This window comes from Haliotis cracherodii, unplaced genomic scaffold (assembly GCF_022045235.1).
Source record: "Haliotis cracherodii isolate W230 unplaced genomic scaffold, xgHalCrac1.p SCAF_3, whole genome shotgun sequence".
NCBI classification, from domain to species: domain Eukaryota; kingdom Metazoa; phylum Mollusca; class Gastropoda; order Lepetellida; family Haliotidae; genus Haliotis; species Haliotis cracherodii.
Window position 1 is genome coordinate 7,037,075 of NW_027266286.1, and position 55,252 is coordinate 7,092,326.

At 38.1% G+C, this 55,252-nt stretch overlaps 2 protein-coding genes and 1 pseudogene across 3 annotated transcripts in view; 2 read left to right on the top strand and 1 right to left on the bottom strand.

The window, feature by feature from the left end:
* LOC139474394 (polycomb protein SCMH1-like) overlaps positions 1-1,261 on the top strand; it is a 14,964-nt gene extending 13,703 nt beyond the window's left edge. For both annotated transcript variants that reach the window (XM_071257385.1, XM_071257386.1), the window contains exon 12: positions 1,022-1,261. In XM_071257385.1, the coding sequence (XP_071113486.1) occupies positions 1,022-1,150 (129 nt within the window). In that variant the 3' untranslated portion in view covers positions 1,151-1,261. The remainder of the gene's footprint in view (positions 1-1,021) is intronic.
* Positions 1,262-20,467: 19,206 nt separating this feature from the next.
* LOC139474428 (monocarboxylate transporter 10-like) lies at positions 20,468-47,423 on the bottom strand. The gene is made up of 6 exons (XM_071257442.1): positions 47,306-47,423; positions 40,749-41,356; positions 39,723-40,089; positions 28,987-29,093; positions 27,588-27,669; positions 20,468-26,279 (listed from the first exon to the last, which is right to left on the bottom strand). Exons 1-6 carry the CDS (start codon positions 47,412-47,414, stop codon positions 26,101-26,103), a joined length of 1,452 nt encoding a protein of 483 aa, XP_071113543.1. The 5' UTR covers positions 47,415-47,423; the 3' UTR covers positions 20,468-26,100.
* LOC139473975 (uncharacterized) lies at positions 35,753-36,971 on the top strand (annotated as a pseudogene).
* Positions 47,424-55,252: the final 7,829 nt, after the last annotated feature.

Here is a 55,252-nt window from a genome sequence, read left to right on the forward strand (position 1 = left end):
GCCGCTTTCAGCAATATTACAGCTAAATGACGGCTGTCTGTAAATAATCAAGTCTGGACCAGACAATCCAGTGATTGAAATCATGAGCATCAATCCACGCAATTGGGATCGATGATATGCATCAACCAAGTAGGCAAGCCAGACTACCTGATCCCGTTAGTCGGCTCTTACGACAAGCATAGTCCCCTTTTACGGCAAGCATGGGTTGCTGAAGATCCCAGATCTTCACTGTCGAACTGCAAAGGATTGTAGCATGAAAGTCGGGTCCATACTCATCACTGGTACTGCATGGCTGGAGTAGGTATGGGTGTTGTAACAGACAATCAAGACATTTGTAATATTATCCTGCTGTCCTCTCCGGTGATGAAGTCAGCTGCATAGAAAGGGTAAAACAATATTTGCTTGTGAACTCACGAGGGTAAACAGGCACCTGTTATTGTGGGTTTTAATCCCAGATTTGCCCTGATTGATTTTAGGTTTGTCAGCACCATAGCAGTAATCATGAGGCTCACCCACGTGTTTAACACCTTAAGATGTGCATCGACCGCCTCCGCGGTCTAGTGGTAGAGCGTCCTCCCCAAGAGCGGAAGGTCCGGGGTTCGATCCCCGGCCGCGTCATATCAAAAGACGTTAAAAGATGGTACTTGTTGTTACCCTGTCTGGCGCTCGGCATAAAGGGGCCAAAACAAGGACTGGTCGGCTGGGAGTCAGTATACTGTGTCTGAGTGGGGTATTTATGTTAAACTGCGGCATGGTATCTCAGTGAGCTAGCACTATGAATCCGCATCAGTCCGGACTAGTACAAGCAGCCACACAAACACACACACATACATGCACGTCGCTATGAGTGCAATAATCTTGGATGCGACGATAAACCCCATTTCACCTCACCTAAGATGTGCATCACACTTGGCTTTCCTCCCACATCAATCTGATGTAATGTAAGTGAAATGCTGTTCAAAGCAGTGTTAAACCAAGCTTACTTACTCTCTACTATTGATGCTGTTGTTTTCTGTTGCAGGAAATCGACGGGAAGGCGTTTCTCCTTCTCAACAGTGATATGATGATGAAGTACATGGGATTGAAACTCGGCCCTGTTCTCAAACTGTGTAACATAGTGGAGAAGTTAAAAACACGGAAATATATCTGACATTCACCAGGGTTTGACTCATTGTGTTGGGAGGATCTCCACACGGGGTAGGGGATGACATGAAGGCTGACATTCACCAGCCTGAGACTCATTGTGTTGGGGAGGATCTCCACACGGGGTAGGGGGGTAGGGGGGTAGGGGACCCAGGCCTGGACTTCATGAAGGCTGCCATTCACCAGGGTGAGACTCATTGTGTTGGGAGGATCTTCACATGGGGTAGGGGGGTGGGGGACCCAGGCCTGGACTTCATGAAGGCTGCCATTCACCAGGGTGAGACTCATTGTGTTGGGGAGGATCTCCACACGGGGTAGGGGGGTAGGGGACCCAGGCCTGGACTTCATGAAGGCTGCCATTCACCAGGGTGAGACTCATTTGTTGGGAGGATCTTCACATGGGGTAGGGGGGTGGGGGACCCAGGCCTGGACTTCATGAAAGCTGCCATTCACCAGGGTGAGACTCATTGTGTTGGGGAAGATCTTCACATGGGGTAGGGGGGGTGGGGGAGCCAGGCCTGGACTTCATGAAGGCTGCCATTCACCAGGGTGAGACTCATTGTGTTGGGGAGGATCTCCACACGGGGTAGGGGGGTGGGGGACCCAGGCCTGGATGACATGAGAGGTGACAGATTGCATGGAAGTGGTGCTCACACCCCAGGCAGCAGCAACGCCAGCAACAGTCAGCCACTACACTGCTGCCACTACAATGTACAGACCATCATGTTGAAATCTAAGAAGATCTCGTGTTTTGAGGTTTTACTAAGGAAATGTGTTGTTTCAGGGAAAGTTAGACGAAAGTGGTTATTTTTAACAAAGTATAAGGGTTGAAAATATATTCTGTTTCCAAATACAAAGTTCACAATACAAGTGTTGGTGTTTAAGAGTTCTGTCCATACTGTTCAGGTCGCCACAAATAGCTGGAAAATTGCTGATGCGGCGTAAAACAACATTCATTCATTAATTCATTCATACATACTTTAAGGCTAAAGCTTAATCATCAAAACATACAAACGTTGATCATCGCTGTCAATTGATTTTTTTATATATGAATATATTGTTACTCATTGCTGATGCAATCAACAGTTTATGACATGGATGAATAATGGATCACCATTGCAAAGGCAATTTCATTTAACATGTTCGTTAATAACAATTTAACATTTCAAATGATAGCGAAGGCACTTTAATCTGTCAATATCTGGAAAATGCACAACATATTTATGTAGATTAATTGCTGCTATAACTACATTATTCCTGATAAAGCAACATTTATTCTTACTCAGTGAAGTTAATAAGCAGTGTCTGGGGACAGAGTGATGACTAGATCTTAAAACACAATGAGTTAGCAAAGGATCCCATTATGTTGAAGTTGTATGCAGCATGTCAAGTGGGTTCCTATAAGTCAGATGCTGACATTGATGAACACAGGGAAGTGCAAGTCAGAAGATTTTCATTTCATTATAACACTGCAAGACTATTTATTTGTACTGTGGTATTGTTGACCCACCTGATGTGTTTGTACTCTCCTAACAGTGTCTGTAAGCTTTAATTCATTTTTTATATTAATATTTTTTATTTGTGTTTATGTTTTGATCCAGTTTGTATGGCTTCTTGTATTGCACATTCATCAATGAAAGTAACAGTATGTTGATTCCTTTGTGTTAGAAGACATAAGTCGAAAATGGAATATTCAAGGATGAGAATCTTCTCAATCTGCAAATTTCCTCGAATTTTAGTGAACACAAGTTTGTTAAATTCGGATGAACCCCCTATAAACACGACTTATTATGGACCAGGCTCCATTGAAAAGACATTTCAGCTGAAAAGGAAAATAACCATTCTCATCCCTGAATATTAGAAACTGACCTGTGGAGGGGTCAGCAGACCATTAGACAGAAAGGTATGGTGTCGGGGTATGAAGCCAGATAATTCCGATCAGATAATTTGAACATTGTTGATGGGGTGTTCAGCAATGACCACTCACTTGTCTGCAGGATGCAGGCAGGTTTTAATGGTTAACTTAATAATGTGAACGTGTGGTCTAGGTTGGGCAGACACGCCTGTATGAGTGAAGGCAGTAGCATCTGTTCAGTCAGTTACAATTACCATCTCTCTGTTTCTGTATGTTGAAGTTTGCGAGTGCCAGGTTCCACGTAGTGATCTTTGCGCTAAGATGGTGGTCACTCCCATACTTTAACGTAGGCTTGTGACGATCGTAGCAAGAGGATCGTTTTGTGGAACAATACCCTCATTGCTATTGCTCACCTAAATTGACAGCAGTGTTGCTGATCCCGAGTTTGAATCCCAGTTTTGCCCTGATTACTAACTTTGGTCTATGAATACCAAGCCTGTGGTTTCGGTTTTCACCAAAGTTGTAGATAATGTGTCCGAACTACGGCACTTCGGGCTTTCCTCCCACAGTATCATGACATGACGCAGGTGAAATATTGAACCACATGTCAAAGTTGTCATCCCGGATTAACCATTGCAAATATTGATATGGCCTTGTTTTGACAATCTTATTTTTAGTACTAACTCCTTTAGATGGAAGTATAATGTCAAATACGGCCTCAATAAATTAATTAATATATTTTCATCCCAATTTCCACAAAATTAATTTTAGATGGGAGGCATTTAAATTTTACTTTGTATGTTTTATCTTAATAACAAACACTTGAAGGCATCTGTGTGTGTTGACTGTCAACGGGTGTGATTCACACAAAGCAGGGCTGTTTTGTTGGACAAGAAAAGTCTCATCAACAAGAAAGAATGTATAGCATTTTTCTTTGCCTGTAGGTATTTCGGGACAATAAGAGGGTTGTTTTTGACCGGAAGGGATGAAATTCTAATATTTAATTTATTATGGCCTGACCTGTATTCTGTGCAAATGTGACTGTTGTACATGTAAATGCAATACTGTCGTGCTACGTCTAGAATCACTGCCCTGATGTCATGGTGCACTGTTATCTAGTATTAAACTGTTGCTAAGAAGTCATGTGAATCTCATTTGATAACTTATAACATTGTCCTGTCCTAGAGGAGAAATGTAGCCAGGTGGTAGCTGATGTTAATATTATAAAAAATGCTTAATTTGATTTTATTCTTTATGTGATCTAATAAAATCCAGACCAGATTCCAGATTGAGAAAAGTTTTAACATTTTGCAATCTGTTTTTCAGTTCTTGCAAGGTAACATATACTGAAATAAATTAATAAGGGAACAGATAGAGAGTGAGTGAGTTAAAATTTAACATCGTATCAGCAATATCACAGCCATATGTATTGCTCAAACATGTTAAGGAGGGGGTAGTCTATTGGTTAAAGCGTTCACTCGTCACGCTGAAGGCCTAGGTTCGATTCCCCACATGGGTATAATGTGTGAAATATTGCTAAAAACAGCATCATATCCAAATCACTCACTCACTCACTCACTATTATTAGCCACCTAACAAGGGTTGACTATTTTGACATGACTCTGAACCTATATTTACTATAAGTCTACAAGTTCCCTTCTTGGGGTCCGTTAGTGTATGACCACATTAAACTCTGAGGTATATATTTCAGAGATACAGAATCAATTATATATCCCTTATCAAGACCTTAAGCAATGTAGATACATTGAAAGATCTGAATATGAATATTGGGTTTGTTTTGTGAGGAATATGGTAGCAATTCCATACGTCTTCATTTCTGTGTGCAGAAATGAACTTTATGTCTGCCAGTATAAAGAGCATTGTTGGTCACTGGTAACCGTTTACATTGGATCAGGAATTGTAACGCCTTCTATGGTGAGACTTACACATTATTGATATTCATTCTTTTACCTCATATTTATTGCTGCACTGATTTGGATGTGTCTGAATGCAAGGATTAATTTATTACCTATTTTGACACTTGTTTACACATGTAAATTTTGCGCGAGTTGTAAAGTTTGCTATGCAAGTTTCCATTTTACAGCTTACTGCTTTGTATGCTTATATTTTTCTATCAGGTTCCCTGTATTGAGCTTTTCCTGCCGACTGTTTTGTTTTCCTTGTACTTGTAATATGCTGTTTGATGGGTTATTCTAGGCACACTGGTTGTAGGATCACACTCCTAACAGGAAACTTAATAATGAAAATAACTATTAATATAAGAAAATTTAATTCTTGAGCGCTTGAAAGAAGACATTGCAAATAATGGACAGTGGTCGTATTTAAGGGACGATGTGAGAAAGTAAATTATTTTCATCATTTTTTCGGGGGCACAGGTGGCCCAGTCGTCTAAGGCACCGCGATTCGCTGTGCAGAGTTGCATCCCTTTGGCATGCCAGAAACCTATGGTTGTGGGTTTGAATCCCGGTTCGCCTTGATTATGTTTCTAGGTTTGTCAGCACCATACCCGTGCTCGTGGGTTTCACCGAAGTGGTAAATGAGACCTTCATCACTTCAGGCTTGCTCCCAACATTAAGCTGACACGCTGCGATATGACTGGAATACTGTTAAAAGTGGCGCTAAACTCAACTCACTCACTCATCATTTTTATCTTGACTTTGACTCAGTAATTTAAGAGAGTTATGATTGTACACATTTTTTTAACTTATCCTGTCTCACACCATGCATTTCTCCTTCTTTTGATCTTGGTGTGGAAACATCTTAGAACAAAGTTTCCAGCTTGTGTGTGAGTGATGATAAGTTTATTAATATAAAATTTATTGGAACTTTTTCAATTTTATATAAAAAATTAAATATATGATCATAAAAGTTGATTTTTGTAATGAGCTACGTATTAATTCTCAGATTATCAGCACTAATGTAGTGTTGTCGAGTATGTATGGTTTATCATAACTGCTAAATTGTCCATGACGTACATATATGCTTCATTATTCTGATAACCATGTTTTAAAAATCACCATCTGTCATTTCATCTGCAAACATGCGTTGCGGTCCAAGCTTCGTGCCACTGTTAACCACATTGCCCTTGTTATACATCATATGTGACACTTGGTGTTTTTATGGTGTCTGTTCCATGTCGGTATATTTCACATTGTCTCACTGTAATACATTAAACTGTAACTATAATTTCAAGATCAAATATAGTTACATTGTCATTAATGTGAATGTAACATAACTGTGTATTATTTCTCGTTTTAGAGTATTGTTAAACCAGTCCATACTGCATCCATCCCATGGCCCAGTTTTGACCCAATTAGGCCATTTTAGTTTTAGGCATCTCTTCGTATGTTGTCTGTCATCTTAATACAGTATGTTCATTATATGCCTGTCATGTATATTTGTATATAAGGATATGAGACTTGTGTATAATGTGGATCAGATCTATGTATTTTACGGTTGTGAAAGAATATCATGAAAAACTCATCTATGCATATCATATCTTTGCTGCCTAGCAACCGTGCTTGTTAGTGGATTCCTGTTGTTCTGTTGTCTGATACTCTGCGGCCTTGTAATCGGCTGTCTACTGCATGTTATGTACTATGTCATGTAATATGTGTCACTGCAATAAGTTGTGAGGAAAGTAGTACTGCATTGATACAAAATGGCGGCGTTTGGGGTAATTTGGGGTTAACAGAATTGTGTGAGAGAAATTTGGAGGGTAGAAAATAATGGCTCCTGCTGAGGGGTGGGGGGAGAGTCACTTCATGCTGATTGATTGCTTTGTGTTGAATTGAAGCAAGATTTATCAGCAACATTATCAGTATGAGCAGTACTCACACAGAGCAGTTAAAGCAGTGAAGTAAGAGTTATTTTTTCTCTTATTCAGCGTGTGCATGTATGTTAGTATTAGATAATGTTGGATAACTTGCACAGGTCGGCACGAGGTAGCTTGATGGTTAGTGTGTCAGCTCAGTAAGAATCCACCCTGGTTCTAATCTCCAGAGTGGTCGGAGTGTCTTGGTGCTAGTGGTCAGTGCCATTTTGTCAGTTGTCCTATAACCCTTGTTTGTGCAGCCTCTTCTTGTTGCACCAAGTCTGTCAACTATGTTGCCTACTAATGAACTGCCCCAGGCAATATCTACTGGAGGAATGGGTGTCCTAGTTGTCTACATCTTCCCGAGGCAAGGACGTTGACCGACTATAAAAATCCATTTTACAACCTGGCGGAACTAGGCTGGAATTTCCAGGCTTGATCGTATCACCACCAGTGGCTATCACGAGTTATGTCCCTTCTTATTGACCAATCAGATTCCATCTCTCAGAACACTTGCATTTGCTTGAAATGGTGGCACCCAGTCAAGACGATCTGATCGATAATCAAGATCTTTATTGTAATGAAACGGGTCATACCCCGTGATGTGCATCAAATCACTTGAGCACCTTCATTAAAAAATGAAAAGATTTGGAAAATTTCAGTTGACGTCCAGTTGGCTGTACTCATGCTTTGCAAATCCTGCAGGCGACTGAAATCTGCACGTTGAAATCCATCTTGTTTACAAACCGGATGTCTAGTTTGCCATCTTGTTTACAAACTGGATTTCTAGTTTGTTACACAGTTTGGTTGGACTCGTTAGTCCAGCGAAATGTAACTCCAGATTTCCAACCTTGTTCGGCAAGGGTGGAAACTGGACTTTTTTAGTTTGTTAACGCCCTTGCCTCGGGAAGATGAGTTGTCTAAGGCACCACAATTTGTTGTGCAGAGTTGCGTCACTTGTGCATGCGAGAAACCTGTGATCGTGGGTACCAATCCCAGTTCATCCTGATTGTGTCAAGGTCTGTCAGGCTCGTGGGTTTCACCAAAGTGGTAAACATCTTTGACCTGCATCGCTTCGGGCTTTCCTCCCACATTAAGCTGACACGCCGTGGTAGAACTGGAAGACTGTTCAAGCGGTACTGAACACATTCACTCTGGCTGGGGGTGCACTACATCAGCCTTCACAGTCCAGATGCTACTGTTACACTACCAGCACAGCGGTGTGATGGCTGTAGCCCCAGCATCACTTCATGGAGCCGGGGTTTCATGGTTAGAATAGGTTCCAAGCAAACTATGCTTATTTTAAGGGGTAACCACATGTATTGGGTGGTTAGAACGGTTAAGTGGTCGATTTCATGTGGTCATACCCCAACAACACGTAGTAATACCAATCCCTTGTTTGACTGCTCCAGTCAAAAGTTATTTTTCCGCCACATCATATAGTTGGAGTGAGTGTGAGTGAGTTAGTTTGGTTTTACGCCGCTTTTAGCAATATTCCAGCAACATCACGGCGGGGGGCACCAGAAATGGGCTTCACACATTGTACCCATGTCGGGATTCGAACCCGGGTCTTCAGCGTGACGAGCGAACGCTTTAACCACTAGGCTACCCGACCGTCCCTCATATAGTTGGAATATTGCTAAGTGTGTTGTTGATCAACAAACACACACTTGATTGAACATGTGCTGATTTTTCAACAAAATGATATGTTACTGCCTTGACAAAACTTGATATAAAAACACAAGGTTCCATTGTAATGTCAATCATTCTCAGCAAGTTTCTTTCTCATATAACCTAGTGGCCAATGGTAGAGGTGGCTAAGTGCCATTCATCCTTGTCAAATTTCTTTCTCATATCACCAAGTGGCCAATTGTAGTTGTGGTTAAATGTCATTCATCCTTGTCAAGTTTCTCTCTCATAATACCAAGCGTCCAGTGGTAGTGGTGGCAGATGTCATTCATTCTTGAGAAATCATTTCAACTTGAGGCCCATTCAGCTTCATGGTCATTTATATTATGGACTGTAAGTAATGTATTCATGATATTTTGATATTCATCATTAATCACAGATCCATTATGGAGTTGGTGCAATATAGAACAGATAAGGCATGCTGTGTACAATCAGAAAGAAAGCAAGGCTCTGTGTCACTCCCAATCTCATTAAAATCAGATCTTAGTTCTCGCTATCGCTAAACAAAGATCTGAGGACATCCCATTACGGGTCACATCAGAACGACCTTTCATCCAACCGATTAGGGCGTCGCTTACCAGATCATGAAAGTGACAGACGGAATGTGTATTCTGATCATGCAACCTCGAAATATTTAACAGAGGGTATTCCGAACGACAGTTACGGGTTTTATGATTACAATCTAGGCCATCTATAAGCCATTACAGAGTGTTCTTTTTATCAGTTATAAATTTTTAACCGGGAATATGTCAAAATATGTTTCGAAGCGTAGTCGCCAGTTTGAAACTAGTGTCGTAAAGCTCGAGAAAGCTGCCTTCTGATTGGCTAATGTCGATTTCTTGTCAGTCATTTCATTGATAGGTCAAAGTTCGCGAGAGGTCGTTCTGACGTGAGCCGTAATGGGATGTCCTCAGATCTTTGTTTAGCGGTAGTGAAAACTAAGATCTGATTTTATTGAGATTGTGTCACTCCTTAGTCCTCGAGACACTGTAAATAACATTTCACTCCATATGTGACTAACATTAGGCCTTGTCAGCTTGCCTGTGGGATGAAATCTGAAATCTAAAGCAAAACTGTTGTACCTTTTGTGCTGTAAGCTGTTACTTAGCATACAGTGTTGTATGAGCAAGTGACTATTGTCATGTGTATTCCTCTTACATAACACATTGTCACAGCCATATGTGATATAGTAAAGTAGACCCTATTTATGGATATCCATAAATCGTGTCTACTTTGTCATCCATCACCTTCTACGTAATGCGTATCAAACAATTCATATGTGACATAACTGATATATCCACACCGGGTAGTTAAGTCACTTTAATTTGTAGTGGTGAGTTGTTTCCCTTATTCTTGCTAGGATAAATCAATCATAGGTTCGAATCCCATGTTTTTTCAGAATATTATCTTGTCTGTCACGAAGTGACATGCATGGATGGCTGAATGGTTGTCACAATACAGTGTGGAGGGGTTGCCTCCCTTAGTTGTTATGCGATCAGTTTATGATCCTTGGACTATCACAATGAATGTCTTGGTGGTTGTCACCACAATTCACAGTTGAGAGGTTGTCTACCTTAGTCATACTAGGATCATGTGTCTTAATCCCAGGTATTCGCTGATTATGATCCTTAGTCTGTACCACAATACCTTACCTGGATTTCATCAAAGTGGTAAACAGAACAATACTACATAAGTTTTAACTGACCATCTGTGACGTAACTGAAATGCTGTCCAAAGTAGTGCTAAGCCCAACTCAATAACAACTACCTCAGATATTCCTAGAAGTCAAATAAGTGATCTACTATCACAAGACTGACAGCAGGTGGTCTGGGTTAGTCTCAAGAGCCTCTGCTTGTCACTACTGAAGAGTCAGTCTTGTGGTCCCAGTAGATGGTCTAGGGTAGACTTGAGAGCCTCTGTTTGTCACAACTGGTGAATTAGTCTTGTCCCAGTAGATGGTCCAGAGTAGACTTGAGAGCCTCTTTGTCACAACTGGTGAATTAGTCTTGTCCCAGTAGATGGTTCAGAGTAGACTTGAGAGCCTCTGTTTGTCACAACTGGTGAATTAGTCTTGTCCCAGTAGATGGTCCAGAGGAGACTTGAGAGCCTCTGTTTTTCACAACTGGTGAGTCAGTCTTGTCCCAGTGAAGGGTCTAAAGTAGACTTGAGAGCCTCTGTTTGTCACTACTAGTGAATCAGTCTTGTCCCAGTAGATGATCAAGAGTAGACTTGAGGTATTGACAATGCTGTTAGATTCTTTTATCCTGGCCTGGGTGATGTTCCTCAAAGCCATCATAGCTCTATGACTGTTGTAAGTCAGTGTTACATATAGTTACGATAGTTGTAGCACTCTTATGGCTTTGTGAAACAGACCCCTGGCAGTTTGACATTGCCATGGTGGTTGTGGATGTGTGGTAATGCTATCAACCAAAGGTAAGGAAAGTTTAGCTGGTGGCCCTTCAACCTGTGGCCAGCAAAAGAAACTGAGGGCCAGCAATTATTTTACCTCTGCAGCCTTATGAGTCAATTAATGTGTATTTAACACCTGAATTCTTATCTATCTACCTATGGAGAGTATAGATTGTCAGGTCACTCAGAACAGATTAGAAGTGATGGGGCTTATAAGGCATCATGTATGACGTTTTAAACAAGTTACCGTATTCGACGTAATAAGCGCCCAGGGCGCTCTCAAAATTAGAAATATGGGGCTCTTATTAGAATGTCATTTTTGTGGAAAAAAACAGTTGAAAGATAAATTTCGTGGTTTATGCTGACAGCCTGAAATGTTAATGTTCGACAGATATATTTTTCCAGAATTAAATGCCCATAATTAAGGGTGCATATAACATGCGAGTACATATTATACGCCAAAAAATAAGTCTTGTGTACATTTATCTATCAGAAGGGGTGCTAATTTGGATTGTTCACTAGCCAATATCTTAGCAAATGTCGCTTATTAGAGCGGGGCGCTTATTGTGTTGAATACAGTAGTTCATATGGGGTGTGGTCCACTTGTTATCAGTTGTTGAGTGGGCCAGTTATTAGATTAGATTAGATTATTATCTCTTTTTGCCCCACAGTGATATTCCCTACAGCCTACGGTCTGAGTGACAGTATGTAGTTTCACACAGAGGTAGAGATGCAGCTCATGCTGAAGGGTAATGGGAATCCCTTAGTTAGACAGTGTCTCAATTACAGTATTTAGTTTTAAGTTCCAGGACCATAAGTACATAGCTCTTGTTAGACAATCAGGAGAATCACTCATGTCACCCATAGTTCAAGCATGATTACCATTTACCCTTAGTATGATTTACCCTCAGCATTTTCGACTCCTGCAGACAGTTCAATGTTAGACATGAAGTCGAGGAACATCATGGAGATTCCTAGATGCAAGAAATGGACTGTTTGTGTTGGTTGGCATTATTCAGGTTTAGCCAGGTATCTGAATGTGTATGCACAGTTTGTATCAGAGGATTATGAAAATCCTCATTTCGACCCCGAGTTCAAGAAAGATCAGCATTTTTCCAGTCCCAGTGTAAATCACTCTCTACATGTTTGGTTTTAATATTTCACTCTTAGATGTCAGCTGGTCTGTGCTGCACTATTTTCTAAGATAAGAACTTCTAAGAAATTTCATTATTTTTATCCAATTGTCCGAAGGAAACAAGAATGGTTAGTGTGTATTTTGTTGCGCAGAGTGCGGTTGTTAACACTTTACTGTTGAGGCACATGGGGAAATCTTTCAGTGTCTTACAGATTTGCATACGTGTTTAATAATTATCACCTTTTTAAAATGTTTTAACCATGTTTTAATGAAGCATTTTTTGAAACAATATTACTATGTTAGTCAGCCATTTCTTTTGCAATCGATTAAAATATGCATTTACATATTTTCCGCAACATTTAGCAACATTGATGATGTTAAGAATACAGTGATGTCATAGTGTAGGGAATGTTTTGAGCCCCTGTAAGTGACCAGTCCCTTATTAAAATTATGAATGAATTGAGAAATCAATGATAGATTTTGAGGGATGTTAGGACTGAGCAGTTTCAAATATTTCATTGGTGCTTACAAGCCCGGACTAGGTGAAGGATAGTTCATTGAGGAATTTCTCCACCATTGCCATTCCTAAGTGTTAATTGAGTGTACAAGGCCACTCCAAGGCTGCTTCCAAATAAACCAAAGAGATTTTGACAAGCACAGTTTCTGTAAATATGTACAGATTTTACTTCATGTCCAGCGTCCTAATACGAGGGCACTATGCAGTTATAAGTGGAGTCAGTTGTGTTACTTTATTTTTTTAAAAGACACTGACCTCCAACCTTCAAGAACGTTGACAATAAACCCTGTAAAACAAGTAATTTAACTGGCTTGGCTATACATGATAGTGTATCAGTGATCCAAGGCATTATCTAAACAGTATAATCAACTTGCTAAGACATTGGACCAGCATGATTCTACCCAATATACAAGTCTCGCATTGTTGATTATCAAGTAGAGATGTAATTCATAGTCCGTGTTCCTGCTTCAAGTGTTTATTATGTGTTATTGTCAACCTCAGATAGACTCAATGTTTGGAGTCCGCGGCACTAGTTTTGAGTGCACATGTTGCTATGAATGATATGATGTATAAACATGTACATATATATTCACTGTAGGTGCTAGTACTGTTATCAATGGCAAGTTCTTGGCTTGAGTTTTGTCCATTCGAACTTACTGTATCTTGAAACCATCAACTGAATTTTCTTCCTTGCCTGCCTTGGATGAAAGAAGATCATTTGTAGTGTAGAACAGAGGCATTTTTGTGTAGATAAGTTTCAATTCGGTGGCCTCAATTCAGAAATCTCTAAACCTTTTAATTTGGGTTCTGACGTATCAAGAAATACATTACTTGTCCGATTGTTTTTGGGCGAGGTTATATATATTCACAATTCCATTGCTGTGGTACCATATGAGTCAGTGGTACACACGATAACAATTTATTGCATAGACATTCATTGGGTATTTTCAGTATGCTCTCACCATCATTTCTGATGCTGTTTGGGCATTTTGCACTTGGTTTACACATCTTTATTTTCAAAACTTGTTTGTTGAAATAAAAATCATGATATCATTTGAATTATATGTTTCATAAAATACTTCATTTCATGTGAAATGCAAAGTAATTTAAATGCTTCTCTTTTAATGAAAAGTTACTTGATTTCTTCCCTTCACATATTGACCTAATTTGAAGGTTTTCTTTATTTCTGAATTTAGCTATAGTATTTGGTTGAAAGGAAAATATTCTGTCAACATAGGTGAAAGTTTTTCAGTGAATTTGTACATCCAAGAACATCGCCTCACCATGAAGACATTAATGTTCTAGAGCTCTGTGGCACCAGTCCAGCATGAGAGTCCTCCGAACAGTGACGTACGTGTCTAGTACTGCCAGGGAGTGTAATGTCAAGGTCAATCCTAGTCATGAGAAATATCCTTTAAATGCTTTTCTGCAAGTTGCATTTTCTTGTTGCTGAGAAATTAGTGCCTGCCACTGATTTGTTCACATTGAATTAATTTGGAAAGTAACCAGCTTGTCGTTAAAGAAATCCTCATCTCATATCTTCAATATACATCCATGTGAATATGACAAAACCGTGCCCCTGTTTGTCATGCACTTGACAATAAATGCAATGCAAATTTTCGTTATGGTTGGTTGTTTTTTTAATATTGGTGTGAATTCCTGCCATGTCGGCCTACGCTGTTTACATTAGTATTGTGGGACATTCCTCACATCTAGAAGACCCCGTGGGTCCTGTGCACGTGGTCCTGTGCACAGTCACAAATCCACCCAGGTTAAGCAATGGTGGCCAAAAATTTTGGTTTGTTTGTTTTGTTTAACGCCGCACTCAGCAATATTCCAACTGGTCACAAAGAGCAGGATGGATGTTTGACTGATTGAATGTCTCGGACATGTCATCATCCCTTGGCAAGGGAATTCTCTGACTATAAAAAATAAATTTAGTTCCCACCATTGCCAAACTGGGCTGGGCTGTGTTTTGGCTGGACTTAAGAGTCTATGCAAAGTTCAATCATCATCTCATAACAAAATCCCACATCTGATTTGCAAACTGCCTTTTGTTATGGAGACATAAACACAAAAATAATTGCTTGGTTAGGCAATCAAATGCAATGTTATCACTTGCAATTTGTTCGTATGACAACAGTGTATTATCAGTGAGCAACACATGTGGTCCTGGTAATTAATGTATGTACTTCCTTGACAGTCCCTGAGGTTAGGTTGCCTGGCTTGTGGCCAACTCAATTTGTTACACACACCTATCCCGGACTCAGGTTACCTTCTCTCCATATGCATGATGATGGAAGATAACAGTTTGAACCGAAGAACATCCATTAGATACCTGAATAAGGCTTGACTAATGTATTTACTTGTTTTACTGATTATTATCCCCAAAATACCTAAAGGCAGGAGGGAAAAAAATAAAAATTAACAGAAAAATCAATTTATTGCATTGTCTGTATGGAAATAATGCCATCATTTCACTTCAGGTGACGTCTTCGCTGGAGTGGTTTTGGTTTGGTTTGTTGTCTTACGCCGCAATACTCCAGCTATATGACGGCGGTCTGTTTGTTTGTTGTTTTACGGCGCACTCCGCAATATGCCAGCTATATGACGGCGGTCTGTTTGTTTGTTGTTTTACGCTGCACTCTGCAATATTCCAGCTATATGACGGCGGTCTGTTTGTTTGTTGTTTAATGCTGCACTCAGCAATATTCCAGCTATATGACGGCAGTCTGTAAATAATCCGAGTTTGGACCAGACAATCCAGTGATTGATATCATGAACATCAATCCATGTAATTGGGATCGCTGACATGCATCAACCAAGTTAAAGCCCATTCACCTTCCCTGACCGGAATAGAAATGTCAGCTTTATGTGACTCAACATCTACAGTTTAATGATAAACTCTGGTAGTCAGTGGTGCAGCATCCGAAGTCCAAGGCAGGGGCAAATGATTCACCCCTGACTGACTACAGCCTGATAATTATTGCATTTGTCCTGTCTGTTCAAGCGAGCAAATAGAGCTCCATCTTTTGTCAATCATACAATGTTCTAGAGCGGCCTTATCAGCAGTCTCATTTGTGCCCATATCTTACCTATTTCCGCCTGCATCTTGAAATTTGAAATGACTGTGGTATGTAGAATATTTTTATATCTCCAGGTAACCTACCTCTAAAATCAATAGTGTGTTCATCTCCTTATTCACAGGACCCATGAAGATTCGGAGCAGAATAGGTCTCCAGCAACCCATGCTTGCCGCTAAAGGCAACTATGCTTGTTGTAAGAGGCGATTAACGGGATCAGGTGGTCAGACTCACTGACTTGGTTGAAGCATGTCATCGTATCCCAGTTACTTGGATCGATGCTCATGATGTCAATCACTGGATTGTCTGGTCCAGACTCTATTATTAACAGGCCGCAAATCATATACTAGTAGCTAGAATATTGCTGAGTGCAGCGTTAAACAACAAACCAACCAACCAATCTTATTCATGCACAGCACACTGATGCAATGTCTCAGTTTCACACACGAATAACACATCAAGAGTGAGACTGGCGAGGCTTCTGATCTCAGCATGTCTTTTTAACATTTGGGTGATCACCCACCCTTAACATTCTTCAGTGTTCTAGATTCAGCCTTTGATATTGCTTGTTGTCAGGCTACGGGTGGCTCAAACTCTGGATGACACAAATGGATAAGAATTTAGGCCAAAAATCTCAAAGTAAATAGACCATGTAAAGTCTCTTATATTGAAAACTCAAGGGATGAAGAGTAAACACTTTTTAACCCACTAGATGTATAATTTAGGAGATAAGGAAAATGTAAAGAAATTTATTGTGAAAATGATTCGATGTAGGGTTTATTAGGACAATTTGACTTCTCTTCATCACTTGTATGTTTCGGAAAACAATACCAAATGTAGATGGAAGGCTTAAGTCATACAAATAGACTTTGGACTTTCAGGAAGTTTTTCTAAAATTTGAACGAGCAAGTCTTTCACATGGTGTTTTTGTCTTTTTGGAAGCTGTATGTCCAGTTCAAAATTTCATCTGTGGGTTGTGATTTGCTGATAATTAGTTAGATGTCCTCTAGAGGCTTGAACAATCAGCCTTGTCGGCACATTTTAGCCACATGTCTGTAATTGATCATCGATTCCCAACATGGGTACAATGTGTGAAGCCCATTTCTGGTGTCCCCTGCCGTGATATTGCTGGAATATTGCTAAAAGCGGCATAAAACCATACTCACTCACTCACTCACTGTAATTGATCATAGGATGAAAAACAATGTGTCAGTCATAAGAAAAATCTGATAATTTTCAAAAAAGTACTTTTTGGTGATCTGTATCAAAGGACAAAACTTGAGCCAAAATGTTAGGTTCTATGTGTCCTTGAAACTGAAATTAGCTGAAGATTAAGTTTCATCCTAGTTCCACATAATTTTTATTCAGTGTTATTTATATTCCAAACTACTCTCCATATAATACTCAGGCGAATAATGTGGGTCTGCATTAAATGTTATGGTAATATATACATTCCCACATAATAGCTCCATACATAATAAAAGCATTACCATTTAATCATACAGTCCAGTAATTGTATATGCTACATAACTATACCATAATAAACAACACCTTTAATTTGTGTGTTTTTTATTCTTCAAACAAGATACAATCAACAATACCTGATAACAGAGTGTTTTAGAGTGTAGCTAATCACTCGACACAGGTTTAGTGCAGTGCACGTGCTGCAATTAAGAACTGACTTTCACTTTGTGTGAGTTCATTGGAGTATGAACCTTCATAGAGTGAGGGCCAAACTGTATGAACTGTTCATACAATGTTTGACCCTCACACTATGAAGGTTCATACTCCAATGAACTCACACAAAGTGAAAGTCAATTCTTATAAAATTTTTATCACAATTTCTTACCTCAAATGATGTAGGCCAAGATATAAACACAATTTTATTTAGTATGTGTGACTTCATGTTTACACTGACAGCCATACAACAACCAGCTATATCGCGGAGTTAAATAGTTCCTCAAAAAGAGAGGTGACATGGGCGTATGGATGCACAACTTGCTCTTCAGAAACATCTTACGCAGCACATGTGTTCAAAATTATATCCTCATTAGATGAGAAATATCTGTAAAGAACTACCTCATTAAATCAGTCACAATGACAGCGCGTCGTAATACATTTACATCAAGTACAAGACATCAAAATGGCCAACACGATAAACGTGACGGGAGAGATTTCCAAAGTTGTTAATGAACCTGTGGCGGTTACATGTGTTAGTCATCATTGATCAACTGGTCGATCATTGAAAGATGAATAAAGATGCGTCAAACAGACACTAAGGTAAATTCATAGATTGCTGGAGAGGTCAATGTCAGCCTAGGCACGGATTGAGTCGATACTACAATACGACGATGTTTAGATGTGCATTTCTTCGTTTGTTCAGTAGGATAGGCCGCAGCGAGTATATTCGTGAACAATCATGCAGTCATGCTCTCTGACATTTCTCAATGTATACTGAAACACTTATCATACACTTATGAACGTCAATTTCGAGGTCATGTGACCGTCCTCTCGTCCAATGGAAAAGACGTATATCGTGTAAACTTCAAATTTAAAATTTTATAATATATGCATTTATATGATTTTTTATACTCAAAGGCCAAAATAATTGTTATCATACGAATGTGCCGATATCTTAAGATTAACACTAAAGATGACATGGACAATATGGCATCACAGTTTTATCAATCTTGCATAGTATGTGTAGCACAGTTGCCTAAATGTGACGCAATTTGCTGTGATATGCCGTGATTATAGCTGAAACACTGTTCAGCACTGCATTAAAGCCAACTCACTCACTCACCCATCCTCTGTGTATACAAGCAATTGTCAATACAACCATGGATAGTTTGAAGAGGTCTTAAGCTATAAGAAACAAAAATGTGCATCTCAAAGTTTCATTCCCTCTTCCGATTCACATTTATCAGGGCAAAGAAAATAATGAAAACATATATTGCTAAGTATAATTTGAAATTTTGAATTTTTTAAAAACTGTTTTATTTGATCTTATCTTGATCTTATCTTATTTTAATAGAAAGCCTATTGAGTCTAATTCAGCATCATTAAGCACCAGTACACTTTCAATCTTCAGGGAAACAAGCATTTTGAATTAGAACATGATCCCAATTAATTCTGCTTCTGGGTATATATATGTATTTATACAAAATAGTATCACTGACAAAAAATATAAACTGTACATACATCTCCACACCCGCAACATCATTATAAATTATACAACATATCATATATCCATTTAATTAATACATGATATTACATTATCTACACATAAATCATGCATGTTATTATGTGTTGTTTACATTCAACTATTGTTACTTACATTCTAATAACAAATAAAAATAACATTTCATATCCTCTGTATTACATCAATTAATATGCTGCTTATTACCTGAGATGTGTATTAAAAAAACAGTGTTAGAAAATAGCAATAACCAGACAAATATTCCAGTGTTTGATCAATCAACAATATTAGTCAAAAATGATAAAAAACAGTGCAACAATTCACTTAAGAACCTAAAATATTGTATCATGGAATAATGTATTGATACTAAAAGCTACATGTAAATATCAGACAACATATGTCAAAAGTTACAAGAGAGAACTGTACAATAGCAAATATCTGCCGTTATGTAAACATTTTTAACCAGCTGACACCAAGATGCTACCTGTGTTTCGTTGGGCCTGTAATCGTGATGGTGGAATATTGCATCGTATTATGAACATACATGAATGACTATGTATAATTATAGGCCTCTTATATATATATATATAGCAAACACAGGTAAAGGAAGTTGGACAAATCAGTATATATATACAGACCCTTTGTTCAAGATAAAAGTATTATGATAGAGATACAGATTGATTTATTATGGAGGAAAATAGTACTTATTTTGTACATGCTTAGAATATCAATATTTACCATGAAAAACAATGTGCATGCTGTGAGCGTCAAAAGCAAATTATGTGTTTCTAAGAGAGGAAAAATATTTTGACACACTATCTGTGAAACGAGAATGGTGTTTGCATTCGTGCAAAATTAAAAGCAGACCCATCCCCACCTTTTCCTGAATGCCCCAATACTCTAGCGACCTAAGTTACAAACTTATAAAGACTTCAAGTTTGGGAGTACAATATGCCAAATGACATTAACTTTGAAATAGCAAGTCCTATTCCTCAAACAGCTATGGTTTAAACATCACTTCCGGTTTGGAGAAAATAAATGCTATGTGCAGTGTGACTTAAGAAATCTCATCCTAGAACACTTCTTGAGTTATGACCTTCAATATCAGTGACAAGTATTTCGAAAACTTTCCAAAACGACATCCAGCATATACAATGTATATTAAATATGATGTCCCTTGGTGAAATTGTAGAACAAAGAGCCTATGCTAATCAGTGACCTACTTCTGCTTATACTCATTAGATCTAGTCATACATAACTATTCAAACAATGCAACCACAACATGCATAAGGCTTAAAAAAATCTGCAAAAAAAAGGCATTTTAATTAGAATAGTACACATTTATTCCATGAGCTCCAAGGTGACCTTGATGTTATACGAGGGGCGTTCAATATGTTTTGCATTTGTCCTTCAAGGTTTTAATACCACTTTTATAGAAATCTCTCTAACCACTCCTCTGTGGCAGCTTTTATGTCCTCGTCATTCTGGAAGCGTCTTCCACGTAGGGCAGATTTCATTTGCCGGAACAGGAAATAGTCACTGGGGGCTAAGTCTGGGCTGTACAGTTAAATCACCCACCCTACAGCCAAGACTTAGCCCCAGTGACTATCTCCTGTTCCGGCAAATGAATTTTTTAAAAGTATGTAGACCTGTCACTTACAGCCCTTTCAGATCATGGCCCCGCCCTAAGGACCTGGAGAATGTCATGACTCACCGATCAATGTGTCAAAAAGAATTCCCAGGACTATAAAGGATTTATACATGATAAAGATATTTCTAGGATGTCCAAGCAAGGATGTTTCAAAACAATGTGTGGTGGCAGTGGTTAACTTTAGACAAAAACTCATAGTATCCCCATTTACATTAATTACCAGCTATCAAATGGCTGACATCTATCCAGTCTTCTTCCTTACACTGACAGAATCAGATACATCAGCTGAGATGAGTGAAAAAAGCTTATTTCTTTAACTTCAAGACAAAATCAAGTCAGTAATCTCAGATGTTTTTTCACCATATGCTTGTAATGTTATTTACATCATAGAAAAGAGCTTGGGTCAAAGGCTCGCTTATGTTCAAAATATTAGCAAAATGCTTTCTGAAAAGCTCTAAGATCAGCCTTACCTATGTAGTAGATGAAATGACCAAAGTCCAATTCTTATTCATAAGCACACATCTGATGACTTTCATAATGATTCGTAAAGGCAATTCCCTTGTTTTTTAAATTATGCATGATCCCTAGGCCAAAAGGAGCTATTTACCTACCTCATCCTTTATACATAAAGAGACATTTAAAAATTAAAACACAAACCTAATTATATACCGGTATATAAAAAAATCACATCATATCAACCATAGAAACAACACTGCTAGTATTCTCACACAATGTTGTTCCAGAAAATGCAAATTATTTGCAAAGAAAAACTTTTTGTGAGGAAACAAATTTCATTTATTCCTGATATTTTGCATAGAATAGTAATGAGTACATAAACATTTCCATGCATCAGTCCTATACAAATATAGAAAATATGTACATTCAGCATGCATGAATTTGGCATTTGACTTTCTGACATAACTTTAATATTGAATAATCTTGTATTGAGTGTCAAACATGATCAACATTTCTGGTGAGGTCTATTTCTGTACAGATATAAAAACAACAGCATAGGGTTGGTGGTCAAATTAAAAATCAACAAATCTTTTTTTAAAAACCTGTTTGTTTATTTACGGCTCACATTAAAAGAAGCATCAGACAATCAGTCTGGATGTTGTTCAGGACTGAAATTATTTAATGGATGGTTCTTCAAATTTCAATTTCATTCCACACTTGAGAGAATTCAAATAGTTAGTTTACATAATAACACCATAACAACTGAGTTTGATTCATCCAATACATAAACCAGTTTCACTTTTAAAACTGATTGACAGTCAAAACAAGGAACATGCATCAATGACTATAGATAGTTAAGTGTGTGTTTTAAAGCACAGAGAAGACTTTTGTTGTGATAATATTGCATATATATTGCTTTCCAATAAAAGCAAAAGAAAAATGCTAAGCAATTATTTATACACATACACATACACATACACGGTACTACTTAGCAGTGCATAGCTTAATCAATATACAGGCAGTCAGGTTCATGCAAGCACTCTCTGTGCTATTTTTGGAGCTGATAACGTGAGAGGGGCTATTGATCACTTAATGGCTATGTGGTTCCACCTATTGAAAGACTGTTGCAGCTTTATTGACTCACAATATCACCAAGAGACAAGCGCTTGTGCACAGTTGTCTAATGTTATTTAATTTTGAATAAAAGTAAAAAATTATAAAAGAACAAGGAGTGACATCAAAATGACTTTCTTCAAATCTTTTAATTCTCAAGCTGGGCTAAAGAATAGAAAACAATTGGCTGTTACTGCTCAAATTTGGTGCCAACAAACCACATATCTTTCTAATTATAAAAGGTGCCCTGTGATTTAGAAATTACATTTTTTTGTTTTAATAAAAAATAAATGCTTTTATGTGTAATGCCTACTGATCCTTAGGAACAAAGAACTAATAAACGTTTTAGCTGGAATTTCAGGTTTTGACAACAAATAACTTAACATGGTTAGAGATCATTCTCAGCTAATCAAATACAGTAAACTATGTTTATAACAAACATGTTTATAACGAACTGACGATATAACAAACTTATTTTTTAGTCCCAGCCATTTGTTGCATATATGCTGTATACGCTTATAACAAACTACAGTTATTACAAACGAAAATTAGTGGTCCCTTTGAATTCTTTATAACCATAGTTTACTGTATATTTAACAATATTTAACAATTTAACAATAAGCCCTCATTAACGACTACATTACCGGTAGGAATAACTGTAACATGTCCTATGTGTCAAAACAAACAGGAAGCATTATTCATACAAGTTAATGTACAATCTGCCATCACATTGGCACAAACTTCAACAAGAAACATATGGATTTAGAACATGATTGTTCAGGAAGCTGCAATTTTGGAAAACATCAACAAAAACATAGATACAATTCCTGATTTATTTAGAACACATATTCCTACCATCTGATTTGATGTACTAGAGTACTAAAAAAAGAAATTAAAGAACACCCTCATGCCGAAGACCCGGGTTCAATTCCCGACCTGGGTACATTGTGTGAAGCCCATTTCTGGTGTCCCCCGCCGAGTTATTGCTGGAATATTGCTAAAAGCGGCGTAGAACCATACTCACTCATTCACTCACTAAAGAACTAAAGAACATCCTGCAATATTTGTTGTTTAACGCCGCACTCAGCAATATTACAGCTATATGACAGCGGTCTATAAATAATCGAGTCTGGACCTGACAATCCAGCGATTAATATCATGAGCATCATCCACGCAATTTGGATAGATGACATACATCAATTAAGTCAGCGAGCCTGACCACCCGATCCCGTTAGTTGCCTTTTAGGACAAGCATAGTCACCTTTTACGGCAAGCATGGGTTGCTGAAGACCTATTCTGCCCTGGGGCTTCACGGGTCTACCTCATGTACCAACCCAGATGTACATTATTGATAGAGATAAAACACTGGACCAAATTGCACATGGCGATAATGAAATAATGTCAGTGACAAAAGCATGATTTTTGAATAACAAACAAGATGAACACTGTAACTTAACAGCAATGTTTCTAAGATGTAACCTTTTCATTATGATTTCAAAGAGTTCAACATTAAAAAGTTTTAAAAATTGTTGAAATCCAATGTCATCAAAACTGGCAATTTTTTTTAATTTTTAGTACATTCACCCAGGTGCAAATGAATGACGTTAGTTTGGAAGTTGTAAATGGTAGCAGTAAGTATGACATCCAGCATTCCTGATGATCAAACCAAGTAAATCGCCATTCTATTTGATATTAAAATAAATGCCCTTGACACATTCTCCACATAATCTGGGTTAGAACTAAACTCAAAAGCTTTACTAGCTCAGATAAAGATAAACTGCCCTTGTAATGCTAAAACAATGACTTTGTTTTTTGTTTTACGCCACACAAGGCAATATTCCAGCTATATGACGACAGTCTGACACATTCTCCACATAATCTGGGTTAGAACTAAACTCAAAAGCTTTTCTAGCCCAGATAAAGATAAAATGCCCTTGTAATGCTAAAATAATGACTTTGTTTGTTGTTTTACGCCACACTCGGCAATATTCCAGCTATATGACGACAGTCTGACACATTCTCCACATAATCAGGGTTAGAACTAAATTCAAAAGCTTTTCTAGCCCAGATAAAGATAAAATGCCCTTGTAATGCTCAAACAATGACTTTGTTTGTTGTTTTATGCCACACTCGGCAATATTCCAGCTATATGACGGCGGTCTGTAAATAATCGAGTCTGGACCAGACAATCCAGTGATTGATATCATGAGCATCGAGCCACGCAATTGGGTTTAGTGACATGCATCAACCAAGCCAGCAAGCCTGACCACCAAATCCCGTTAGTCGCCTTTTATGACAAGCATAGTCGCCTTTTTCGGCAAGCATGGGTCGCTAAAACAATGAGGAAATTGGGGAAGTTGTATTAGCCTGCCGGAATTTGTACTAGCCCTCAGCTTGCGGGCATTAAGGTCAAAACCCTGCATAAGCTCTGTTTCAGAAGTGATGTCACCATCTCTTTTTCCGTATCACAAACAGATCACTTTCTCCTTTCTCATATCATTTCTCTCACTCCTCTGTATAATTTAATTAGACTGCTACTTTTAATGATGGACTGAATAGTAAGCCATGGTAGCAAAAGCATCCTGGGTAATTGTCAGAATTGAGACATAAGACACTGGATAACAGAGGATGGATATACAGGTTATGTACTGTGATGAAATAAATAATCAAAATCACAAATGCCAGCACCATCTGACTTAAGATGAACAACCTGATGTCTGCATGAACTGTAGCATGTGGTAAATGATTAAATATGTTACATATATGTTACATATGTTTATACAACCTAAACAAGCAAGTGTACATTCACTCTCATCATCACACATTCAACTGGAAGTTATTCATTTCACACAACAGTTAAAAATGACTTTCTTCAAACTCAATGCTATTCATTCAAGCCCTAAATATATGTTCTGATACAATCCAAGCCCTCTTGCAATAATCTATTCTATCTCCTGCTACAGTATTCAATCTCATTAAAATCACATCTTTTACTCCAATGCGATAACCTTCTGCATGAAGATCTGAGGACACCGCCATAGGTCACGTCAAATGAACGATGCATGGTTCTGGAGCCAGTCAGATGTCTGAATTTTCTAAAACGATTCAGCTTTATTTCTTTGCCACCTCAATTTGGTCATTTTTGATATTCATTGTGCAGCTTTATTCTTTTACAGGGTGGTCGGGTAGTCTAGTGGTAAAAGCCTTTGCTTTGCTCGTCACGCTGAAGACCCGGGTTCTATTCCCGACATGGGTACAATGTGTGAAGCCCATTTCTGGTGTCCCCCGCCGCGAGGTTGCTGGAATATTGCTAAAAGCGGCGGTAAACCATACTCACTCACTCACTTTATTCTTTTACAATCTGAACTCCCCAATTATATTCCTTTTTAAGAGACAGAAATCGGACACGCTTAACTCTGAATGCTTTGCTCACTCACACCGAGAATTTAGAAGTTTCAAGGCTGATTGGCTGTGTAAGTTCGCCTGACATGACACGACGTCCTATGGAGGTCTTCACTCAGAGAGGTATCATATCGGGAGTGAGTGAAGATTGCTTGCCGCATCAGCAATTTTGAAGCTATTTACGGCGAGTATCATATCGGAGTAAGAAAAATCTGATCTAAATGAGAACGTATTGAATCAGAATTATGTCCACCTTAATGCTGTCAGTTTAAAGTGGGCCAAGGTTGTAAAAGAAATTTATCTTGTACAACAGAAACAAACAACAAACAAATGTGTACACATAGTTTTCATTACAGATTTAAACTGGCACTACATTTCATTTCACACAGAGTTGTGTTGACTTTTAAAGTGACTACTTAGATGCAGTTTGCTATCAATATAATACATGCAAGGAAATAAATTATGCCTTGAGATAAAGATAAAGAACTTTAATAGTTCATTTAACAGAAATACATCACATTTGTATTGATCACAGTCTCAAATTTGGATTCCTTATATCACTTGCATAGTAATCATGACCTTCGTCGGTGATGCATATTTACAACAAACAATTTTATGCCCGAATCCCATCATCATGTGCATCATCAGGGGTAGATAACTCTGCTTTCACTTCCTCTTTGTATAACGCCTGCTTCTCCGAGTTGGCAGCAAATTCTTCCAGTAGATCATGGCCCTCAACAACAATCATTTCTGTGGCTGATGGACCCTTTCCATTTACTGTGACTTCATCATCTGAAAGAACAGCAGGATCATCACTGATGTACACAAGGTGGTTTGGTTTGGTATGTTTGTTGTTTGTTACAGCTATATGACGGCGGTCTATAAATAATCGAGTCTATAAATAGTTGAGAAAATCCAGTGATTGATATAATGAGCATCGATCCACCCAATCCCTGTTACGACAAGTGTAGTCGCCTTTTACGGCATGCATGGGTAGCTGAAGACCTATTCTACCCCGGAACACGGATGTATACAAGTATTTCATTAAAGCTGAGTATTACTAGGATGCTCAATTTCTTGCCATAAATGTGAATTCTGCAGGAGTTGAAATTGCTACTACCTGCTTCTCTGATTCAGTGTGTTAAATCTTTGAGGTGTCCTCACATATTGTCCCTATGCAGGCTAGAAAACGTCTAATGTTAATTTCTACCAATAATTCCCTGCATAATATCCAAACTTTAGAATAGAAAATATCAATTTTTGCTGGTAGAGGTAAAGTCAGTCCGTCGTTGTAGGTACATTTTTACACGCAAATGCATTCACTTATTCAAAGGGTTTGATATGCAGTCACTTCACAAGTGTGACTTCATAGCTAGACAAATGCATATAATTTGAAAAACAAATTGCATTTGGTTGTTTTAATCTTTGTTGAAGAGGTGTCCCCAAATGTTCCAGTTATATGTTTTCTATACTCAAGACACTGAGCATGTTTTAACTAGGGGATGGAAACTGCACCCTTTGGATCTATAGATGGACTTTAGCGACCAGTGAAGTTATTTAGTCAGTGTGTATGATCAACTTCTAATAATAACTGCAATATTTCATTCACGAAAAAAAGCCTACAGTTTTCTTAACTTGTGAATAAACACCTGTTAACATGACTAAACAGTCATTTCTAAACACATGTTTAACAGTCAGTATCGTAAATGGACTGCTTTTAGCGGAGACATGTTATGATTACAGAAATTGTTTTGTTGCTGTCACTTACAGACCAAAACTTTATAACTGACATTCAATGATTACAAAATTACACACTGCTTGACAAATTTAAACTTACAGTGAGAAATGCATAAGTGATCAGACATCATCCAGCATCATCATCATCATCAATACCTACATGTACTGATCATGTGCCACTTATTCAAAACCTACTCCCAACAGCTAGTTTGTATAACTTTCATACAATAAAGGATTCAGCATCTAAACGCAGTGGAAACAAAATGGAACATGCAGTCCTTGATAATCCCCTCCTTGGAAACTGTGTTCAATTTACATCAAATATGGTATTTCAATTCAAAAGAATTTTTTTTTTTTATTTACCATAGTTGTTATCTGGTCCATCAAATATGTTTTGTTGAGACACTGCAGCAAATTCTTGTGTTTCAGTAACACCAGGGTATGTCTGAAACGATAAAAACGCATATCAGTTTGAATGAGAGCACTGTGACATTCAGGATCTGCCCTAGTCTCCCAAAGCTGAAGGGCATCACAGGCAGGCTGTCACCACTGTCCATCAAATGATAAACAGAATAGTATTGTGTGGTACAGATAGTGTGTGAGTTGTATATTCTAATGATAATATACTCACAATGTCTTGTTTAATAATTACGATATTGTGTAAATTATTCATGATGGTATTCATGACTTGATGAGTAAACATTTTGCAAAAAAACCCACTGCAGGTAAACATTTAGCATTTAAACCTCCACTGAAAGCAAACACTTAGAAAGTAAACCCCCACTGAAGGTAAACATTTAGCAAGTAAACCCCCACTGAAGGTAAACATTTAGCATTTGAACCTCCACTGAAAGCAAACATTTAGAAAGTAAACCCCCACTGAAGGTAAACATTTAGCAAGTAAATCCCCACTGAAGGTAAACATTTAGCATTTGAATCTCCACTGAAGGTAAACGCTTAGAAAGTAAACCCCCACTGAAGGTAAACATTTAGCAATTAAACCCCCACTGAAGGTAAACATTTAGCAAGTAAACCCCAACTGAAGGTAAACATTTAGCATTTGAACCTCCACTGAAGGTAAACATTTAGCAAGTAAACCCCAACTGAAGGTAAGCATTTAGCAAGTAAACCCCCGCTGAAGGTCAATATTTAGCATTTGAACCTCCACTGAAGGTAAACATTTAGCAAGTAAACCCCAACTGAAGGTAAACATTTAGCAAGTAAACCCCCGCTGAAGGTAAACATTTAGCAATAAAACCCCACTGAAGGTAAACATTTAGCATTTGAACCTCCACTGAAAGCAAACACTTAGAAAGTAAACCCCCACTGAAGGTAAACATTTAGCAAGTAAACCCCAACTGAAGGTAATCATTTAGCAAGTAAACCCCCACTGAAGGTAAACATTTAGCATTTGAACTTCCACTGAAGGTAAACATTTAGCATTTGAACCTCCACTGAAAGCAAACACTTAGAAAGTAAACCTCCACTGAAAGCAAACGCTTAGAAAGTAAACCCCCACTGAAGGTATTTAGCAATTAAACCCCTAACTGAAGGTAAACATAGATCAAGGTTGTTTTGTATTAAAATGACCAAGTAATGGCCATGTCAATAGGTCTGTCATCATTTGTGGCAACAAACACGTGAAACTTGGGATGCCGGATGACACACTGATGCCGAACAAACAATCCATGGCTATTGCTCACTTGTCAGTTCAGCCCAAAATTGCAAAATGTGAAGGTTAAACAAAAGATGAAGGACTTACCTGCTTGGTGCGTGGAATGAGGAACATGATGATCGCCCCAATAATGGGAGGGGCACCTGCACAATGGAATGCTATGTTGTAGGAACCAAGGTGATCATACAGGAGACCTGTGGAAACACAAGCACATTTTTGTAACGCGCCAAATTCCCTTCACAATCATCAAACAGGCATGATATAATGAACACAAATCATGTGAGGCTGTAGTATTTTCATACAAATATGCCCCAAACTATTCCTGATCTCTAACTTTTTTTGTTCAGTAAATATTGTGGAGGCAATATTCAGGGCGGCCCAGTGGTCAAAGGTGTCACAATCAGCTGATCAAAGGTTCAAACCCTAGAGTCACCCTGATCATAATGCTTGACTTGTTGGCACCATACCAACATCCTTTAGTTTTATTTTCCTATTTTATTTTAATATAAAGTTGACTTGCTGTGACATATACAGTTCAAGGCGACATGAAACCCAACTCATTCCCTGCAACATACTGAAGGTTAACTTTAGTTAGGCATATTACACACATTAAATATTTCCTTCCAGTAGGTGAGGGATGTTTAATTGTTCACATTCAAATATCAAAGGGTATATTTAGACACACCTTAAAGGCCTAAATTATGAAATGTAAAACAGAATCATTATCAGTGGTAGAAACTAAAGGTTTTAGCCCACTAGTCCTTATAATGATAACATAAATAGCAAGCCCCTTAAAAATGGCAAATTTCTACTGGTCCCTATGATACTTTAACTATACTGGGCATTTTGGCAAGGACTACAGGACTAGTGCCTAACACTGATTATATGTTTGTTTCTTTGTTGGTAGGTTAACATCCCTCTCAGCAATATTGCAGCTATACAACAGAATATTGTAATCTACTCTTGACCAGACAATCCTGTGATTAACATCATGAGCATTGATCTGCATAATTGGGATACAATGATATGCATCCACCAAATCAGCAAGATTGGTCACCCGATCCCGTTTAGTCACCTCTTACGACGACAAGCATGGGTTGCCAAAGGCCAATTTTAACCTGGATCTTCATGGCACTGAAGATATACAGCATTCGTTTGAAAATATGCTTATCTGGTACATATTATTTTACATTATGATTTTATTAAAAGACTTGTAAAGAAACACATAGGATGTCTGTCTTATTGATTATGGGTCAAATAACATTTAGAATAGTGCGTAATCTGCCCTGACCATCACTCCAGTCAGTGCAGAAACTCTCTGTATGTGAGAAATGTGGTTGTTCGGGCATTTATCAACATTTGCTGCAGACTTGGGGCCGAATATAGGCCCCTAAGCAGGTCTAGTCTCACTACAGTTATAGAAGTCCCTTTCATATTTGTGTATGAAGGCAGAAAGGCAAGGTTAGTGGGCCAGCATACTATAGAAGCACAAGCAAGACTACACACCTGACTGACACATGGGTATTTCACTCACAATACAAGTACAAAAATTTGTAGCAAAATCACAAGGTTCTATGCGTCCTGCGTTAGGTTTTATACAAGCCGGAGTATTTATTACTTTTATTACCCATTGTCAAGTTTTAAAATATGCAGCTGAAAAGACAAGAAACACATTACTCTATCAACAGGGACGAGGTCGCATTTCATACTATTTATACATGTGTGAAACGGCATCGAATTCGTGGAAGTTTACCTGATCATACACAGTTTACCCTCAACACCAAGATTCTGTGAATGCGAAATAGTTCATTTGAGCGACATTAATATTAATTAATAATGAATTTTGGTGATAAATGTACATTTTGATTCATGAATAATACAACAATGAATTAAAAATTTCTTTGCACTATTGTAAATACAAAATTCAAACGTGTGTAGTTCAAACTGTTCGCCAGTTTCTCTCTGGCCAGGTTCTCTCGGTCAACATGGCCATCAGTCGCCTCAAAGTCACTAACTTTCAAGAATACGAACAGAAAACCAAAGTTTTTGCTGGTCTGCACATTCTCAACAACAACAAACTGTGTAAACTGCAACTAGATTCTACAACGAGGAAGGTATATTTGACAGACTCTTTCAAGTGAGCAAATGTCTCACATTATAAAACAACAGTCAATATTTTAAACTCGAACATTGGAATGTGGCGTGGCCTTGACCTTACACTGATAGATCTAGGCCAGTCTCATGTTTATGCAGCATTTTCTCGAAAGTTAAACGTAAAGAGCATGAGTTCATTCTGAGTCCTAAGATATGTGGACAATGCATGTCTGGACCAGACCATCCAGTGATTGATATCATGAGCATCGATCCACACAATGGGGATCAATCACATGCATCAACCAAGTCAGCGAGGCTGACCACCCGATCGCCTCTTACGACAAGCATAGACACCTTTTATGGCAAGCATTGGTTGCTGAAGAGTGTGTGGCTCCTTGTACTTGTCCTGTTTTATAATGCTAGCCCATACAGATACCATGCTGCAGTTTTACATGTATACTCAACTCACACCTGTTATACTGACTGAGCTGACCAATCCTTGCTTTATTATTGTCGTTACTGATGAGTGTCAGGCAGGGTAACTACAAGTACCATCTTTTAACATCTTTTGGAATGGCAAGCCTGGGGGTAACGACCCACCGACCTTATCCGCACTCCAGGCTGAAGCTCTATCTATTAGACCTCACAGGCGGTGGGTTATGTGATAGTCCCTTTCATGAGACTAGTCCCTGTATGGATTCCTGCCATGTATCCTCAGTTTTCAGCAAATAATGTTTTAAGGTTCATTAAATTGAATTCCGAATTTTAATGGATTTGAGCAGAGATTGTGATGTTTATTGTTACCAGAGTACATTCCTTTTACGTTCCCTTCTATTGCATCATGCCATATGGTGACAGCTGATAACTAATTACAATTTGCATTTTATATAACAAATGTTCTCATATAGTCTAGCATGTCAATGGTGCACGTATGGTAGAAAGAGTTGGCCTATTTATAATTCCCATACTAAAAGGGATGGAAAAGTGATGATCAAGAGGGCTGCACAGAGGGGTCAGTATAGTTGATATTGAGGACGGGTATGGAGAGCAAACCTACTGTGTAACAAAGCATTCAGAGCTCCAGATAAGCTTTTGGTGTTGTGGGTATTTTACCCATGCATTTTAAAATCATTGGGTATCAGTAATTCTATCTGGGTATTTCTGTTACCCACTAGTTTTTAAGATTTTACACATGTGGGTATTTAAGTTAAATATATAAAAACACTATTCATCTAGTCCCTGCAAACTGGTGTTGTGTGGATTCGAGAGCTTTATAGGACTCAAAAATACCACGATACTTCCACAAGAAAGTGTGATGGCAAATGATCATGATGTAACTGTCATCGTGGAATTTCGCTAGGTTGACGGAATGCCCATTTATAATTTGAAAATAAGTTGCTGATTTGCTAATCGAATACGCAGGGTTACTTCACAATATTTTGATGATACACACAAGTTTTATTTTTGTAGCGTATCTGTAATGTCCGTTGCGTATTTGATATGCTTGGATTTTATTTTACGCAGCTTATCTGGAGCTCTGTCAGCATTCTGAAATGAAGCATATTGGAGGTGAAAGGGCAGGGGTTCACTTGTTTTGAAAATCCACTTGCCCAAGGAAAAATGAATAAGATAATGAACCACCTGCCCAGGCTATATTTCTAGCTGCCAAATTTTGTTCATTTAAGTGAAAAACATTGAAAAATGATGTGAACCTATGGAGCTGGTGGCTCATTCTGTCATGGTTGCTCAAGTTATGGACCATGCTTCAGTACTGTCAGAATGTTTTTGCAATTTCGTGGCTGGGTAAACTATGATAAAGGATATATGCACAATATTCATACTTGAAAACAATCTCAAACAAGGGATACATTGAATGAAATGTCAACTTTGCCATTTAGGATATACAGAGTGTGAGAAATTGGCACGAGTCCTATCGTCCTTGCCAAACCGCCCAATAGTTAAGGCATCATTATATAGGACTGCATGTAGTAGAAATGCTCCCTTTTTGAGTATTTTGCTATATGTTATCATCATAAGGTGGACTGTTAGTTTCTAATACTGTAAATGTTTTCATTCTCTGACAACCAAGGTTTCAAGGCATTATTCAGATCATGGTTATACTGTAAATAAGGGTGCTTTGCTGCGAACGATTAGCGGAAAGTAATGAAAACAATATTCAATGCAATATTGAATAAAATCACTGAAAAAGATAAAAACATCAAGCCTGATACTGATAGATGCATTGAACACCCTATATAACCAGATACTGTTATAACATAACTAAAATGTGTATTTTAGTACAGATTTGTTGACCTACAAATGATCCCCTTGCTCATGCATGCACAACAAGCAGTGACAGCAAAGTTTGCTTGCCCAAATTGAATTCACTTGTCCAGGGAGCTCGGCAATGGGGTTTTGGAACCCCTTAAGGATATTTTACTTAATAGAGTACACAATACAATGTCTCAAGTGTATGAGGAAGATTGGGTGAGTTTTGTATCAAGGAGGGAGCTTTTTGATAAGCCTACTCACACACTGTGAAAATTCAATGACATACATAATTATACTCACTGTCGCTTGATGTCAAATGCTTGAAATGTGTGATGCAACACAAATGATGTGATTGGATTATGTTCAAGAGCAAGGTCATGCATTCAAATTTGGACACATGTGGCCTTGGGCTGTGACAGGTAGCTCAGTACCTGGGTCGGGTGGGTACTGAGTAGGATCCAGGTACCCACAGGACTACCCGGACCCGTGGTTAGTCACATGATATATTGTCTAATCACTAAAATTATCTGGAACTCTATGGTTACACTACAAGTCATTAATGTTCGCTTTTCGTTCTGACTATGCACCCATTCCTTCTGATTTTTCATATAGTTGAAAAAGATATAACTTAAGTCAACTTCAGTGTATGCATGACCAGATTGTTTAATACATGTATCTAAATACATTATACCAGGGCTATGCTAAAAATGTTCCCAATCGGACATTTTGAGACATCTCCTGAGACCTCCAGTGGGTACCCGGGTAGAGTAGGGTAGGGTAATAGGGGGTCAGGTACCCGGGTAGTAAATTGTGGCCGGGCTAGATACAATCACAATTGTTCAATTTCACTTAGTCAGCATTATTTAGCATGTTCAGCACTTACAAGTGATTTAAGGTACCCATTGTTACTTAGTGTACATACTGATAGTGTCAACATGTACCTGTACACTATACTATCTAACGATTTAAATAAACTAAATAACATCATTCTTGTAATATTGTTGTGAATGAAATAAAATATTATTGTGATTTGGAACAAAAGTGGCTGTTGTTTATTATTGTTCGAAAAACAAAATTAGGTTAAAAAGGATCCTGATTTTCACATAAATACAGGGTGGTCGGATAGCCTAGTGGTTAAAGCGTCCTCTCATCACGCCGAGGATCCGTGTTCGATTCCCGACATGGGTACAATGTGCGAAGCTAATTTCTGTGATATTGCTGGAATATTGCTAAAAGCAGCATTAATAACATACTCAGTCAGTCACATAAATACTTGCTGAATTTATTATTAATCTGAGAAACATAAACGTCACCTCACATGAGAAAAGTATGTTGCTGACAAAGCTAGAAACAATATATTATGAAGAAGTATCTTGTAATCGAACCTTGAGCTTCATTCTAAGGTTCCTGGCACAGCGAATTACCTTAGATCACTGCTTCACCTATGCTCCCTTGTTCATCCAGATTTAATCCTAAATACAATGTGTGAAATTAGCCAGTATCAATACGATAAGATTCCTGCTCTTAAACCTACATTTTTCAGTTGTAAGGCTTCGCTGGCTAAATAACAATGCTTTGACCAAGGTATAGCCAGACTTTACCTTTTTTTGACCAACTTTATCGCTTGTTTACTTATTTATGATGATCATGATGATGTTGGAGATTTAATGAGCACTTCCTGTGTTGCCGATTTTGCACTCGGGGCATTATACCTAGAAACATGTCACACTTTCTGATATGAGCCCTTTATATGAAGATTTCAAATATTATGGAGGTACGCCCATACAGCACGATGTTAAAATGCCCAACTGTATTTGAAAATGTAGGCCTCTTTTTCTGGTAAGCAGTCTCAAAGTGATGTCTTCGTTAAACCTAATTAGTTTCACTCATTGATTCAATCATGGACAAAAGCATTTTAATGGACATAACGAATAAGATATTGATAGCTGACATGTCTTCTGATATGCACCAGGAAAATGCAGTCTTGATTGCTGATATAAATACTTACAGTAAAAATTCAACTTTGATTATGAATTGGATCTCAGTTTGATGATCTATACATGTTATTTTGAACTTATTTGTTGGTTTACATGCATTAAATAGTAAAGTTAAAGTGGAAGCTTCAAGCAATAAAACACTTCTTAACCTCTCATATTTTATATATTTCTCATATTTTTTTAAAACTTTATATTCATCTTAAGATATTTTATATATTGTTCAACAGTATTGAAAGGTTCCAACTTTTTCCTTCAAACACATGTCAATTGCACTGAAACATGATTTAACATATATAATAAAATGCAAGTATCTGAAGTATACTGATTTCATTAACTAAATGTTGTTATAGGCTATTGTTATATCACAATGTATGCTATATCAAAACTAGATTATTTGTCAAATATGATACATGGCATCTCGATGTGAAAATGTATAGGTTCAGATTCTAAAGTGAACCCAGGTATGTATAATGTTATGTATAGGATACAAAATGCCTCCAAGGAATTTCTATTTCTACCTTTATATATATACACATATACCCAAGGTACCTTTCTGTATACACATGTATACCCCAGGAACCTTTCTATATACACATGTATACCCTAGGTACCTTTTGGTATGTATACACATGTATACCCCAGGTACCTTTCTGTATACACACATATACCCCAGGAACCTTTCTATATACACACGTATACCCTAGGTACCTTTCGGTATGTATACACATGTATACCCCAGGTACCTTTCTATATAACACATGGTGTACCCCAGGTAGCTTTCTGTATACACATGGTGTACCTCAGGTACCTTTCTGTATACACATGGTGTACCCCAGGTACCTTTCTATATACACATGGCGTACCTCAGGTACCTTTCTGTATACACATGTATACCCCAGGTACCTTTCTGTATACACACGTATACCCCAGGGTCCTTTCTGTATACACATGTATACCCCAGGTACCTTTCTATATACACATGGTGTACCCCAGGTTCCTTTCTGTATACACATGTATACCCCAGGAACCTTTCTGAATACACATGTATAGCCCAGGAACCTTTCTGTATACACATGGTGTACCCCAGGTACCTTTCTGTATACACATGTATACCCCAGGAACCTTTCTATATACACATGTATACCCCAGGTACCTTTCTGTATACACATGTATACCCCAGGAACCTTTCTGTATACACATGTATACCCCAGGAACCTTTCTGAATTCACATGTATAGCCCAGGAACCTTTCTGTATACACATGGTGTACCCCAGGTACCTTTCTATATACACATGTATACCCCAGGTACCTTTCTGTATACACATGTATACCCCAGGTTCCTTTTTGTATACACATGTATACCCCAGGTACCTTTCTGTATACACAAGTGTACCCCAGGTTCCTTTCTGTATACACATGTATACTCCAGGTACCTTTCTGTATACACATGTATACCCCAGGTACCTTTCTGTATACACACGTATACCCCAGGTACCTTTCTGTATACACATGTATACCCCAGGTACCTTTCTTCACACACATGTATACCTCAGGTACCTTTCTGTATACACATGTATACACCAGGTACCTTTCTGTATACACAAATGTACCCTAGCTTGGCAATATGTACGGCTTTGGACAAGTCTAGTTTCACAATGCACGAGACTGTGGATAGTCTGGCTGTCCAGTAAACTGTCGCATGTGCTGTAAGCTTGGCCCCATGCGCAACATGTACTTTCTGAAGTGACTCAGCTAGAAGGCTAATTTGCATCCCTGAGTGTGCAACACTGTACTGCAGTGTAACCTATATTCTAACTGAACATAAGACATAATCTCAGGATGTTTAACCCTCAGTCATAGATTTAATGAAGACACATGGCCTATTTAATATGTTTAATCCTCTTTATCTGCTATCACACATAATTGATATCTAAAATATTTCTTAAATGATCTTAGCAAAACCATGTAATATACACTACAGCACCCTAGATATTTATCTCAAGTGATTGTAATCAGAAATATAAGTCACCTGATCAAGGGTTGCAAAGGGTGTCAAAATATGATATCTCAGTCTGCCTGACGCTTTTACAACACTTGTACTAGTGACCTCTAACGTCCTGCATTGTTCACAGCAGTGACTTATATATGATTATATTGAAAGACATTTTATTGTCCTACATGTGAATAATGGTCACAAGCTGAACTCACGATCTATTTTAGATGTTCACATCCTGTGATATATATCAATAATAGTTACACTTTGAGACGGATTTCATTAGGCCCACTCTGACCATTTAGCTTGTGTCAAAGCGAAAATTAATTGTACCACTCAATATCTTGATTTGTTAGGGTTCTTGGAAAAGGGGGTGGGTAGGGGATGTTTTTTTTACATAAATACAAAAATAATTTGGAATAATTTTGCGGTTCTTTATTCTTTATTTAAAAACATATCAAACAAATGATTTAGTTAACTAATTAAACGTTGAAATGATTATTAATATGTGGAAGGAGGTGGGTGGCGAAGGGTTAGTCACCCGTTCTGCATGGGAAAATTTTTTGAAATATTGATATAAAAATGATCTCATAATCATATATTCAAAAGGCGGACAACTAACCTGTTTTCTTTGTTGTAATTGAAACTTTAGAAAATATTATATAAGTATGACTAAAATGAGGGGGAAAGAATTCTCATAAACATCCAATGAAAACCATTTTAGTATCCGAACCAAGATGAGATTCTTACCATATTTTATACTGATTTTAGTTACATATCCTAAGAATTTTAGTTTGGGGTAAAAGAGTAGCTGATGTTCAAATACATATAGAATTTCTTTTCTGAATACCTCTAAAATCAGACTGTTTAATACAATTAAGCCTTACCTAAACATTTAGTGTTGTTTAGTCCAAGATACGCAAATGTTGAAATGAACAAATCATTATTCTCATTCAAATGAAAAAATATGATAACTTTCATGATGATTTGTACCTTGTTCTTTCATAAGGTTTCCAACATATATCAAGGACTAGTGACTAAAACGAGTTGTGTAGGATATGAGAATCATAAATGCTACACAGCAGTGGCCTTACGATGATATACCCAAAATGAGCGCATGCAGTCGCCATGCGTTCCAGGCCTGTTAAAATAATTCTCCATGGTCTGCACTACTGAAAAATTGTGATTGGTCCACAAAATGTTCAACAGCAATAGAAACTAACATAACATATAGTAAACCCCTTACAAATGGCAGATTTCTACTATCTCTAATCCTCACAACTTGAAAAAGAATCACGAAATATCATGATTATTAATCAATGAAGAGAGCTGCATGTTTGCTAATACTGATAAAGTGAAAACAAGCCATTCCGTCGATAATAAATATTACTAACAGTGATGACAAAAAATGCAAAGTGCACTTTTCAAGAAATATCCAGTTTACTAGCGATAAATATTATGAATGAGTCTTGATCATGTGATTACGATATGGGTACACTCTGGCAGTCAGGTGACTATATTTACGCTATATTTAGCTGCATGTGCAGCGAACATACATTACCAGTACAAACTGAAAGAAAAAAACCATTTCAGATGTATTTAAAAGAGCTATTGACCACGTTCACTGCTTAATATAACAGCTCACAGTCACCTGAGTGTCGATTCGTATCCAGATTGTAACCACGTAATCAAAACTGAATGATGATTTTTATTGCTAGTAACATGACATTTCTTGAAAAGCGCACTTTGATAGTTTTGGCATTACTGTAAGTACAATTCCTTATCAGTGGAAGGACTTGTTTTCCCCTCATAAGTATTTGTACACATGAAGCCATCTTCTTGAATTAATCATCACAATATTTCGTGATTCTCTTTCAAGTGGCAAGGACTAAAGTCCTTGTGAAACCTTAACTAATTGGCAGTTTGGCAAGGACTATAGGAGTATACACAGAGTATACACCGTCATTGATTATCCAGTTGTTTATATCATCTTTCTATTATAAATGCCCTGGACAAATTCATCATGATGGCTTTGTGTTGGAAGTGACATCACCATCTCTCTTTAGCGTTAGAAATTGGCAATAGTCCTATAGTCCTTGCCAAACTACCCAATAGCAAAGTATCCTGAAGACTAGTTGAAATTTGCCCTTTTTAAGGGTTTTGCTATATGTTATCAGTACAAAGTCTAGTGGGCTAAACTGTTAGTTTCTATCGCTGTCTCTTATCACCAACTTAACACAGAATTTCTCTCACTCATGGGTTTGAAATTAACCAATCAAATTGCCCCTGCTTAATGAGATCTGCATACGTCTACATCAGCTCAATGAAAGAGCTTTTCAGAATGTGCAGGAACAGACTGTCCACCACCATGGCCAGTAAGTAGCTGAAAAATTAACCATTTGGAAACTTAAGGTCAGATTGGTGCAGTTGCCTTGCCTGGAATAAGTTCTGTGTAAGTATTATCTTACCAGCAATGGGGGGCCCAACTGTCATTGGAAGACTGAATATCCCAAAGAGGAAGCCGAGGGCTTGTGAGGCACCGGTGGGACCCACAAGATCAAAGGCAATTGGTCCAAGTAGGCAGATGAATATACCGTCACAGATGCCCATGACCAGGGTGATGGCAATGAGACTCGGAAAGTTGTTGGCAAATGGAATGCACATGGTTGTCACACCCAGAATAAGAAAAGCAAACTGTTGCATTCTTATTCGGTTGACCCAGGCAAAGTCGGCGACCTTCCCAAACAAAATTCTGCCCACCCCTGATGTGATGCTCATGCACATGACCAACAAGCTGCCGTTATAACTGGGGAATCGGTCATTGGTGTGTTTTACCTGCAACAGATGACAATAAGTCAGAAAATATTATGAAATTTTCATCTTTATATAAATAACGACAATTTACAGTAAAATCTTCTTCATCTGGACCCTTCTTGACAATGACTGAAGGGCTGTATAACGTCACTGGGAATGGAACTATCCAGATTGATGGATAAGAACTTATATCATATATTGCCATACATACTATGTTTTTTAGTTATTGTTTTTGTTTAACGCTGCACTCAGCATTATTCAAACTACAGGAGGGCAGACTGTAAATAAACAAGCCTTTCCATAGACCAGACCAATAGCCCTCAGCTGTGTTGCCGACCCTGACCAATAAACCCAGTAAGTCACCTCTTACGGCTAGCATAGGTTGCTGGGGACCCATTCTAACCCAGAAACAGGGTGCCATACAGTATTTGGTTTTTCTTCATATTCTATCTATATACAGTCGAACCTCATTCTGTCGAACCCATGGGGACCTGGAAAAAAGTTGGCGTTATCCCGGGTTTGAGACAGGGTAATGTTAGGCTTAATTTGGATACTTGGGTCTCCCATTGAGTTCAAGACAACCGGGACAATTTGACACATCCAAGTTCGACACAGTGAGGTTCGACTATATCTCACATAATGTTACAAATGATTTAAGGAACAAAAGACTTTCCACTTACCAAATGTACAAATGGTACAAAATATCCAAAAAGAGAAACACCATTTGAAAGTGCCCAAACAACGTATCCCTTATTTTTCCAAATATTCACATTGAGGAACTTCTTTGTCCATGAACAACAGTCATTAACATGTTCAACAATACTTTCCTTTGAAAGAGCAAGACTTGCCAGGTTGGACTCCCTCTTTATCAAGGGCTTCCATGTTATTGCACAGAATATCAACAAAAAGTTCAGTCCTCCTAAGAAGATGAATGTATATCGAAGTCCAACTTCTTTCAACATGACGGGGAGGCACAGGGAGAGGCCTATCGTGAACATGGAACTTCCAAAGGTGACTAGTCCATTCACCAGGCCCATATGCTTTTTAAAGTAATGTCCAAGGATGACAAGTGAAGGTGCATAGGAACACGATGATCCGACTCCTAGGAGTATTCCATAAGTAAGATATAGAAGTTGTAACTGGTTCACAAAGGCACTTGACAGCAAACCAATGAATCCAAGAAATCCACCAAACATGGCTGTCTTTCTGATTCCGAGTCTGTCACTGACAATACTTGCAAACATACACATGATGAATGTTGTACCTGTGCACACCGAACCGACCCAGGCTGGAAAACAATAGTACAGATGTGAATGTAGGGTATAAAAACTAGGATTGTTGGTAATAAGGATTCATTTCCTTCAGCACTTACCAGATAATGGTAACAAATACTTATGATGTAGGCAAACTAGTGAATATTAAAATTAAACATCAATGCAATAGAATAACCAGTTTTGATTATCTGCTGAAATAGATTCCATTGGGTTTAAAAGTAAAGGCCCAAGTAGTGGTACCAGTTATATATGAATGGATCACTGAAAACATAGAGGATATTTCATGATAAACATCATGTTTCTCTCATAGTGTGACGGGAAAAATTATCTCCATTCACCCATCAAGAGATGAAAGAAACATGATATTTCGCAAGACACAAAATATCCTATTTATTATATACTTTTTTTTATAGCTGTCTACTGGAAATTCAAATTTTTTCAATACAAATGTAAAACATTGAAACGCAAATTTTCCCTACCTAACACGCAGGGAATTGTAATTGCGACTTCAAATTTAGCTCTGAGTTAAAATATATACTTTTATATTTGATTCTGAAACACACAAAGGTATCAATTTCTTTATTACATAAATTAGTATGATATATTGGGATAGTAATATTATATTGTATTATTTTTATCAGATGAAAAGTGTGTTATAATCTCTTTATGATATACATTATAATGTTATTCTTAAAATAATCAATGTTCAAGATTGAATTTATTTTAAAGTGTAAGTGAACAAATTGACTGTGGTTTGTTACAAATATTAGTTTTCCTAGATACATTAAGTCAATTTCCAAAGAGAAAAGAATTGTGAAAAGTATTTAAATGTCCAAGTGAAAGTGCTGAAATCATAGTCTCCATAATCAGACTCCAAAACAAAACTATTTTTCAGCGTGGTCTAAGGGTAAACTTCTGGAATAGCACATCTTCCTGAGGCAAGGGAATTAACTGAGTAGGCTGGAATTATGGCGTTATATTTTGGCTGGACTAACGAGTCTATGCATAGTCCAATCAAAATTGAGTAACGAAATCAGCATCCGGTTCGTAAACTGCCGAACAGATTTTGGTTGATTGCAGGATCTGCAATGCATGTGTACTGTCAACTTACCTTCTTCAACAGATATTTGTCAAATCTTTTCATGTTTTTAATGAAGGTGCTCACGTGATTTGATGCACCACGTGAAGTAACACCCATTTTATTACAATATAGATTTGATTTTGTTGGAGGCAAATACAAGTGATATGAGAAGTGGAATCTGATTGGGGGGGGAGGGGAAGGGCGTAAGAGGGACATAACTCGTAAAAGCCACTGGTGGCGCTATGATTGAGCCCAGAAATTTGTCCTAACTTCAGAAGACAGTACCACATACTAGCTAACACGTGACAATACCCTATGACATAATTTGTAGTATTTTGTTGCCAGTCACACAGGTGAAACAATGCCCTGTGACGTAAGGGGGCACTGAGTGTGCATAAGATCCTCCCTGTGATCTACCTCGTATCATCTCTACACGCAATATCATTGAATATGCCCAGCAGTGTTGAGAGTTTTGAATATTTGTTTACTAAATATAGCCTGCGGCGGCGCATTTTATAGAAAGCGCTAGTTTACGAAAGCACTTTTATTTTTCATATATTGGCTAAAATGGTTATAAATGGGAACTAATATACATATATTATATTTTGAGTTCATTAATTTTCATTAATATGCACAAGAATGCAGTTTAATAGGGGTATTATATTGGCGCAGAACACATCCAAATATTGCCAGTGTTAGGGTAGGTTTTCCCGAACTCTATCCTTAGCCCTTGGATCCCCTTTACGATAAATCCCTTTACGATCAATCATCCAATTTCGTGGATCAAACTCATGATATCAATAACTGGATTGTCTGGTCGAGACTCAATTATTTACAGACCGCCGTCATATAGATGGAATATTGCTGAGTGCGGCGTTAAACAACCAATCACCCAACCAACCAACCAATCACCCCTTTATGTTAATTAGGGTTAAGTACCCGTTTAGAGGCTATTATAGATTCTATAGCGGCTCGTAATATTCTTCACACAAAAACGATGAAATGGTTTTGTGTTACATATTTTGGTTACTGGAAACTATTAAAAAAAATAATTGATACACAGGACTAAAGTGCAAATTTACCTTATTTACACACTGCTTTCGTATTTTGTATACAGAATTTGTATTACCGTATTTTCTTGAGTACAGTGCGCACCCATGCATAATGCGCACCCCCCTCTAGCGGATTCAGTATTTTGGGGAAAGAAATTCGAATACCAAGCGCAGAAAAAAATTCCACTGTACACCTTCAGCGAAGTCCGGCAAATGAATGGGTGAATTTGAGATAAAAAAAATCACCAGACATGTTGATTTACCGTTTGAATAGTATTTTTTGTTCTGCTAGGCATTGTTTTATATCCAGGGATAAAGATTACCTTGTGAATTTTCTCGTAAACTAAGCCGGAAACAGCAATCAGCTGTACAATGTAACAATGTTACATTCTATCCAATATTGCAAAGTTGTACTTACCCATGGTTATATGATGGTACTTGCACTTAAATGAGATAATGTTTAAAAATGTCTACAGTGTTTGAGTGAACTACCTCATTTATCCTATAATGATTTGAAGCCATGTTTGTCTACAACAATACTCACACATCTAAAAAACCCTATCTATTGGGAACGTTAGTCAATCGATGTATGGAGATTAAAATTAGTTCCACTTCCTGCCAAGTGACCTCAATTGCATATTTATCGATTGTGATATCAGGTTTATCAGACTGGTTTATCGCATCGATAACACAATCCATTATATGATAAAATATTATTATACACATCATGAACAAAAAAGGGTAAGGATCATGAATATTTTTATGGATATCTTTACGTGGTGAAGACTTATTTGCATAAAAATATCAAAACAAAAATTCATGATCCCTTACTTTTTTTGGTTCAGTATATGTGCTTTGTTGTTGCACCTGTCATCTGTGGATTTTAGTGTTGTGTTAGGTTTGCTAACATTATAAAAGTGCCAATGTACATGCACCATTACACGATGACGTCACGTCACCCAGCATCAGAAGTGACGTCATCATCATGTACCTTGTGGCAGTAGGAAATATATGATCGCTCAAACTACACATTTCTAGATGTTCGTGCCAGTTCAGGTGCGGGTTGTACAAGTACACTTAAAAAAGCACACAAAACTGCTAATAACATTCAGTATATACTAGGGCTGTTACGATTCACTCGCGTATTCGGTGAATCAAACCGTATCCATTCATGAATTGAATTTGTTATTCATGGCCACTAGAATCGAAAATTTATGTATATGCAAGAATGTGCATTTAAATAAAAATATCCATAAGAACATATGATCTGCATAAATTTCTTCTTAAGACAACACTCTTATACTATTTAATTTGACAGTATTGTGGTCACTGGTCATTGTCACATTTGAGCAGATACTAGAACCTGGATAAGTGCATTATATAAATGTATAACATATTAATAATTAACAAATGATGTCAAATAATTTATGTTGTTATTGCTTCACTGACTATAACAAATAATACATCAGCTGCTGACTTGTTATTGTATTCGTGAATTAATATTTGTATTCGTTACCCTTGATTCGTGATACAAATTGTATTCGCCTCATAGTGTATTCGTTACAGCGCTAGTATATACAAGGAGAACAGTGGATATTTTCCTTTTCAGCTGAAACTTTTCAATGGAATATTATCCATTATTTGGGGGGGGGGTGGGGGGACCCGCTGAAGCCATCAGATTTTAATAAATTTGTAGTCACTTAAATTCGCGGAAATTCACAGATCTGAGGAAAATTCTCATCCCTGTATAAGTGTATATATCTCTACATTTAGTGTTATTGAAAATTGTCTGACACACACATGATAAAAGAACACTCCCTGCCGACAATTTTGTGACTTCATCAAAACCATATTACATGTTTATTTGTTCATTTGATTCTAAATGACTAGACAACAGTCAACATGAACTTTCATACACTAAATGGAACACAAACATTTCACAGCTTTAATCGGAGTGACCTTTACACTGTACAGCCACAAAGTGAATTCTGACATTTCCTTTTAATTTATTCTTGGTAGTGTTAGAAATCAAGAGCTTCATGGGGTCTTTGGGGTTTCTGCTATATAATACTTGAATCTGGAATCCCAAACTACCCTTTAGATTTTATCTGTTCAAAGACGTATTATATATAAATCTTTGATCTGTTTAAAGACAATGCTGTAAATTCCACAACGTTGCTTACATTGTCATAGAATATATAACTGTGTTTTATAGTAATGAGTCCTATATGGTTCCTCAGTGATAAAACTGGTGTCATGTGAACAAAGGGATTTCAATTGTGAAGTATTTACATCAAGTGTTACTTAAAGTCTTCCAGGCGTATCATATGGCTCCATGGCTTTTGTCAAACACTGATTGGGTCGGATGTTGTCTCCAGGGTGAGGTTCGGTTGTTATTGCTTTGACCAATTAATTGACCCACATATGAAACTCTCATCAAACAAGATTATTCCAGATCGTGGATTTCTTGCTGATACTCTGATCAAGTTATGTCTGCACATGTGACTGTTGTACGTGTTAATCACTGGCTCCAGCCTATCCCCCACCTTTGTGATGTAAGGCTGGTTATGTCACAACTGCTCTGTGGGAAGCCCTCAAATTGGACTTGGCCTGTTTCAACATGTGTTCCACATTGCTTCAATGACTACAAACACCTTGATTAAACAGATTTTCAAAACTAGTCAGGCAAAGCTAAGACTTTACAAAATAGTACTCTACACTCCATACCAGTTTGTACTTGACATTTCACTAGATTTTAGTCGCCAATTATTCTCAGAAATTATTGGACTAACAGAAATTTAACAGGTCTTCAGATTAGGGAGTAAATCTGTCATTGTCAAGTCTTGTAAGTAGACTGGGGAACAGTCATATCTACCTGACACGATACAACCTATAATACAGGACAAGTTTGTAGGATTGCGTATATATTTTGGACACGGAAATGTGATCAGGACAATGTGATGCATTGTTCTAAGTGAGAACATTAAACCTGTTAAATTAGGCAAATTAGAGAATCACACTACCAAGCTCAATCATACAATACAGGCAATCAGTCTGTGCCAAAAACCTCTTGTTTTAAGCATCTAGTCCGAACTTGTCTATTGACTACATTTTTATAGCTTCATATATGTATATGTTTGACTAGACTAGAGCATCTAAAGATATATTGTGGCTAAGGTCACAGACTGATAATATGTACATAATATTCTGAATCACAAATCGTTTATTTACTCAAATGAATATAGTGTCACACTGCTGCTGATAAACATATATATAGTGCAGTAGGGGATCTGTTTTGTATTTTTTAAATAACATTTGTTATTCTGTTATCCAATCTTGTATCAACATTGTGTTACTTTAATGTTATCTTACACAGTATGAGCTATATTGTGAAAAGAAATCAGAACGCATAACTTTCACAATCTCATTAAAATCAGATCTTAGTTCTCACCACTGCAAACAAAGGTCTGAGGACATCCCAAAAAAGGTCACGTCAGAACAACCTTTTTGCGAACTTTGTCTAACCAGTGAAATGAATAACATGACTTTGAATAATTGACAAGGAGGATGAACACGCATGTAGGCTTGCCTATACATTCTATGCATGTAGATCATGTATTAATATGTTTCTAGGTTTGTCAGCACCATACGCGTGCTCGTGGGTTTCACCGAAGTGGTAAACGTCTGAGACCTGCATCACTTCGGGCTTTCCTCCTACATTAAGCTGACACGCCGCAATATGACTGGAATACTGTTAAAAGCGGCGTTAAGCCCAACTCACTCACTCATGATCACTCATGTATTGATAAAATAATCAGATGCATACTCACATGTTTTGAAAGATACATCTGGGTCATCTTTGGCATACAAGTCTCTCATATGAACATAGACAATCCCAAACGTGTTTATAATGCCAAACACAGTTCCATTTGCCCACATTGAAGTAAAGCAGACTACCCATCCCCACCCCCCATCCGGTTGTTCGAAGTCACCCCCTCTCGCCCTACCCCCCTCAGCGGCGGCATGCGATGGTTCATCTGCCTGGGTAGGTTTATATTTTCCCATCTTCTTCTTCCTGTCTGCCATTATATGTATCTAAGTCCGTGTTTCAATGAGAGGGCGTACGTGATGACTTGTTCAGTGATCAGCTGGTTGCCATGTGACTTGATGTTAACAATTATCACACACTCTCCCAGGTGATCGAGGTTGGTTTATTTCCAGACACGATCGGACAAATGACTGCTTTGCCTGTAAAGGAAGAGGTAATAAAGTATTACTGGAAAAGAAAGAGCTTGTATGAAGCTGAAATTCATCGAGGCACCTGCAGGTAGGCCTAGTCACTGGGACGAAGTATCGCAACACTAAATTCAGGGTCCACAGCTTGGCTGATATATTTCATCAAGATCGTCGAAATTAACTTCAACAAAGTGTCAATAACTATAAACCTACAGTTCTGTACAGTAGAGATACCTTTTCGTGATGGTTTCTGTCGTTGAACGGGCGCTCACCGCGCTGTCAAACCTCCCTCAATGAGAACGTAATCGCGAGCAGACGATGTACTTGAGGTCGGCAAACCGGGCAATCCAAAGGTCAAGGTCATTTATTGTGGCTATTGACGCGAAACTGCCAGTTCGAACAAATAGAGGAAAACAAACTGTCGAAGCATAGTCACAAAGCAAGACAAATCAGCGATCACTATCTTAACAATCCCAGCAATATAAACCTCTTGGACTTAAGAATACACTGTTCTTTTCACCGTCCTGCCCAAGCGGGACCTGAGCATCAGCATCAGCATCAGCTGATCGACTTTCGCCGGCGAAAATGCGCGAGCAGCTGATTCACTGGCACGCGACGGCTCGGTGATATGAACATACCTACACCGCATGGGAGATAATATAAGGGAAGATGCTTGACCGCATTGACGATCTATGATAAATAAGATTGTACTTTATCACTATCAGGCCAAGATATAGATCTAGTTGGTTATATAATCGGCTCCATATGATATGTATAAGGCCTAGCGTAGACAAAAGCGGCTTCATAAAAATGATAATATATATGACCAATATATCGAAGCGTTGGAATATTTTTTTGCAAGAGAACATGTATCATGTTATTTATATATAACACGATCCTATTGTGTATATACATTATTTAGATACGTTTATGGGGCCGTATATTTGAATGAGCTAAATCACACTGTCATTTATTTATGTTACATCGATCACAGCTATCCATATTTGCCATTCATGAAGCCGTGAAGATTCCGGGGTAGAATAGGTCTTCAGCAACCCATGCTTGCCGTAAAAGGCGACTATGCTTGTCGTAAAAGGCGACTAACGGGATCGGCTGGTCAGGCTCGCTGACTTGGTTGATGCATATCATCGTATCCCAATTGCGTGGACCGATGCGCGTGATATCAATCACTGGATTGTCTGGTCCAGACTCGATTATTTACAGACCGCCGTCAAATAGCTGGAATATTGCTGAGTGCGGCGTCAAACAACAAACCAACCAACAACAACATTCATGAAGTATCAGGGAGTTTTGTTTTTTATGTGCAATATTTGAGGAACATGACGCCAAGGACATCAATTATGTACTTCACATACTGCAACCAGTTGGGAGTCGAACCCATATCTTTTCTATGACAAGCGAATGTTTTATATGAAATCATACACCTTTTCTAAAGGAACGAGGACGGGGATTAATCAGTTCAAAGTAAATGATTTTTTTATTCAGGTGTAATGCGAATATAAGCCGAAACACGTTCTACAAAACATAATATTGCATGAATACATATACATCCTTGTTTAAGACATTACACGTGAAACCAGTTAAAAAACAAGTTAAACGAAAAGGCACTTTTAAAAAGATCTTTATAACAAACAAAAGTATTGAAAACTTGTGCACATTACTTCATCAAATAAATTAAAAATTGCTTCGCCTGTTTTAAAAAGAAAATAACAAATAACCATACTAAACGAACAAAAGCAAAACCCTAAACAAACATTAATCAAAAAATGACAAAAATGACAGAAGAGCAACATTACATTTAGTGAAAGCATAGACCCTGTGCAGTTTGAAAATATACGTCTAATTGTATTTTATGAAAAATTTCATTTACGTAGATTTTTCATTGATGGGTTGTTTCTTTCCAGATTTAGCCAACTATGTCGAAATTTAAGCACTTGTACCGTTTCCTTAACATCCCCTAGTCGGAAGGTTGCGACATGCTGTGGGAGATCAGGTAAAGATTAAGGGGTGAACCAAGGGATGGGTGACGCATGCAGGAAGTGATTCTTCAGCTCGCGATTGACGTCGCTCAGGCCACAATTGAGGTGTGGGTGTTTGCAAGTGATGACAGAGGTCGAGGTTCAGGAAGGACACGGTGACGACGTGATGACGCGACACGACCAGTTTCATACGGGTTAAAGTGCAGTGGGAACTGAGTAGGCCGTATTGTAACCCAGATTACTCAGTTCTGAAATGTCATCGATCCCAATTGCATGGATCGATGCTCATGATGTCAATCACTGGGTTTTCTGGTCCAGACTCGATTATTGACAGACCGCCGTCGATATAGCTGGAATATTGCTGAGTGCGGCGTGACACAAACAAACAAACATATGTTATCCTCAGTTTTGTTTGCATGTTCATATGTTGGAAAGCCGTGTTTATGTGATTGTTTCGATTATCGATTATTTACAGACCGCCGTCATATAGCTGGAATATTGCCGAGTGCGGCGTTAAACAACAATCCACCCAACCACAAAACCTCAACCATCAAATCAGACAGTAAATCAACCATCAAATCAGACAGTAAATCAGCCATCTCGGACCATATCAGCAACTGCCCCAATTACAACATCAACTGGGACAACGTCCAAATCCTCGCCAACAACCTTCATGATTTCACTAAAAGAAATCTAACAGAAGCAGTCCACATTCGCCGCCACAAGCCATCAATTAACAGAGATCAAGGCTATTTCATCCCAGCCGCCTACTATGAACTCTTTAAGCAATAATCACCCTACCTATTTTATCCTTTTAATTGGCTTCCTGTGTTATTGGCTTCCTCATCATGTGTTTTCTGTTCATCGTGTTGTTACAGTTTTATCCTTCTGTTGTCACTACTTAACCTACTCACGTTAATCTCTCTGATGCATGCAATTGTTGTTACTGTTAATCCTCCACTACTATATATATTCTACACCATGCTCATTATAAACAGAACAGCCAAGGATAGAAATGAAATCATATCAATATAAGAAAATAGAAATCATGTCAATACAAAAACAGAAATTATGTGAACACCAAATTCACAATAGATATGTGTACCCTACTCACACACAGGAGTCCCAAAGAGGGACAGGTCAGCCAAATTGCCTAGGCAGAAGGCGACCTCCTGAACACTTAATGCAACAACAACATCATTATTCAGCCTTGCTTGACAACGGTACAAGGATTTATACCGAAACATGGCTCTACATTAAATAACGAAAATGTTATCCATACATTATCTCCACTTGTAAAGGAATGATGTGTGAAACAAAAACACAAGAACCAACAAATAGTATACAATCAAACATTGTATTACACAATAAACTAGGTTTACGAATCAATACAAATTACTGCACATTAATTACAACGACAGTATGCTATAGAGTGGTAGTAGAAAATTTCAGTGGCAGTATAAAATGTGAGAGCAGTGGAAATGACAATGGCAAGAATAATAATTACCGCGCCGCAACAGTGGTCAGGCTTCTGAGATAAGCCTAGGCTGAATACCAGGATGAAGAGTAGTCTTCACACGAAAGCTGGTCTTAATGTAATGTCAGATGAAATGTGAGATGAGTAAGGGACGCGCCTGCTCCACTTATATGGTCGACCTAGATTCCAACACTTTCCACACATTACCAGGCCAGTGCAGTGTCAGCATCTAAATGTGGTATTTTGCTACATATAATATAATATAAACTACATTCCCGACAACTAATCATGTCCAAATACAATACAATGAACTTCTATACACTGCATATCAACAGACACAATGCAATACAGTTACAATAATTGTGTGATAATAAGTTATGCCGCCATATAACACATTATAAAACATAGCAATTTAATGGAAAACTGCTATATCTTATTTCACAGACACCGCTTCATATATTTCATTTGTGCATTTAGTATGTTTATGTTTAGCACTATCTTACATATAATCTGATATATAACCAGCTGTTGTAAAATTATTACCTGGAGAGGTATTTACATAAGCAAGTTTTGCTTGTTTACCGATCCATATTTCTTTTGAAATAAAAATATGTTTAAACCATATAGCACATTCTACATAAGATATGTCAAGAAATACACGAAGAAATTTAGATTCCAGGAAGTTACACATATACAAACGTGAACAAAAGCTACGCACCTATCACTACATATTTCCAGTTTTCCAGATAAAATGGCCACTCGTATCTTAAATCTTTGGTTTGGTACACAAAGTGCATGGCGTGCTTATTTTGAAATACGAACCCGAATGGGACCACGTTCCACAAAGCGATAGAAGCGCTGAGGTGATCGTAACTTCCATATCTTAACCGATGCATACAGTCGCTTTTACACATAAATTGCTTCCTCCGTTTGTTTGCATTATATGATGGGACCGAGTACCCGCAACATCTGGAGAAACAGTGGCCTTGTACCTTGTGTAGACACTTGTCAAAATAAGATCAAACTAAGATCATCTGTGGTCACTTCAAAATGTTTGTTTGTTTGTTTGTTGTTTAACGCCGCACTCAGCAATATTCCAGCTATTTGACGTTGGTCTGTATATAATTGAGTCTGGACCAGACAATCCAGTGATTGTCATCATGAGCATCGATCCACGCAATTAGGATAGGATGACATGCACCAACTAAGTCACCGACCCTGACCGCCGGATCTCGTTCGTCGCCTGTTACGACAAGCGCAGTCGCCTTTTACGGCAAGCATAGGTTGCTGAAGACCACTTCAAAATGATACACGGAGGATCAGAAGATATGAAAATATCATTGTATTGTATCATTGTATCATTGCATGTGCTATCCGGAGAGGCATTCAAATAACCCCACATAATTTGTTTGCCGATCACGACATGTACATGTCAGGGAATAAATACTTTTAAACCATATGAAAATAAAGATAGGTTGTGACGGGCATACATCCAGGGTAAATATTGAAACTGTGCCGTACGTATACATGCGGTAACCTCCCAATTGCCAGACAACTTATACCGGCATTATCTAAGGTTGAATGCGCTAGTAACTGTTATACCTGTTTACCTTAGTCTAAAGTGGAACAGCCCTACACATATGACAGAGAACCAAACTATGAGGTATTTGGAGGACATGTTTATTATATATTTATATCAATAACAAATTTAAACATCATATAGAACTTTTGTCATTAATGTGACATATTTGTGATATTATCATAGGATTTCATTATCAACATGATATTACTGTATAGATAACAAATCGGTCCACATGGTGAATTTGAGCTCTGGTCTGTGGAATGTTGTTCTCATGTTATGGAGATGTTTTAACTTTTTTAATGCGTTTTTATTCTTTCTAACATTTCATTCATTTGATAAGTATGCAAAACAAACTCTAAGGTCAAAAGATTTTATTGACACACACAGAGTCCCATGTTCTACATCACTGAAAATCTACTCCAAAGATTTGTTTATAGAACACAAGCAGTCGGGCCCAGATCAAACACAACTTATAAACACAATCATAATCTGGCTGGTGTCTGTATCACCTGACGAGTTGGAGTACCTGACTCTGCTCACAGTTGGGAGATGCTCATTAATTATGTAGACATGACTAGGCAGTGGGTATCCTCCCAAAACTTCTAAAAGCCAAAACCTTTTACATACTTAAACATGATGGCCCAGTGCTTGCAGTGTTGACTGCATATTACCTATTCGTGGAATGGAACATACCAAAAGAAATAACATTAAAAATTTATAAAAATATTAGTAAAGTTCATTTATGCAGCCTTTGTGACATGTATTACATACATATATAAACAGGCATATTTATTCATAGCACATTAAACAGATAGGGCAGATTGAAATGCAAACATTGTTTTGCTCAATAGTCAAAAACAATAAAATGCCACTTAGAATAGCAAAATCTCATTATAATTCCAATTTCGAGAGTTTAGCCAAGAGGAACATGGCGGTAAACATGACAGCATCTAGGAACTCCACAGGTGTCTTCTCTCCATGTCTGACCTGGTGTCGGAGGCGAACAAGTGTATTGTCATGTTCTCTATCAACTCGGTTCCTGTTGGGTGGGACCGCTCCAAAGTCAATCTGTGCATTTTTTGCCTCGTCTGATGACCTCAACAAATCTGAAGATGTTTTGGTGACCATTAGGCAGGTTCATGTTGAGACGGTTGTGGAACCCATCTAAGTGAGTGTTTGTACGAGGTCCATCAGTCAGACTGTGATTCCACAGCAGCAGAGGAAACCAGTTCATAACCATGTAGTCATTTAATTCAATGGTTATCTGAACTTCTTGGGTGGAGACTATTAACTCTATCCATGTGTCCTGGACGACAGCTGCGGGAGAAGGGCAAGGCTGGATCTTCTTGATACAGGGCAGCAAGGTCTAGATCTTGGTTTTCCTCAAAAGTGCCTGTCCAAAGTGGAAGAGGCAACCCTTCGTTTCAGCACCTGGAAATTCATCTTCAATTGCACGGGTTGTAACAAGTTCAAAATCTGTCTGGACTCTGGGTGGAGCAAAGGGCTGATTGAGTCTGTTTAACGTCTGTCTTGATGAGGGTGAAAAGTCTGCTGCACGTTTCTCTCTGGCGACCTGGCAAAAGGGCATAGAAGAGAGGGTATGATACGGATCCAGTCCTGACATCTATGATACAGACTTGGTTCCACAGGTTAGGGCAGGCAGTGAACGTACCATTCATGTAGATAATACCAACAGACGGAAGAGCTTCAAGTTGTTGCTGGGTTGAAAAGGCCAGGATCTTGTCTCACTATTGAGAAGAAAGGTCTGGTCATCTGATGTCTTCTTACAGCCGAACTTCAGCTCTTGTCTGTGGCAGAATGGCTATGGTCTTCATTCTGTGTCTGTACGTAGCACTGCACAAAGATGGAAAATAAACTAGGAATGAAATCAGATCGGGGTCCTGTCTAGTTACTCCATCGTTGTACAGAGCATGTTTCATCATGGGCTATCTTACTGATGGTGCTAAGAAACCGGAGTTTGTTGCTATCTTCTGGAGGGTGGAAATGTTGAGTTTCATTTCTTAGAAAATTGTCTGCAGTACATCCTTTAACTGGGGACGAAGCACACCCCAGTGAATGCAAGTGTGTCTGGCAATATTCTTGTTGTACAGGTAACCATCAAGTAGCACTTGTGAGACTCCCTTCTGTGACATGACAAACTCCACCTTCCTTAAACCAGCCATTGTGAAAACATGCAGTTGTTGCATAAAGTGTGCCTTAGCAATTTCGTCTGACCTGTTCCTCTCTGGGAATCATGTGTATGAGTAGGGTACACATATCTATTGTGAGTTTTTATAGAATATCTGTTTTTGTATTGATACGATCTCTCAGAAACAGAGTTAGTTTGGTCGTCATTATTGCATCTCTTGGCTTTAGGTGATCTACAGTAGATAGCAGATCTAACAGCAATTCTTGTTTTAACCGAGCCCAGGCTGGAGCGTGGTGTTGACATTTCGGTAACAAGAGAGCAATGGATTCAGAT

Excerpts from the sequence above, each read along its gene's own strand:
- LOC139474428 (XM_071257442.1), bottom strand. The coding sequence starts at position 47,414 with ATGTGGGCAAATGGAACTGTGTTTGGCATTATAAACACGTTTGGGATT. Across the intron at positions 27,670-28,986 it reads TCATTCCACGCACCAAGCAG|ACATACCCTGGTGTTACTGA; the intron begins GTAAGTCCTTCA and ends TTATCGTTTCAG. Across the intron at positions 26,280-27,587 it reads TGGACCAGATAACAACTATG|ATGATGAAGTCACAGTAAAT; the intron begins GTAAATAAAAAA and ends CTGTTCTTTCAG.